Raw genomic sequence first — 61,226 nt, forward strand, 5'->3', positions numbered from 1 at the left:
AATAGAAACCGAATAAGGAAATAGAAACTGAATAAGGAAATAGAAACCGAAAAAGGAAATGAATATTGAAAAAGGAAAAAGAAACCGTATAAGGAAATGGAAATTGAATAAGGAAATGAAAATCCAATAAGGAAATAGAAACCGAATAAGGAAATGAAAATTGAATAAGGAAAAAGAAATCAAATAAGGAAACAGAAACCGAATTAGGAAAAAGAAACCGAAAAAGGAAATGAATATTGAAAAAGGAAAAAGAAACCGAATAAGGAAATGAAATTTGAATAAGGAAATGGAAATCGAATAAGGAAATGAAAATCCAATAAGGAAATAGAAACCGAATAAGGAAATAGAAACCGAAAAAGGAAATGAATATTGAAAAAGGAAAAAGAAACCGAATAAGGAAATGGAAATCGAATAAGGAAATGGAAATCGAATAAGGAAATGAAAATCCAATAAGGAAATAGAAACCGAATAAGGAAATAGAAACCGAAAAAGGATATGAATATTGAAAAAGGAAAAAGAAACCGAATAAGGAAATGAAAATCGAATAAGGAACTAGAAACCGAATAAGGAAATGAAAATTGAATAAGGAAAAAGAAATCAAATAAGGAAACAGAAACCGAATAAGGAAATAGAAACGAAAAAGGAAATGAATATTGAAAAAGGAAAAAGAAACCGAATAAGGAAATGAAAATCGAGTAAGGAACTAGAAACCGAATAAGGAAATCGAAACCGAATAAGGAAATAGAAACCCAATAAGGAAATAGAATCCGATTCAGGGAATAGAAACCGAAAAAGGAAATGAATATGAAAAAGGAAATAAAAACCGAATAAGGAAAAAGAAATTGAATAAAGAAACGAAAAAAAAATTTGAGAAAAAAAATTTGAGGAAAAAAAATTTTGAGGAAAAAAAATTTGAGAAAAAAAAAATTTTGAGGAAAAAAAATTTGAGGAAAAAAAAATTTGAGGAAAAAAAAAATTTGAGAAAAAAAAAAAATTTGAGGAAAAAAATTTTGAGGAAAAAAAAATTTTGAGGAAAAAAAATTTTGAGGAAAAAAAAATTTGAAGCAAAAAAAAATTTAGTTTGGACTTGTAATATTTTTCAAAATTTGAATATCGAAAAAGGAAAAAGGCAAAAGGAACCAACTTGTGTCTGGTTGTTTTTGTTGTGTGTTTTCTCAGAACAGTTTCTTGTCCATTACTATTTCTAAATCAAATTATTATTTAATGCAAATCTTAATATTGTTTTCGAAAGAAATTATATTTAAAAGATCCATAAAATTTGCATATTTATAACTACAATACGTTGATTGTTAAAGATTTTACATTAACTATGCAATGTTTGATAAATAAACTCATCATAAATACCAGGACTAAATTTTGTATATACGCCAGACGCGCGTTTCGTCTTATGTGATTATGGACTTTCCGAATTGATTTTCCTCTAAGTTCAGTGTCTTTGAGATTTACTTTTTTCGTGTACAAAGAAATTTATCTACAGAAATGGTATATTACATTTTCAGTAGTGGACAAGACAGAGACTACTTGACTGTTATACCCCAAACAAGTATACCATATTATGCGCAATCTAAGACAAGTAATATAAATGCTGAAGTATGACTTCCCGTGAGTAACTCCTTTTTCGGTTGATACTGTACCACTTTTTCTACGAAGTTTCGTACAAATTTACATCATAGAAATGTACTGCTATTTTTGCAAAGGTGAAAATATAGGACTGTGCGGCAAATATTCAACATTTATATTCCCTGAACATCTAAGTGTCTCAACTTGTATATTCACTTATTTATGTTAATATGACTTTTAATACAATTAAGCAATTTCAATTGATATCATATATTTCGTCTTTTTTCGTTGTGATGTTAAACTATTGTTTCAGGTACGGGTTAAGGATGGTAACTATCAAAACATTTAAACCCGTTGTATTAGATGACGCCTAATGTTCGGTGGTTGTCGTCTGTTGATGTGATTCCAAAGGGTTTCTGGTTTCTCTCTTTTTTTATATAGATTTGACTGTTGGTTTTTTTCCGTTTGAATGTTTATAGTTTGCTGTTCGGTGTTAGACAAGGCTCAGTGTTAAATACCTTACTTTGGCCTACAATGGTTTATTTTTTACAAATTGTAACTTGAATTGTATAATTTAGGGTACTTTGCTAATTGGAAGGTACAAAAACTTGTTGATAACTATTCAGTTTTAACTTTAAAAGTAATACACGATGGTCTTGACGTATAGATTCTGCGTACTGGCGTTGTTTATCAGCTTGATAACGTGTTATAGTATTTTTTCATTTGTCTTTATGAATATTGCTTTTACTGTTAAGTCTGTTTTGGTCACACCAATTATACGTGACTTTGTACTTGAATATCCCGTCATTGTGTTGTTGTTCTATGAAAATTTCTATATTCTTGCGTTTCAATTTTGCTTATGTGTTTTTTGTGTTATTAGTACATATGACTTGGCTCTGTACTTATACATCCTGTCATGGTGTTATTGTTCTATGATAATTTTTACATTCTTGTCTTCCATTTATGCTAATATGCTTTATTTACTGTTTGTATTTTTTTTTGTTTCTTTGGTACATATGACGTGGCTCTGTACCGATGCATCCCGTCACAGTGTTATTGTGCTACTGTAAAATTTTATATTCTTGTCTATCATTTATGCTGATGTGCGTTGTCTGTATGCCTTGTTGTGATTCTTTGTTACATATTTGTTTGTTTTATAGTGATTAAGATTATAAGTTTTTGCTGTACCCGTATTTTGACATTTTTACCTATAATGTATGTTTGTTTTGTTCAATGTTTGTTGTGAATTTGATGCAACTGTCATACAAGGTTTAATCCACCATTTTTTGCAAAAGAACATTTCTGTACCAAGTCAGGAATATGAAAGTTGTTATTCATTTGTTTTATGTCTTTAAACAATTGATTTTGCCATGTGATGCATGGATTAATTAGGGACTATCCTATTTGGATTTTCCTAGGAGATTTTTTTTTGGGTGAATTACTTTTCTTTATAGCGCCCATAATGCCTTTTAATGCCGACGGCCATAACAATAGGATTATAAATATCCCTTTCATGTTAATGCAAATATGCAAAATCTTATTTTGATAAACAATTTGTCCGCATACGGGTGAACTCTAATTCAATTTGGATGTAATGCGGGGTTCACACATTGCCGATTATTGCTCCCGTTTGAGATCCGACATTGATACGAAACGAAAAGTGAAAAAGTTGGATTTCTATCCTCACTTATCTGGAATATTCTGTCATTGTCTGAACGCAGTCGTTTAAGTTCGTAACAGATTCCTACGGGTCGGGAAGGGTCCGAATAGTTCGGCGAAGCACCCCAACAGTTAGGTGCGTCCCGTAACATTCGGGGAAAACGCCGATTTAGTCTAGTCGGATTACAATCGTGCCTATGTCGTGACAGATTCTGCTGTATCGGATCAAAATCCTATCAATGTTTTGTGTATTCCGGACGGTGTCCTGTGGAACGGGAATGATCTGGAGAAATGTTTCATTACTGTTTTCATGCCGATTGAGTCCAGATTTCATCCATATCTTGTGAGGATTGCGAACCGTTTTTCCGAAACCGTGCCGGAGATGTCCCGTTATTAATACGAAATTCGTCAATAATACCCACTTCGAGGTCCCGACAATTACAGAATACAATACGACTGAGACCAGACAAAGTCGTTTGCAATGCGATAGTACCTGCTTATCCCGATTATGCCGACAGTTTTCGAACGGATAACTTCTGTCAGCATCGGTTCACTGTCTGGTCACTGTCTGATCCCTGTCGGATTACATTCGGTAGAATAGGGACGCAGTCGTAACAGACTCGGTCGAATTTTACCTGGCGAAAGATACAAACTGTATTGGAAGCGGATGTAGAACGGGATTATCGGGATTATTATTATTTACAAATTCTAATTAAAATTTGAATTTCCATCCACGATTCACAGGATCTTGATCAGACTTTTGACAAATTTTAATCGGGAATGGTCCTGTCAAGGACGGTAGTAAAAATCGTGAATGTGTGACCCCAGCTTAACATTTTTTTCATTGGCAAAAGTTGCCAATAAATCCACAGTTGACAAGTCGTAACTAAGGAGGGACCCGCCATTTTGAATTGATTGAATCAACAAATGTTCGATTGCTACTATATAATCGAAAATAAAACAGCACCTACCTCGAATTCGCCCTTTTAAGGGCATACGATACAGTTTTGATCCTGTATTTACAAGTTCATGAAAATTTGCATATAGGCTATTTTTTACCTGATTAAATCAAATATGTATTAAAAAATATACCTTCATGTGCTACTTTTTGAGTAAAATGAGGTCGAAAATTTGTATATTTGCTCAAAATTCAGATTTGTGTCCGTAATTGCTTTTTCGAAAGAAAGACATAACTTTTTTGTTATAAAAGATAAACACAAATTGTTTTTTGTTTAATAATCGGTAATTTCTGTATTTAATAAATATCCTAAAAAAATATGCATTTTTTATTCAGAAATAAATCATATTTATCAAATGTTCATGAATTGAAAGAACGTCATTTTTTACTGCATGTTTATCAAAATTTAAAAAAATCCTCTATTTACAGTTTTATAAAATTTGGGTCACCTAATCTCCCTGCAAAATGAAACAAAATGCCGGTTTGAAAAATAGGGGTCCATGAACTCGTTTTCAAATTAAATCAGTTTGAATGATAAAATAGTTATCAAAAGTACCATGATTATAATTTTATACGCCAGACGCGCGTTTCGACTACATAAGACTCATCAGTGACGCTCAGATCGAAATAGTTAAAAAGCCAAATAAATACAAAGTTGAAGAGCATTGAGGAGTCGAAAAATGCATCTTTTCCCGATATGTCACAGTTTGACGTCGCGAAAATAACAAATTACGTTAGCAACGTCATTACCTTCCCTGTAACTGTATCGTATGCCCTTAATGTAATTTATCCGAATTTGAAGCGTACAGGTAACGTAATAACCTCCAGTTTGTAAGTTTCCATTTTTATGTGCCAAAATAATTCATGAAGTTTCGCAGATTTTTTTCTATTTGTCAAATTTAGACATTTCGAGAGTAATTAAACATGTCATTGTTTTAGAATTATAGTTCAATCAAAAAGTGTTTTGTATTTGTAAAAACAAACCAATACTTATGTTTATTTCATTATGATAAGGAATCATGCTGTGGTGTAATTGGCGAATACAGTTTGAAGTAAAACCTACCACATTACCAAAAGTTTAAGAAAATAAAATATGATTCGATATATAGTTAAAACATTAATGGTGCCAATTTTACTGTACCAGATGTACATTTCGACATTAGTGTCATCGGTAATGATCGAGGTCAAAACATTTGAAAAGACAAACTTATTAAAATCGAAGAGTTTTGTGAAAAATTTAAAAACATGATTACAGCACTTTATAAATGGCTTGCGTTTACCTTCGTCATGAACGCTCAACGCTAGAATTAAAAGCCAATGAGTAACAAAGGTTTAAACGTCTTTTTATTCTTGACTATCTTTGGGTCTACATTTGTGCATGAAGTTGTTTCATACTTTTGGAGATATATGGTGTTCTTTTAAATTCATATATAACTGCAAAAATCATATTAATTTTTATGTAATATGTAATCCAACCATAATATGATGTTTGGAAACAATGAATGTGAAAGAAAAACTCTTTGTTGACCTCCAATAGTTTTTTTTTATAAAGAATCAATGAAAATATTATCAGGGAATTTATTTCTTAAGCTAGTGACTGGAATTCATTGAAAATTCCAGAGAATCGTGAACTGTCCATCTAATATTTTGATTCTTATCATGGCCGTTTTCATATCTTGTAAAATAGATTAACAACGTTGTATCGACAGCTTTGAATTTAAGGATTTAATTTGATTGAATCTTAATGAAGCTATCGTTGAACATTCTTTCTTTTAACATTAAACCACGGTGTAACTCGTAATTATATTTTCTATTTAAACACTAATAATTGTTTAGTCCGATTAACAAAACATGATATTGTCATATCTTCTCTGATGGAGGAGAGGGGGTATCAATAGGAGCACAGTACTTTTTTAGTTAGTCATGAGTTTATTTTCATTCTTAAAAACTGTAACGTGACGGTACCCAAATTGCACCTATTTTGACAGTTTATTCACCTACGTTTTTTTATGATCAAGAAAAAAATTTCCATACTGTGTTTATTTTGTAGCCCTATCCTTCTATGTTGTATAGGTACACCAATTTGATTTTTAATCCACTTTGAGTCATAAAAAAATGGGTTTGAATCAACCTCCAAACTACCCATGATTCTGTAATGAGGAGTACCCAAATTGCACCCATGCTTAAATACACATCGTCAAAAGTCTTATAACCGAGCTTTTGTTTAATTTTTTCAAATATTTTGAACAATTGGATATTAGTCCATGCTTACTCTTCATATTTTACGAAAAGGATTCTTATAATATATTGTATTTGCCAATTTTTAAAAGATGACGTTTTGATGACGTCGCATGGTGACGTTTTCGTACATTTTGCTTTTTCAGTAACCAGTCCATCTGTTGATAAATACTGTGAACGTTTTGTGTATATCTAAATATGTTTACCTATGTTAAAGGACGTGTATATAGTATCAAATCATAAAAATACAAATTGTTTAGTCTCTAGAAAATCTTGTAAGATTTCCATTGCTATCTTTTCTAAATAGGTGCAATTTGGGTACTCGGTGCAATTTGGGTACCCTTACGTTATACATCTTTGATCATGATGACTGCCGTTTCGCTTTTTATTGTTTGGAACTATGTTGATACCACTGTTGGTACACTGTTCTTCAATGAGTGTCTCATCACTTCAGAAGTCAGTGCTTTGGTACTAATAGGATTTTATTCTATTTCTAAAATTCTTCAGTAATACATTTAGAAATGTCTAAGAAACGATTCAAACTCCATCAGTTTTAAATCTTAGTATATTATAACGGAGTACATAAAAAGTAAAGATACACAGCCAAGAATCTAAAAAAAACGTCGTTGCTTCGAAGATTAAAAGGAGAGAAAGTGTACGAAAAGCACAAAATAAAACAAGAAAAGAAAGATAGAAAACTTTGTGTTCCAGCAGTACAAACGCCAATCAAAATAGGATAATCGTGTATGTGCTCTTAAAGAGATTGCCACATTTTTGCTTCAGCTTGTACTATATTAAACTAGGCTTGGTTGAAAATCGAGAAAAAGACCTTCAATCACTAAGCTATACGACCATCATGACTATAATAAGCGCCTGATAATGTTGGTATATTTTGTAAACTATCAACCAATTATACTTATAACATATGCATCCGAAAATTTACAATCAGTTGTTTGTTTTGAATAATTAATATACCCTTTTACAGTTTTTTGTGTGTTTGTTACTAGCGCTGACCAGCAAATTTAGACGATATGCTCATACTTCTCACAATCGAACCTTCTTTTTGGAATAAAAAAGATTCCAAATTTTGAGGAAAAAAATATGCAACATCGAAATGATTTTGTTATAAGTCAAAAGAAAAAAAACCCATCCATATCACTTTATTGCAGTAGAAATTACAATGTTTTATCACAATACCATGAAAATACGTCTAGAATGACTTCACCAAGGCATTTGCTTATAGTGGAAAGTAAGACATATTATGTAAGTGTAGATGAACCGGTAATGCAGATCTGTATAAAGTGTTGTATTCAAATCTGTATAAAGTGTTGTATTCAAATCTGTATAAAGTGTTGTATTCAAATCTGTATAAAGTGTTGTATTCAAATCTGAAACAAAGTTAATCAATATTATTTACTTAAACTTGTAAATGTTTTATTTTTCCTTTTACCATCCACCTTTATGGAAAGTTTCTTGTATACTTTCTCGGCATCAAAATTTCAATATTTATATATAACTAAGCTAAAAAAATCTTTGATTGGTGGACGGCATCTTTATAGTGTTCAACATACAGTATATCAAGGAACATTAAAGCACTTGTTTTCTAGAATGGTAATCATTCTGAAATAGTTGTTATAATGCATTTTCAATATAAAGGTTTCCATTGATAATTCATCGTTGAAATAGGCACACATATCCTTATATGATTTTTAAAAACATAATAACAAATGTAGCTTTTGATTTAAAAAAAAATAAATCCAACTTTCACCAGTTGAAGAACAAAATAACGTTTCCCGTAAAAAAAAATACTATCACTTTCCAACGACTGCAAAGTTTTCGATAAAGGCATTTCACCTTCCCACTGTATCCCATTTGTTTTCAAATGACAATTACTGTAGTACGATTTTAATATCTAAATATTTCTACTACTATTCATAAAACATAGGTTGAGATCCCCTACGCGCAATTTTTTGGGTATATAAATAAAGTATTTGCGTAAGGAGCAAATTTGCCTAAATATACAGCAGATCTATCTGTTCGTCAACCAATCGTGTATAATTATATATTATCAAACAAGGACAGGTTTATTTAACTAACTATACGGCAAATATGTAAATCATATCATAATGATTATGTGGGGATGAAAAAGTACCATACCACGTCCACTTTGTGTTTTTGTTAGATGAATTTCTATTTGTGTTCATCTGACGAGATAAGCCTTTTTGAAATTATTTCCGTAGTTTGTTCTTATGCCGTAGTGGTACGCTACTGTCCCAGATAAGGTAAAGGGTTTACGCCTTTAAACCATTGGATACCCGCTAAATTCTGTATGTGACCTACCGAAGTCAGAAGACTGTTTTTCAGTAATTATGTTTGTTGTAATTTATCATTGGTTTTTCGTTCATTATTTTTAACATAAATAATATCGTTCGAATTGCTTCACATTTGACTTTTTGGGTACTTTTACAGCTGATGATACGGTATGGATTGTGCTCATTGTTGAACAATGTGTAAATATTAAGTTCTGTGTCTTTTCATCTGTTGTGGAAAATTGTTTTTACGACATTCATACAACATCATCTCATTTTTTTTTATCAAACAATTGAACTCATAACAGAAAACATGGTTATCTCAGTTTCCCGATTTTAAATTTTAAATTTTTGAGTTGCAACATGCTCGAGAGAGTTGATATGGCATATCTAAGTACATGTATGTGTGAATTGCCACTTACCTGTGTATTTGAAAAAAATTGTCGTTATGAATTAAATGATATGCCATTTAATCTGAAGGAAAATGTACGTTGCAATCAAATACATCCAATTAATCTGTAACACTCCTAAAAGAAAAAATAAATAGTGATTTCATACTTAAAATATTTGATATAAAAGGGGCAAAATATACCAAAAGTGACATCAAATCTCACATGTAGATTACAAACTAACAACACCATGGCAAATAAACTAAACTGTTATCTCAGATTCATCGAAAGGGAAAGCCGATCCTGCTCCACATGTTGCAAACGTTGTGTTGCTCTTGTGTAAAAGCTTCATTTTGAGCAACACATATGGACTTTACCCATCACGATGTAATTTGTTTAAACTCTTTTCTTATTGCCCCAATGCTTGAAAGCAGATACAATTTTTACAGGATGGGTTTGTGTTCAAATTGTGATTATTTCTACATTACAGACGTTTATGTGACCGTAATTATCGTCAATATTTATAAGATAATAAGTCTTTTAAATCAAGTAAAATCATAATTTACAAAGCTTTATTATATGAAAGGATCTAACCAAATTTGTACTTTACATTTATTCTTTTGTAGTATTAAGATTTGTAAGATTTTATCAAAATACAAAGTTTAATATCAAACTTTGATTGCAGAAATCAAAGTCCGGTTCTGTAGCTTTGATTGTTTATACTACATTGTTAGTATTTATTTTATGATAACATATTACAACTCTCTCTCTCTCTCTATATATATATATATATATATACCTGCAGAATTATCTTGAGAAGAACGGTAATCAGTAAATTGACTTTCTATTTGAATCTTGCCCATAACTTTAAAGCCACCATCGTGATTGGACTCTCTTTTTCGTCTTTTTGCTGTCCATTTAGATTCATCTCTACATGTTTGATCCTTGAGAAAAAATAAAGTTTAACAATTATTAAACGCTTTGTTATCCGTATGTGAAAAAAAATTGATACGCATCAGAAAAAAGTATTGCATATATTCGTTAATTTCTAACTTACCGACTTTAGAATGCAATCAGTGCTGCCATCGCCGGGTTTACATATTTTCACTTCACACAGAAATGTGATTTCTGTGCTGCTGTGAAACTGAAATCCAAACATCTCTGCATATACCACACGAGAGTCGTTTGTCATTGTTTTAAAATTATGCATCAGTCGATATGATATAGCTGGATCCGAAATACAACTGCAATCATAATATAGATCTTATGATTCACTGATAAAGGAAAATGAATGTACTGCAATATGGACGTGATAATTACTTTTTACAGTGGTTTCAACACCTTAAGTACATTTCAAGAAACACCGAATGATTTACAACGTTATAACATACTATTTTTAAAAATAGTAAACTTCATTTTATTTAACTTTACTAGGATTGTTCTAATTATTTCAAAGTGTTTTATTTCCGTTATAAATACCCGTCTCTTGTCCACAGCAAAACATTTGAGACAGACGATGCTGGTTCTGCTGCATATGCTCCCTCAAAAGCTGTACATTTTGTCGGGACAATCTTATATTCTACAAAATAAATTCGTTTTTTTATGCACATGGTTACTATTAACAGAATACTTATGTATATACTTTACTACTGTCTTTAACTATTGAAAGAACTTTATGGGTCCATCAATGCCCATGCTACGTCAATCTTCAAAGATCCAAATGTTGCTAAACACCTATCTGACCTCAATGATGAATATGTTGTTGTCCCCGCAGACAAAGCCCCAAATAACATCGTTTTTATCTGTAAAAGTCATTACATTAATTGTTTGATAAACGAATTAGGTATAGACAATTCACTTGGAAACCCAACATATACCCTCACGACACTTACCAAAGAGGAAATCCTGGATAATCATAGGTCTGTTCTTTGTTCCTTTGGTATTTCAACCAAAGATGAAGAACTGGATCTTCCATCACTGTATTGGATACCTAAACTACATAAGTGTCCTTACAAACAACGGTATATTGCTGGGTCTTCCAAGTGCTCCACGAAACCCCTTTCTATATTATTAACATCCATTTTATCAGCAATCAAAGACGGGCTTCAAAGTTATTGTGAAACTGCCTATTCTAGAGGTGGCGTGAATCAGATGTGGATACTTAAAAATTCCAAAGATCTTTTAGAGTACATACAATCTAACTCTCTTTCATCTTGTAACAGTATTAAAACATTTGACTTTTCTACTCTTTACACAAGTATTCCACATTCCAAACTAAAAGACAAATTAAAAGAGTTGGTATTACTTTGCTTCATAAAAAAGAATGGCCAACGTAGATACCAGTATCTTGTCTTAGGGAGGGATAAATCATACTTTGTAAAGAATCATTCTGATTCAAACAAAAAATTCTCTGAAACCGATATTATCAAGATGCTTGATTTCTTGATTGACAACATATTTGTTACGTTCGGAGGACGTGTTTTTCAACAGACTGTCGGCATCCCAATGGGAACAAACTGTGCCCCTCTACTTGCTGACTTGTTTCTTTATTATTATGAGGCTGACTTCATGCAGGAACTTCTTAGGAAGAAAGATAAGAAGTTAGCAATATCCTTTAACTCTACTTTCCGCTATATAGATGACGTTCTTTCACTAAACAATTCAAAATTTGGTGACTATGTGGATCGCATCTATCCCATCGAATTGGAGATAAAGGATACTACAGATACAGTTAAGTCGGCTTCATATCTTGACTTACATCTAGAAATTGACAATGAGGGTCGGTTGAAGACAAAACTTTACGACAAAAGAGATGATTTCAGCTTTCCAATTGTGAACTTTCCATTTCTAAGTAGCAACATTCCAGCAGCACCTGCATACGGGGTATATATCTCCCAATTGATACGATATTCCCGTGCTTGCATTTCCTATCATGATTTTCTTGATAGAGGGTTACTGCTCACAAGGAAGCTATTAAACCAAGAGTTCCAAATGGTGAAGTTGAAATCATCCCTTCGTAAATTTTACGGACGCCATCACGAGTTGGTTGACCGTTATGGAATAACCGTTTCACAAATGATATCGGATATGTTCCTTACGTCGTAACTACAATCCCCTTCCCTTTCATGAATTTGACCTACCGAATTAGACTATTTACCGGATTTGTAATCACATAAGCAACACGACGGGTGCCGCATGTGGAGCAGGATCTGCTTACCCTTCCGGAGCACCTGAGATCACCCCTAGTTTTTGGTGGGGTTCGTGTTGTTTATTCTTTAGTTTTCTATGTTGTGTCATGTGTCCTATTGTTTTTCTGTTTGTCTTTTTCATTTTTAGCCATGGCGTTGTCAGTTTGTTTTAGATTTACGAGTTTGACTGTCCCTTAGGTATCTTTCGTTCCTCTTTTATGGTTTACCATTGACAAATTGTGACCTGGACTTTAATGGAGAGTTGCCTAATTGGCACACACACCATATCTTATTTCTGTTTACGGGTAAAGATATATTAGAACTGTTTTACCTTAAAGTTTATTTATAAAAAGTAAAATAGAAAACAAAACCGTATTTCATTTAAATTTAAAACGATAGGTCATTTGCCACTGCTGGTAGACGTTTCGTCACCGAGGGTATCACCAGCCCAGTAGTCAGCACTTCGGTGTTGACATGAATATCAATTTTGTGGTCATTTTTATAAATTTTCTGTATACAAAACTTTGAATTTTTCGAAAAACTAAGGATTTTCTTACCCCAGGAGTAGATTACCTTAGCCGTATTTGGCACAACTTTTTGGAATTTTTGGTCCTCAATGCTCTTCAACTTTGTATTTGTTTGGCTTTTTAACTATTTTGATTTGAGCGTCACTGATGAGTCTTATGTAGACGAAACGCGCGTCTGGCGTATAAATTATAATCCTGGTATTTTTGATAACTATTTACACCACTGGGTCGATGCCACTGCTGGTGGACGTTTCGTCCCCGATGGTATCACCAGCCCAGTAGTCAGCACTTCGGTGTTGACATGAATATCAATTTTGTGGTCATTTTTATAAATTTTCTGTATACAAAACTTTGAATTTTTCGAAAAACTAAGGATTTTCTTACCCAAGGAGTAGATTACCTTAGCCGTATTTGGCACAACTTTTTGGAATTTTTGGTCCTCAATGCTCTTCAACTTTGTATTTGTTTGGCTTTTTTAACTATTTTGATTTGAGCGTCACTGATGAGTCTTATGTAGACGAAACGCGCGTCTGGCGTATAAAATTATAATCCTGGTATTTTTGATAACCAATTATCAATTGGTAAAAATCAAAAGATCAAACACATCAAACGAATAGACAACAACTTTTATATTCCATACTATGTAGAGGCATTTCCTTATGTAGAAAACGGTATATTTAACCTGGTTCAAACGTATCCCAACCTCTCACTTGTATGATAGGTGCATATAATTTCTTGTAACTTATTTGGTCTGGTATGCTTCAGGTTACAGTTAAAATAGCACTCTCATTACAGCAGGTCATATAAATAACATTTATATGATAACATTAATGTAAAGTTAAATCTGAATGTTCTTGTAATCTGTATAGAACATATCGGTTGCTATGGTTTTTTAGAACTGAATTACAACAATTTCTTTAATTTTTTTTATTATGGTGATTATTGGGGAAAAAACCTTTAATATAGTTAAGATAGTTATCTGAAGGTACTCATACTGAAAAGGCAATCTCACTTTTTTCAGTGATTGCTCCATTTTAGTTGATTTTATATTTGAAAATAGATTCGTATTTACTGTCTTACTATCTTTTCCATTGTAAACTAGGTACAGGTAAAATTTGTCACCAATATAAACTGAGGACATATCTGGCAAATCTGTAACATCGTCTCGAGTGCTGTATACATCAGACTTTATGCGCATTCTAACTGTTTCTATTTCAGTAGGTATTTTAACAGTCGCCGAATTTCTGAAACAAGAACACCTATCATATAAAACTTAAAGAATCTTAAATGAATGTAACAATTTTAAATATTTCACACGTGTCATTTTAGCTACCAAAACTTTTAACTTCTTACCAGACAAAAAGTATTTAAAAAATGCACCTTGTATACTAGTATCATGAATTGATGAATTCATTAATTGAAATTGATTCATGCATAGAGTCTTGGATCGGAAATATACACATTTATTCTAAAAACCAATTGGTGACATATTATGTTCTTCACATATATAATTTATGATGGTATGACGATTAACCCCTAATGGGAGGTATAATGCCTTATTTTCATGATTCAGAAACATAATCTTTCAATCAGTTTGAAGCTTGCAGTCAGTAACTGCTAGTAGTCGTTTGTTATGTTATGATTTTAAAAATGAGTTTTACTATGGGTTTTGTTGGTTGTTTATTCTGCGTTGCATGGAGGTATACACATTTGTGTTAAAGGGGCAGCTAAGGTCCGGCACCAGGAGTGGGTTGTTTTTTCTATGATGAAGACCCATCGGTGGTTTTGTGCTGTTTTCTGCTTTTTGGTCGGGTTGTTCTTTCCCCATTTCCATTCTCAACGTTATTCCTTATTTATTCTTACGAATTTTTAGCTGAGCAAGGTAAACAGCAAGATTTATGTAAATTATAATATGCAATAGCGCCTAGAATAAATATATGTATGGTAAATTTAGGTATTTATGTGTACAGATCAAACACTTGACATATGCAAGAGTCAACAACAAAGAATTAGACGGTAATTTTAGATTAACATTGATTATAGCATTGATTCAATATTATAACGAAGTCGAAATTTCAAAGTTATCGTATAAAACCGGACAATTGATATGGCATAATGACAGAAAAATGTTCACATAAAGAGAGAATAAAGATATCAAAAGGGAAAACCAAATTCACAAAACACATTATACAAAATGAAAGACTGAGCAACACGAATCTAAACGAAATAGACCCAAAAATTAAACCACATAATAATTTAAAACTATCTCTTCCTTCAAACATATCCAATTTTCTAATATTTACAAAAAAATGAAGAAATGTTAACTATTACCACTAACCTTGATAGAATTGATATAAATGGGTAAATGTACGGTTTCATAATGAGTGAGACTTACCTAAGGTATGCTGACGGCAGTAGTGATTTAATTCAGAATAATAATAAACGTACCCCTACAAGGAACATATAAACGAACACAACTCCCTCTTAAACTTTAAAGGTTGTCGCAATTTCTCCGCTACTGAGAATAACCAGATCCTACTTCACTATTGACACTCGCCTTGTAACTAATGTTAAGTCGACATACGTATCTTTTGGTAACGTTAACATCGAAGTAAATAGAAGGAGATTGTGATTACGTCAATAGAAACATTTTTGTTGTTTTATGTATCTTAGGTTCTATACATGTCAACGCATTACGATTGGGGTTATATATAAATACTAGCAAGAGAGAATGACAATGAAGATGCCTGCGAGTTGTGTGGGTATTTTTGGCGTCAAATTCACTTGGAAATATGAGAATCAAGAACCTGATAAAATATGATATATTTGGCGATTGGACATCATTGCTATAGATGAATGTAATCCTTTGATATTACGTTTCTTTCTTTTCGATCTTTAGAAGGTTTTATTCATAAAAAAAATAAAAAAAAATATAAGTTGGCAATTAGGATACGATACTAGGAAATAAGAATTATGTATGCTTTTCAACTTTATACTTATTTGGCTTTATAAATATATTGTTTTTGTCAACTTGAGTGTCTGATAGCCAGTAGCCAATACTAAAAAAATATTAAGTGTTAAGCATCAAATTGTCACAATGAGTTAATTTGTTTTTAATCGTTCAGAAACCTAACTTACATGACACCCATTCCATGAACTATATAGACATTCATCCCTCTATCTGTCAAACTCTGACAATTGACTGTAAAAACATGACTATTCTGTCCTCCATTTATCAGTGGAGTGTTTTGTGCAGATCTATTTCCATCAAAAACTTCATCTTTTATAGTGAATGTCACTGTTCGATTACTCTGAAAAAATAAACTTTTAATAAACATGTTTTTTTTTTACATTTGATAGTCCAGTGAAATCTCCCTCTCTCTCTCTCTCGCTCGCTCTCGTCTCAATCTCTGTCTCATTATCCAATATGTTTTGTATGAATCTCTAAGTAAAATATTCTGCAATTAATGTATATTCTTATTACATTTTAACTGAAGTAAGACATTAATAATATTTTGATGTGCGAGTCAATGCAGATTGGGTCACAAGTTTTAATAGTGATGTCTTCGTAATAAAAGACCTTTTTACATGTGTTTCTCTATCTTAAATGATCTCCTAGCAACAACTTTAACGGACTAGACATTGAAAAATGGTTGTCCGCGTGTCCAATTCTTCCGTGTGGACATTATATGTCTTGTTTCTTATCCACACACATAATGTACACATCATATGTAGCCAATTCATTTTAAAATTCAAAGCAGACTATTTGTCATGCCGTTACTCATTGAATGTTCTGGTTAATGTTGTTGATAACATTTGTGATATTAAAATGTTCTTAATTATTTAATTTTAGTGGTATGCATTTTTTTTATATACACTAGAGCAAGTAGGTTCTAAATATTGAAGACTTGATCATTGAACTATTCACGCAGACATCAAATATTGTTTTAATGTCTTATATGTGGATCACTATGACAACAGTAGCAAGAATAGATATAATCATTTTAAGAAGTATATCTAAATTTCTCATACCGAGATAGTACCCTTTACGAATAAAAAAGATAAATTCGTGACACAGTTTGCTAAATGCTAAATGCTACTCTTTGTATCGGTCTAGTGCAGTACATGTACAGGGTCACTGTTTATGTCGCAATAATATGTCGTGTGTGTTTGTATTAGAGGTCGGTCATTTAGAGACGTATCAACGTTGACGTATCCGCATCTGCAGATATACCAAAAAAACAGTATAATGATCCCGAGCTTTAATATATGTACTTTCAATAATGCAAATGGGCGACTGATTAATTTCTAATGCAGAAATTTACAAAACAATAAGGAAATATCGATTTTTTGTGGATTATGTAACCCTTCATTTAAAGATATTCCGGATAGTTGGAACAGTTTACAGGCATGATAGGAGTGAATACGGTAAAATCGTTTGTTTGTGTATGAACTTGTGCTCACGTAGAACCAAATTGATATTTGACAAATAGAGTGATACTCAGTACTTTCTATTACCTTTTATGATAAAATCTCAAATGAACAATATTCAAAGTTCCTTACGTGTATATAAGTAGTACATTTGATTTTTTGTGTGTTTATTCATATAAGATCTTGAAATGTTTTTAAACTAAATTATTAAAGGATTGTGTACGATATTCGTGTACCTGCCCTACATTGGCTCCTTTTTAAGGGCGTGTAAAAGTAGTTAATAGAACCCCTTATTTATTTTTTTACAAAACACCACTATTACAAATATTAAAAGTGTATGTTTGATTGTTTCGAAGTTTCCAATTAGTTTTTTTTAAATGAAGTATGGTCTTATTAATAAGCTCGGGATCACATAATAGTTTTTAATATATCTGCAGATGCGGATACGTCAACGTACACGATACGGTTGATACGTTTGTAAATGACCGACCTCTACTTAAACATATTAAACCGATAATATGAGTCAAAATGAAGGTTATAGAAAGGTGGAATACACAGAGAGGATATTCAAACTCGTAAGTCGATAACAATCTGACATGGCCATGACATAAACGAGAACCGACCAAAAGTCATACAGAAATTCGAAAATAAGTATAATTTGGTCTTTGTTACATACGAGGAAAACATTAATGATTTTTGGAAACTCTTTTGTAACTATTTTTAGTCACGCGAATTAGTATAAGAATCATGATGATCTTTACAGATTCCAATATACTTCATCAGTTGGAATAAATATCATAGAGATAAAGATGTAAATATTTCATTTTTTTTACATAACATATAATTCTAAATTAAGGAAAAACTTATCACAATAATCTTAGAACTAACCGTAAAGATTTGGGATGATAAACATATTGCTTCTATTGTGATCGATGATCCAGAGGATGTTTGGGTTTTATTTTTACACTGATCACCAACTATTGTTATATTTGCTCCTGAAGATACGCCTTTTACCACAACATTTCCATTTTCTAAACAACCTGTAGTAAGATTTAAACGAATGTCAAATAAACTGAAAGTAATGATAATACAAATATATCGTAGTGTATTCTTAGATAATTTAACAGAACTCCCTCCCCTTCCAAACAAAGAAGATTGATTATCACTTGAATTAGGCCGTGTTCACATTGACCTAAACTCGGTGTTATGTTAGTGTAACTCACACATAAACTAAACATAATTACGTTCCCATTGACAAAACTCAATGTTTACATGTAGTTTAAATCATGTTTTGCCTACATGCAGTCGATAGTCGATATAGGCCTTGTGTAGGTTCAGTGTACACAAAACTAGGCATTCCGAACTGTATTTTTTCTATTTATACGTAAAAAAAGAAACGATTTTTATATAAAATTGATACTTATAACACTTATTAATAAAGTTCTTTACAGAAACATTTGTCTAAACTTGATATATTTATTTGTTATAAAACACTTTACGTAGCCTTATTAGCCCCTTATCAGAGGTTTCCACATTTGCTACGTATCAGGTACGGTTGGTACGTAACTCAACCGTTGGTGCTGTTTGGGAGGTTTCACTTAATGCATGAGATTAATATATGTATCATGATAAAAATAGAGCAACAAAATTGCATATCAGTGATAAAAACCTAAATCTTTTATTTTATTACGATTTCACTGCTTCTAGAAAACCTTGCACGTGATTTTATACGATAAAATTAATTTTGTGCAAAAGATAATGAATCAAACAGTCCTTACTGGAACTGAGTTGCCTCGACCTTTATATTCTAAATATAGATTTGCGTTTCTGTATGGCTATGTTTTTGTTTTCTGTATATTAGTAAAAGGATTAGAATAAAGAATGTTTTCTAATACTTAAATATAATTTGGAATAATTAGAAATGACTTATTAATAATATCTAATATCTTACTTGCACCTTACTGGTGTCGTTAATGACTACATAGACAGATCCAGGGGAAGGGGGACTCCCCTCCCCCTTTTTCGTGGCAAAAATTTGGTTAATTATATTGGGAATCACTGAAGCATGGATGGAGCGCCGCCTCCCCCCTCATTTTATGAAAAGTTCTGGATGCGTCACTGAACTAGTACACGTGCTAATGGCAAAAATGAGTACGTTATTTTCTCATTAAAATAATTTTTCACTAATTAAGCCATCTTTTCGATCATTTGAGCAACATTTTTTTTTCATAAAACGCAAAACACATTGTAAAACTATCGATCTATCTTTTTCCTTATATTTTGTTACTGAACTTTTTAATAAAATTGTTGATTATATTAATTACTTAAAGAATAAATATAAATTTTATGACACTATCGAAAACCATTTTTTGAGTCGAAATATTTATCATCACGATGTTCCATGTACTTCATCGTGTTAGCTTATTATTATTATTTTACTAGACATTGTTATTACATTAATATTTGTAAATATTGTCGCAAGTCAAATAGTGTATTGCACGTGTCTGCGAGTAGTATAAAATAATCAACGAGGGGTAATGTTAAACCAATATCCATCCATTTATCCTTTTGTCGTACAGCATTGCCAGAAAAAACTTCATACAACACAGCGAATTTGTTCACTGATAACGGCAATAATTTGACGCGTTATTTACACTTAGTCTAATTCAATATGAATATGTTTTACGGGAAATACTATCCGAATTAAGGATAATTTTCATCGGTTGGTAAATGGTTCTATGTAATTTGTTCAGGTTTGTATGTACTTGTATCATGAATACGATATTACTTTAAATAGTTAAACTCCAGTTTTCTGAGTTTTCTCTCTCGGCTTACTGCGAAAAATATATATGAACAGTTGTGTTTTAAAAAAGGGCATTTTTCTAAAATTTATAGATCATATTGATTTCATGAGGGTTTTTTTTTATAAAGAAAAACTTTACGCCCGACGGTAAAGATAATTGTCCAAAAGGAAGGATGCCAAGTAACTTCGATATCAGTCATATCTCTATGCATAATTGTTTAAATTGAAGATGTAAACGACCTTGTATTTTTTATAACTGCATTTCGGACGTCTGATTTTTTTTCTATCTTTATTCAATTCTTACACATATATATACAACAGATATATTACATATTACACAAAATGATCACAAGGCAATGTTATTTAAAAGTATAATTATGTAGATATAGGAAGATGTGGTGTGAGTGTCAATGAGACACACATAATCAGTACAATAATAAGAAATCATACGTTTTGACACCTAATCATAGTAATAAAATTAACAGGACCAAATGTAACAGAGTGTAAATTTTTAATAAAAAGCATGTCTCCCTGGACGTTATTATATTTTATTTCTATATCCCGTGACAAATGTACACAGACTGAACGCGAACTGACTGAGCAAATTATTGGTTTTATATCAATTTTGTCATTTTTTCTTTTGTTATAAAGGTCAATTTATTTTGTTCAAATACATTTTATTTGATCATGTTTTCTAAAAACTTACCAAAATAAATACAAAACTTTCACATTTTATAATGATACATAAAGTTATTACAAACAAAATTTATAAAGTTTTAAATTTGTTTTGTAATTTAGCTTATTTGTATCTAAGTAGTTTCACGGGGAAATAACTCTTAACTATAAACCTTTCGTACCGACGGTTACTTGCAACGGTTGCCTGAAAGCATAATCGAGTGCACACACTATTGTTTCCTACGAATACAAGAAGAAACCACATGAAATTAGTCCCAAATTACAGCCAAAAATTCTCAAAACAGTTCTGCACATGATTCCTAAAACATTTGTTGATATAAAGTGTATACATCAATAATTTTCAAAAGTTTAATGACGGCTCCCACTTCGTTCTACGGTTGGTACGGTAGCAAATCTGGAAACCTCTATCAAGACTCATCCATCATCTTTGCCGAACACATAATTTATTAGAAAAGGTCTTCCCATATCGACTGGACGTACACACTTGACAGAAATATTTGCCACTGGTATTTTTTCAAACAACGATTCACTCATTAATGCATTACTGAAAAAGGGTGAGGTTACTTGTTTGTTTGTGTAGAATCTCAGATCCGTTAAAATACAATTAGAAATAAAAAAAAATATCACCCTCTTCTTTTGCCAAAGAAAAACTTGTAGAAAAAATATCATTTGAAACAAACAGAAAAGATAGAAATGTACTGATCCTTTAAATCGCAATTCTTTTTCTCTGTCTATAAGCAAGCAGTCTTAGCTGATGCAGCCTTTTTTTAATACGTAGTCGAGACATCTTTAAACTACTGCAAATCATCCATAATTACTTTCTTAAAGGAGCAACCACTTTACTTTAAAAACAAAGGGGGGGTATGAGTCCGATTTTTTTCTCGCGCAAAAGTTAATATTTATTTCGATGATAGCAATTCAATATTTAACACTATAATGTATGGGGAAACTTTGGATTCAGAATATTTTTTTCATTCTAATCATCTGTATGACCCAATTTTTTTTTCAATCAAATTGTGGAAAAATCCATCCTCCTTTTTTTTTAAAGTCAAATGGTCGTTCCCTTACTGCTAGAAAAGTTGTTTGAAAGTTTGAATTCGGTTTCTACGTAATGAACATTTAAATGACATATAGTTTACAAGTGTGAACAAATCTTATGTACAGGTAACTAAACAAGGTGTATAGATGTGGACAAATCTTATGTGAAACTAGTGTACAGTTCATTAAACCAAATGTAAACATGTTTACTGTACACGGCGTTTGGTATGAACACGGCCTTAGCCCTCCCTATCAAACAAAGAAGATTGATTATCACTTGAATTAGTTAAAAAAACTCATTTTCAGCATGGTATGCATAATAAGTTATAATGAATATAAATAAAACAAATTAACAACTGCCTTTTCAATGCAAATTGATGTATATGACGGTAGAAAACCGCCACGACAGCTTTGTAGTAGACACACACAGTGACACACAACCAATTTCAAAATAATTACATTAGATGTATGTTTCATTATTATACGTTATTCTGATTGGCTAATTGCACATCACAATTTATTTATTTCGTAAACAATTGCATGAGACAATAACATTTCATTCATGATGACACGAGGTCCCACAATAAAGTGCACAGGTGAATTTAAAAATTAAACTTCATGAAAATCGTGTTTTTATAATCCTAGCTAAAAAATGTAATTATAAGTATTGAATGCTTCTTTTTGTAACTTTATAGGGTTGTAAAAACGTTGACCGTGCGTACATTTTAAGAATGAAGCGCTTCCGCGCTTCATACAAAATGTACTTCGGTCAACACTTTTACACCCCAATAAATTTACAAAAAGAATCATTCAATTCTTAATTGAATGTTCAAAACAATATCGGCTTTGCATAATCTTATCAACTAAGTACATGTATTTCTGAAACTGCCAAACTATTTAGCTTACGCTTACTTTCTAAACTTATTTTACTAACTGTTTCAGGGTTTCATAGAAGTGTGATGAGTTCAACTAAGACAATTCTTTGATCTCCAATTGGGTCAAACCCAAAACTTACATAGAAGTGTGTTTGCTTTTTCGACCAAAATAGGATATTTATGACTACGGGTAGTAAATTGTCGACTCTGAGTGAGGATAACATTTCCTGGTAGAGTGGCATGCTATCAATTTAAAAATCCAAGTAAATATGTGGGTCTCGTACAAGGAAGGATAAATTATAATATCTTGAGGGGGAGGGGGATATTTCAGGAATATAAGCCAGCGTCGGTGTTTATTCACAGAATTTGATTGATATGATATCATTATAACATTCTTTATATATCTTATAATGTTATAACTTACCGAAAGTATAACGTGGTCCTTGATGGATGTACGGTTGTTTTGTGGACGGTAATTGTGTACCTATGAAAAAACAAGGTAAAATGTTAGAACAAACTTTTATTTTACTTTGCATGTTTCATAGGACCACTACTCTGATACAAACACATAAAGATACAAGAAATAAAACGATATTCCATTTAATCAATATCGAGGGTTTAAGACAATGGTGTTGTACAGTGAATTTGATAAATGCATATTTATGGTCATCTTTTATATTCATCACCTACTCTCAATGATGTCTCTGTTAATAATCTGTTGCATTTTTTATAAAGAAGCCGTTGGTAATTTCTCTTACATTCGCATAACAACTTATTCATTACCAGTTTCGAAACTCTATTTTTGTTACAACCTACAATGTATGCTGGGAAACCACTTTTTTAAATCCCTATTCAAACCAATACAATCTAATTACTTTGATCCGTGTATATGTGGGTTCCTTCATAGTTTTTTTGGAGAATATCAAAAAGTAAAAAAGAAACACTAAAGTGAATTCAAAGTCATTGATACTCCGGTGTGTTTACTACTTAATGGGAACAGAATAGACCGCCTGACTTATGTTTTGAGCTAAGATGATTAATGAATCAAACACTTTCAAATGTCCTTGTTTTTATTCATAATAAAATATCAAATTATTATATTCAAATATCAAATAAATCACAAAATAAAATAATAAAATGAAATATTAAATAAATACGGTGAAATTAAAACGATTGTTTACAACACCACACTAACACAAAATGAAAAACGACAACACGTTTGTTTTTCGTTTTGGTTTCATAGAAATAATAAAAAAAAATTAAAAAAAGCAAACAATTTTTCAATGGGTAAAATAACTTCAAAATACCGATGGATTCAGTTGAGGATTAAGCCAGGCAAATTGGTCAAATTTATCAATCCTAATGTTGCTACCTCCATGAGAAGATATGGCTTTTTTTATTTACCATAACTCTGGACAAAATAATCAGGCCGGAACCAAAATTTCAACTTGATCAATTTTTGTCATGATAAAACTATATACCTAATATTAAATTAATATCTTCAAGAACGAAGAACAAAGTGTGGAAAACTGATTTGAAAGACTGACGGACGGACAGACAGACAGACGGACGTAGTGCAAACCTAAAGTCCCCTTCGACTTTTTATGGTAGTGGACTAATAAATTAAAAGAGTTGGTCCAGATTTGTTTCATAGCAAAGAATGACAAATACATGTATCTTGTCTTAGGTATGTATTAATCGTACTTTGTATAAAATAACACAGATTCAATTAAAAAAAATCTGTAATACTGACATTATCGCGACGCTTGATATCATGATTTACAACATATTAACGATCAGAGTACGTGTTTTTTTCTACAAACAATCGGTATTCTTATAGGAATCAACTGTGTTGTTCCTTTATTCATACGAGACTGACTTCATACAGGGAGAAATAAAAGAAGTTAACAGTTTCCTTTAATTTTACATTCCGTTATATAGATGATGTTCTCATATTAAATCATTCAAAATTTGGTGACTATGTTGAACGCATCTATCTTATTGAACTTCAGCAGATACAGTTAGGTCTGTCGCATTGATTGACTCGCATAAAGAAATTAAAAATGAAATATTTAGTACCTATTTGATGATTGACCTTTATAACTTACTATACGGAATCGAGTTTGTTTCTTTATTGTAGGCAATTTGGTGAATAATACATTTTAATTTGTTTTTATCTTTTCTGGTCGTGATGTATTCTGGTCTCATTAGTGAGTGTACGTCTCGTTTTTTGATTTAGAGTAAATTCAGTTTGTCCATCTTTTGTTGAAACAATTTTTGACATTTCATACACAGTGTGGACAATTATACTATTTCGATTGATATTAGAGTCTAAATGGTATTTGAAAATGCAAATAGAAAATGTGAACATGTTCAACAAAGAACTGATATAACCGGAAAGAACCAGAAATCTGTCCAGCATGGACACTTATATTTATGTTTTTCGAAATGTCATCTTAAAACATTAACAACGTTGACCAATCTTCCATAATTATCTCAACAGCATTTTTTTTTTTGGTGAACAGAGCCATTAAAGCATTTAACAGGTTAGCTTTAAAAACTCGAAGGTGCTATAGGGACGCTGAATTATGATTGTCACGTAGAGGTATGATAGTCGGCGCCGAAGTGTGATGGTCCTTCAGCTAATGTTTGATGGTCTATTAGATCTTGGCTCTTAATGGTTATTAACAAATCTACAGATGTACAATTATCTGAGAATTCGAATTTGAATAGTGGTTTAAGGTAGATAGTACGAGGGGCCGAATGGGACTCTTGTGGTTTTGTACTCGAAATTCAATTTTGTACACAGACTTATTTTCGTTACCTTATTTGAAAATTGGAAGACAAAAGTCAATTTTGTATGCAAATTAGTTTAGTTTGGATTCTGTGAACTAATTTGCATACAAAATCGACTTTTGTTTCATAAAATTGACTTTTGTGAGACAAAATTGACAAAATTGAGTTTTGTCTCACACAATTGAATCTTGTCTCACACAATTGAGATTTGTGTTTTAATTTCCATACCAGGTAACGAAAGTCAATTTTGTATGCACATAAGTTTATATTTGCTTACCTTTATGACAAAATTGACTTTTGTCATGACTTTTGTCATGACAAAAATTAATGTTGTCTACAAAAATAAATTTTGTCATGACAAAAATATATTTTGTCTTCAAAAATGAAATTTGTACAAAACCACAAGAGCCCACTTCGGCGCCCCGGAGATAGGGTGTCTTCTTCCATCTTGCATTTTAAAAAAGCAGATAGCAATCGGTTTAGATCTTTAATGAAATGTGCAAATTTCTAGAGTAGTATGTAATTCATGTGTAATATAGAAAACTATGTGTTTTATCATATTTACGGCTGTATTTTAAAAAGAACAGATTGTTTTTGTTTGATTCATTTAAAAAAAATATCCATAAAGATAGGTAACTCAGATACAAGGGAAGATAACTCGATAAGGTATCTGTTTTTTTTGTAATAGAATGTGTTGTGAATTTACCTATCTTATTATGTAGCAAGAAAACTAGCTCCGTAAAGCAATTATTTCTTTTTTCTAATCCGAAAGCATATATATTAGAGCTTATATTCTCATATTTTATCTTAAAATTCTATGGTGTATTTTCTTTTTATCATCTAATTTTTTTTTCTGTGTATACTATATACAAAATCTGACAATTTTGCCCAAGTCGTATAGTCTGAAAAAAAGCAAGGTGACGCATAATTTTATTATATTTTTGAAAAAAAGTATGATAAAAACTTCATTTTGACAATTCATATAAAAAAGTATGAATTTAGATTAAGACTCCCCGTCTACCTTGAAAGGTTTTCATCTTTAGTGATCATTATATTATTAATTGTACAAACTACTGCTATAGCTATTTGCTAAGTACACTGCAACGTTTCAGGTAGGACAGAAAATGATACGACTATTTATCATGACGGTTTTAAATCAAAGAGTTTATACTCTCGATGCTTTACATCTACTAAAAATAATTAAAAACAAAAATATGAAAAGTTACTTCCAACAAACTAATTGAGACATGAACATAAAAGTATTGAATTTGGGAAATCAATTGCACTTCAGGCGTTACCACCATCGCACTTCGAACAGTGTTGCTATCAAGATAGCGTTACAATCCTAGAATTTTGGTGTACAATCGCAGTTCAGAGTCTACATTTTATTTGAATGCATATATATACAGAACCCAACTACGTATTGATGCCGATGATATCATCAGCTGATTAGATTAGTTTTGTGAGTATCATATTCTTGAAAACGACATTAAATCTAGTCCTAGATCGTTTCTATCTTTTCTTACCTTCTGATGAAGCAGTCGAACTTGACAAATAGTTGTTTACAGAGGATGCTGTAATCAAAGGAAGAGTTTCCGTTACAGAAAATTGTGTCGTCATGGACGGTGATATCGGTAAATAAGGTGTTGCCATACTACTTAGACCTAGAAAAAGAATAAAGACATTACAAAAATTATTGAGTATGTGTTTTCGAGTTATTAGTATTTATTAAATTATTTCATTACAAGATAATGTTTCTGTATCATTTTGGTCTCTTATGGACAGTTGTCTAATTGACAATCATACCACATCTTTTTTTTTTTATATTTACGGTCTATAACGTATACTAAAAACAACAAAAAAGGAAACTGCCAATGCATGGACTCTTTATAATGTACCAGGACTACGTGCATATGATAGAATAAATATAAGATTAAGGAGATGCAAGACAACTATCAAACAAAGTTCTACTATATATAATCGGCTATAAAAGGTCCTGCTATGCAGAATACGAAGCAATGCTACCGACAAAATCAAAGGCCTTATTTATAACAAAGCAATTTGCGAAAATGTCATATGACAGATATAAGAAAATGACATTTACTGACTTACAGGCTCCTGGCATGGGAAAGGTTCATGCATAATTTTGCATGAATTTGAACTATAAAAAAAACATCAAAAATGACCCCAAACGACGTTATAAATATCACTTAAGGGGGCTCCTGGGTATAAATCTTTTTATTTTCTAATATAGGATTTCGCTTAATTTTTTTATAAATGGACTTTATCATATACTTAAAATAAAAATGAAATAAAAAAATGGGGTCACCGTTTATTTAAGCTCTAAATCTGCCTCCGGAAGAAGCATACATTTTTGTTAATGTCCTTTTTTTCTGTTGAACTATTAGAAGAAATAGAGGTAATATCGAAACAAAAATATAACCTAATTACAGAAATCGCTTAAATTTTACAATTATTTAGTTTATGTACAGCTTATTTAAAAACAATAATAAAAAATATAGGTAACCGATGAGTAAAAATGATATTTCAAATTGAATGCCAAAAAATGGCATTTTTGCTCCAAAGGGAGATAATTTGGAGCTTTTTCAATGATATAAACATTTTAAAAGTCATCTGGGGCCAAACTGAATCGTTTTTTTGGTTTGATTTTTGTACCCTATCATAAAGTAATAACTAATAGTGTAATGAATTAAAATTGTAAGGAAAAAATAAAGGTTATTTTTTTTTGCTGAAATTTTTGTACCCACGAGCCACCTTAATAAATAATAGTACACCTTTTGTCAAATCGCACAATAGCAGTTACTATCTATGATACTATATCACATTTACATACTTCATACAGGAACTTCTTAGGAAGAAAGCTAAGAAGTTAGCAATATCCTTTAACTTAACGTTCCGCTATACAGATGATGTTCTCTCGCTGAATAATATAAAGATTGGTGACCATATTCAACGAATCTCTCCCATCATACTAGAGATAAAGGATACTTCAGATACAGTTAAGTCTGCCTCATATTTGACTTACATCTAGAAATTGACAATTAGGGTCGGTTGAAGACAAAACTTTATGACAAACGAGATGATTTCAGCGTCCCAATTGTGAACTTTCTATTTGTATGTAGCAACATTCAAGCGACGTCTGCATACAGAGTATATATTCTACAATTGATACGATATTCTCGGGCTTGTATTTCCTATCATGATTTCCATGATAGTGGATTGCTGGTCACAATGAAGTTATCAAACCAAGAGTTCAAATGGTGAAGTAAAAATAATTCCTTCGTTAATTTTACGGACGCCATCCAGAAAAACCTTGCAGCTTAGTAACTATTGACGAAATCATGCTACATGCTACATTTTGCTGTAAAGATTTTACCTATATCTGCCGTCGCCATATTGGGATAATCGTTATTCTAGTTACGATTATCTCTTTTGTACCAGTGGTTACAGGTAGGACAGAAAATGATATGACTAATTATTAAGTAAAGACGCTTTCAAAATAAACGGATTATACTTTTGTTGCTTTACTTAGAAAACTGAAAAGTTACTTCAAACAAACTGAACGACTTCTACATTGCGATATGTTTTAATACCTGTTGTTTATTTTTAGTTGTGAAGAATTCTTAAAAACGACATTAAATCTAGTCCTAGATCTTTTCTTTCTATTTTTACCTTGTGGTGAATCAGTTGAACTTGAGAAATGATCGTATGAAGAAGATGGTGTAATCACAGGAAGTGTTTCCGTTACAGAAAATTGTGTCGTCATAGAAGGTGATATCGGTAAAGGAGCTGTTGCCATAATACTACTTCCTAGAAAGAAAAAAACATTAACAACTGCTGTGGGTCGAGTAATTTGTCATGACAGCAACGAAAAGTGCAATAAATATATTATTTAAAAAAAAACACAACAAAAACATTCGTATAATCCAAATAAAACGTTCTTAATGCTTAACATAAAAAAACCAATAAGTATATAAATACATTTTTCTCTTTGGTGGTGTATTTGTTGATAACTGGGTCTCATTTCATGGTTCCCCCTCCCCCAGCTTGGTAGGAAATGAATTTATTGAGTGAAACCAAACTTACAGGAACTTGATTATGACTTACCAAGCCCACAATTTAACATTACAATTGATACCTAAGAAAATTTGCTTTCTTCATAACGACCCATCCATAGTAGAAATTGAATTGACCTTTTCTATAAAAGAAGAAAAAGACAAATATTGCGATCATCACTAAAGAAACTCATCATAGATACCATGAATAAAATTTTGTATTTGCGTCAGAATTTCCCATGTAAAACGTTCATCATCGACGCTCGAATCAAAATGAGTTCAAAAAGCAAAACACAGTACAAAATTGAAGAGCATTGAGGAACCAAATTTGTGAACAGTTTTTCAAAATACAGCTAAAGTAATCTATTCCTGATGTAGCTACTTTATTCAATGAAATAAAAAAAATCTGTAGATTACACTTGAATTTGCCCTCAAGACGTGTATTGAGTGAACCTTAAGCTTGCCTCGATTTTGTTTAATAATTCGTTTGAATGTTCACATTGTACAATAAGAAAGATATTTACATGGAGATTGCAAAACTATCCAGCACATCAAATTTTATATCTGTGTATGAAACGAAAGAAATGGTTAATGTCAAAATGAAAGAAACTGATTGTGTCAATGTTAATTTCTACAAAATCAACCGGGTGTAAAATTAATGTACAAGATTTATGTTGTCCATACAGGCAATTAATGTTTGCGGTTCTGAAAACCAATATAAATTGACCCTTTATATTTTGACTATTGAAAAAAGAATTCTGGTACAAAAATGTCAACCACCAAAAAAAGAAATCAATCAGCAATTACCATCTACATAATATATTTTCGTTAAATAATCTAAAACATTCTACATATACTGGCTGAAATTGACCCAATGGAGCTTACTTTATTTTTTTTTTTTACATAATAATCATTATTAAATAATCGTATTAAGTTTCCTAGATTTTGATATTTCTGTTTTACATGGGAAATTCTACAATAAAAATTTTGGTCAAAAATAAAATAAAAATCCTCTTTGAATGATGGGGTTCCTTTGGCATTATCTTAACTTAAAGGTTAACTGTTAAGTCATGGAATTTCGTTGCCACAACAAATTAAAAAAAAACCCACCCTTACCTTAATTTATTCACAGATACTACAAATATTTGGTTTAGAAGTTTGACTGTAACTTTAGAAAACGTATTTCAAACGGGATAGCACATCCTCAATTTTACAGAGATTGTGGATTGATTTATTGGTGTTTGCATTACGCTTAATGGGCACAAGAAAGGCTATCCTAAGTCAGGAATCTGATGTACAGTAGTTGTCGTTTGTTTATGTAATATATACGTGTTTCTCGTTTCTCGTTTTGTTTATATAGACCGTTGGTTTTCCCGTTTGAATGGTTTTACACTAGTAATTTTGGGGCCCTTTATAGCTTGTTGTTCGGTGTGAGCCAAGGCTCCGTGTTGAAGGCCGTACTTTAACCTATAATGGTTTAATTTTTAAATTGTTATTTGGATGGAGAGTTGTCTCATTGGCACTCACACCACATCTTCCTATATCTATATATCAGCAATTGTGGAAGTGCACTGATTGATACTATAGTCTTAAATGCATGATTTTTTTTTATCAGTTGATATATGCTTTGAACTTGCTGTATGCAACTCCGAGAAATCGCAGTTCTGTGCTTAGTGTCCGGCGTTTTGCATTTGCGCCGATCTGCATTTCATTTGCACCGATTTTTTTACAGGTAAATAACAGGTAAATTACAAGTGAAATGATATAGAAGATGTGGTATGAGTGCCAATGAGACAACTCTCCATCCCAGTAATGTTATTTTTATTTATCATTTAAGACCTATTCTGTTAGCCAGTTGTATATATGTTATGAATTGTCAATCATAATATGTATATAACTGTTGTCTCCTGCTTAAAATCAAGAAGTAAAATCCTAAGATAAAAGCACTTTGTTTATACTAAAATAACGAATTAAAATATATATGTACAGCTTTCAAATCCATAAAAAACGGAATACATTCAAATAATAAATCTGTTCTTTCCGAGTATGTATAGGCAACACATCTTTCTTATGATTTCGTCTCTTCTATATTTGGCGTAGTTGAAGATAACGAAGGCCACCTTTTCTTTGTCTGAGATACGTACTGGTGGGGGCATTTCTAGAGATCGCATTTTCTCACAAGGAAGCTATTAAACCAAGAGTTCCAAATGGTGAAGTTGAATTCATCCCTTCGTTAATTTTATGGACGCCATCTAGAATTGGTTGACCGTTATGTCGAATGTGTACTTGTACGTTGTCTAAGAATGTATGACATTTGTCATCAGAAGGAGCGGAGCGTCAGGCAAATCCAATTAGGAAAAAATATAAAATCGGCGCAAATGAAAGAATGAAAAATTTCAAAATCGGCGCAAATGTCATACGCCCTTAGTGTCTTTTTTGTTGTTGTTGATGTGTATATACCTTGCCATATCCGTTCTGTATTTTTGTTAGAAAAAACTTTCTGCTTTGTAGCGATCTGATGTGTCAAACCCTTTTCAACTATTTTTTATAGTTTTTTCTTATCTTGTTTTGTTACAACACTATCCAATGTAAAGGGGAGAGCCTTTAAATTGGTTTAACCCTGGCCCATTATGTATGTGCCTGTAATAAGTCAGTAGCATTTAATTCAGTATTCTCATGCATTTCGTTTGTAACGATAATTTACTTTGGACGTTGACAAATATTTTGACGGGTAAGATTCCACGTTCCACCAGTCCCTAACAAAGAAAGTCACCTTTTTGTTTCAATGCTAAGGACGATGCAACAATTTCGCGGACTTTTCATATATGGCATTTTTAAGCCAAAATATTTATTAATTGGAATTAATTTTAATATGTGGCATTAGAATGGATATAATAACTGTGTTTTGCTTTACGCTTGGCCTTCCTTAAACATGATTTTAGTGTTGCAAATATCCGTTTAGCTAGCTCCGCTCCGCTTCCCTTGTGGTATACTCAATTTGCGTTAGAAAATCTACGTTTTACGAAGGCCAAGCTTAAAATACAATAATGTTATCTCCTAAGTTGTTGTTTGGTGCTTGCTATATATCGATTTTTTTTTCGATCATTATTTTTTCATAAATCTGGACGTTCGTTTTTTGTACGAGGATTTGACATTTCTGTCATTTCGTTTTTTTTTTATAGCTGACTAAGCGGTAAGAATCTTGTTCGTTGTCGAAGGTCGTGCAGTGATATATAGTTGTTTTAAACTTCTATGTCATTTTGGTCACTGCTCTGATACAAAATAACACGTTATTCAAAAGACTTTTATAAAATTCTAACATATGAATTACAGAATTTAAAGAGTAGAAAAAATAAGAGCGGCCATGTCCTTTTATTATTATTTTTTTTTTTTTTTTTTTTTTTTTATATATTTATAATCAATTTAAATTTTGGTGGGAAATGATTCTCTCTAGATACCTCATAAATTAATCATTGACACCTTTATCAAGAGATATTTAAAACAAAACAAGAATTTTATAAGATTTTAAAGGCTGGCCGATTCAGCCATATGATAAAAGTATAAGCAGACAAATATAGAATACCGCGTAAAATTTTATTGGCACTTAATGGATAAAACTAGAGGATTCCGAAAAATCTGACAACATGTCAAAAATAAAAGTAGCAGTCATTCTTTTGTTCAAATGATCAATATTCATTCTTTATGTCCAGACATGATAAAATAAAATTCAAAGCTTACCACAAACAGATCCTAGTAGAAAACAAAACACTGTAAAGTAAACCATTACCAACATAGTTAATGTAAACTAAGACGTATAAACAGGAAATATTACTAGGTTAATATCTATTATCATTTAACAATGTCAAACACTGAATATGTTTACGTAAGGCTGATAACAAAAGATAGGTCTATAATGTCGATAAGAACCCACCCATCACATGATTCAACCACGACAAGACTATCAATACTATTTTAACGTTTGGAGAAATGCATGATCGATGTCTTAATCGGGTTGTTGAATGTCAAAATAGCTTGAGGTTTATGAGAAAACGAAAAACAAAAAATCATAACAAAATCCAAATCCAAAAACCAAAATTAAAAAGAAAAAAAAAACCGACATAACATGGCACCAAGAAATTAAATACGAACAGAAAAGCAACACTCCACAAAATTGAATTTAGAAATTCGAACAATTCAAAAAACCGAATGAACTCAATGTCTAATTCATAATTTAAGTCCAATTGTAAAGATTAAACACACACATTCAAACACAAATTTAAATAATTAAAGTAATAAAAAAAGTTTGATTTAGTTCAAACTACTTATCGAAATATTTGACTTTTTGTGCAAATGTGAAATAAATTTAAAAGTTCTGTGACACTTTAATTGAAATAACATAATTTCGAAAAAATAGAAGATGTGGTATGATTGCCAATGAGACAACTATCAACAAAAGACCAAAATGACACAAACATTAACAATTATAGGTCACCGTACGGCCTTCAACAATGAGCAAAGCCCATACCGCATATAGTCAGCTATAAAAGGCCCCGATAAGACAATGTAAAACAATTCAAACGAGAAAACTAACGGCCTAATTTCTGTAAAAAAATGAACGAAAAACAAATATGTAACACATAAACAAACGACAACCACTGAATTACAGGCTCCGGACTTGGGACAGGCACTTACATAAATAATGTGGCGGGGTTAAACATGTTAGCCGGATCCCAACCCTCCCCCTAACCTGGGACAGTGGTATAACAGAACAACATAAGAACGAGCTATAAAAATCAGTTGAAAAAGGCTTAACTCATCAGATAGATGATACGAGTTGACGTGGCCGGGTACTTATACATCCCGACACAAAAAGACACAATAAACATTTCTGAGAGTACTCGCAGTTATCTGACAGCTAGTTCAAAGTCGTTAACAACTAATAAAAAAAAATCATGCCTCTAAGACTAAGCAAATAAGTATTCATTTCAGCCTTCCTGATGAAAATAAATACAGAAAACACTTGGGGCAAACAGTTAAAAAATCAAAGTGTTATTTCTATGTTTATTTCTAATATATTAAACTGTTATTTTTTTCAGGTAGCTTAAGCTTACAAGATAAATCAAGATAAAAATTGAATAAAATAGTGAAAATTCTATAAAAAGTGCAGATAGTCCTCCTCACTTATATCACTTTTTATGTTGAGTTTTTTACAGAACACACACGTTGTCGTGATAGGCATTTTCAAAGTATTAGAAAACAAGAATTTAGCGTCCATTAAATCTACAAAGCGCACAGAAATCACGACTCATCACCGTCAAGATGCTGGGTTGCATTTCTTTTACCTGATTCCGAAACATGTTTCTGCATCATTTTTATGTTTCACCGTTTCATTTAAGTGAAACAGAAACATGTTACCGGAACATGCGAAATATAAGTCAGCAATGTTTCAAGACCGAAACATGAACAGAGAACCGTCATCATGATATACATGTTGAATAATACAACAGACATGCATGTTGCTTCCATTTACTTTTTAACTGTTGCTGCACCCACCTCATATAACACTGGCAAGCACAATATCGAAACCAAAGATGCAGAGGTTTGCCGTTAATCATGCATGCTGAAGTTGTAAGCGCTGTTGGAAAGAAGAAGAACATGGTTGTAAGAAAAAACTAAAACTCAAGAAAGTGTGATGACCACAATGACTGAACTAAGCAAAGGACAAATGAGAAACATTAACGAAATGCACACTGAAAAAATGACAACTACACATTGATTGTTTTGAAAAGTTTATGAATTAAAAGAAAAATAAGAACTGTCTAGCAGTTTTGTATAAAGATAATCTGAAGTAATGAACATCGAATGACGGCAAGTTTTTGTGGATGGTCAAGAGCACTTGTCTCAGAAAAAAATCACATCACTCCACCTGAAAGTAGTACAGATATTTTTTTTCTGTGACAAGTTCGTACGTTGATGATAAATAAAAAATATAAAAATCAGTATACTCTGGTTTGTTGTTATATATTATATTAATATTTGTATAGTACAGTTAAATGTTGAAAAAGGCTTAACTAATCAGATGGACAAAAATACAAGTGGACTTGAGCGGGTTCTTGTACATCCCAACAACAAAAAGACACTAGGAACAGATCTGAGAGTACTCGCAGTTATCTGACAGCAAGTTCAAAGCTATTATTAACTAATACAAAAATCATGCATTTAACATTATGCATTTCCTGCTCTCGTGGTGCTTTGATTTTGTGTATGTTGAGTATGCATTCAATGATCCAATGAGTCCTGGAAGAGTAAACCAGACTAAAAACAACTGCGTTCAAGCTGGAGATTATCATTTGATAAAGTTGGCCACTGAATAAACTTTCACATATAGTAGGATTCTGGACAATATATGAACATATCTCCTAATTACTTTGTAAATAGTTGTATCCGGAACATTAAATCATATGTCTGTAATACCATGTATTGATTCATGGTAATCCTAGTACTATAGGTTTACGAATAACTTTTTCTCTAGGAAAATTGTTTGGCACACCTGCCCTGAATGTTAATTTATGTGCATTTAGCCTGAGCCACCGATGTAGCAAAATATAGCTTTAAAAGTTCCTTTCAGTCTGGTGAGTCGAAAATACTGCCAAAATTCATTGAAAGTGTAATTTGGAACAACTAATTCAACAGACATCTGTTTGCATTTTCTAAACTGTTCATTGACAGTGACATGGTTTTGTGCTAAAAGTTGAATCTAAGTAGAGCATGACTTTTGCAGCTCTAAAAATTTATGAGCTACTACAATTGCAACAACTATATGATCGTGGAAGGCAGTTTTTTATTCTCTCATAGAAACTGATAACAGAAAAAAGCAACATGTTTTAGGAAACAGAAACAGGTTTTGGTTTTCAAAAAACATCTTTAAAATTTTATATAACATCACATCATGTTTCTAATTTCAAAACATTATACTGAAACATGTTACAGATTGAGGTTAAAGAAATGCACCCAGGCCTGGTTAAACACGAAATCATGCCGATCAGCTGTTGATTTAAGAAGAGTGTGACGAAATTTTTGTTTTCGCTCAACATTTTGACAAAAAGAAGGTGTCCAACAGGTCTAGAAAAAGCACGCGAAAATTCCAGTTCATTTCTGAAAGATTATGAACAAATAATTTTGAATAATTATTTAGTTACCCCGTAGAAGTAATCATGTTCAGTAATTGTGTAGAAAAAGTGTGACAAAATTATTTTTTTCATTTTACTTGTTAACAATATAGCTACTTTTGCAATTTGAATAATATTTATGAAAGCTTGTTGACATTCTTTGGTTCATGTACGCCATGATTCAGTTTTATAATTCATAAATGTACATCTTCATTTTAAATACAATTAGTGAGATAGATTGACAAATGGGATTCAAATATTTGTATATGTACCATAAATAAAATTGAGAATGGAAATGGGAAATATGCCAAAGAGACAACAACCCGACCATAGAACAGACAACAGCAGAAGGTCACCAACAGGTCTTCAATGCAACGAAAAATTCCCGCACCCGAAGCCGTCCTTTAGCTGGCCCCTAAACAAATATATACTCGTTCATTGATAATGAACGCCATACTAAACATAGCTATTTACGTGTATAAAACGACGAAAATGCTACACATGCAGGTTGCAATGAGTATCAATGCTATGGTATTTCTTGGAAAATGCCATTCTTATAAAAAAAAACCATAAAGAATGTTGCTAAAATTATTTTCATAATAGAGTTCTGCTGTCAATATTATGAGTAAGAAACTGTAGTATTTTTAACTTTGGGACAATTCCTTAGAGAGCGACTTTCTCTCGATTACAAATGACAACAACAAACAAATAAAAATAGCAATATAAGAATAATAGAATGACGTATGATTACCAATGTTACAACTAAGTGAATGTAAGTGTAGCTTTTCAATCGAGAAAAACCAACACAAAACTGGTGAACTATCATGGCATTATTATATCGTTATTACTATGATATAAAAATCGAAAGTTCGATGTATGCCGAGGAGACGCTAAATTATTTACAGAAGTAAATTCGGAAGAGATCTTTGACTGAAATTTCATTTCCAAAAAAATGGCTCAAATAAGCAGATGTTTTTTTCTCCGTTATATATAAAAAAGAAGATTTGGTATGATTGCTAATGAGAAAAATCTCAACAAGAGAACAAATGACACACAAATTATCAACTATCAGTCACCGTTTTTAAACCGAAAAAAGTGAGAAATGTTTTGGAAATTAAATTCACAATTTTAGGGGACGTTAACTGTGAAATGTATGTTCACTGATTCAACTCGAATACTCACATTCGACATATGAAATATTTAAACGTAAATAAAAATAAATCTAAAATAATCAATAATGATGCATGATATGTTTATCCGTATTTTGTGTGTATGTAAGTCTAAACGTCTTCTTATAAACAATCGCGATGACCTTCCGAAGACTATCGACGATCAAATAACCCGATACATAGATTGCAAATTCATTCATCATTTGTAGTCTGTTTGATTTTATATTACAGGCCGGCCGATGTTGTGAGTCCACTTTCTGTACGGCATATACAAGAACGCAGCTACGTCTGGTCAGAATAAGGTAGTTAAATCCGGTGCCTCGTTTATAGAGTGTACCATGTTCTTTGCATGCTAAGAACCCCTGCAACAACGCTATCAAGGGTCAGTAGGTGATCTGTAAATTCCTGCTCCTATCTTATATACCCTGTTTTATTCCAATGGGATCTAAAGTTTTACTACCTTCAATCCGAACGGCTTCTTTTACAGGTCTCACCAATTGTATTAATTGTTAATGCTTTTTTGTTTTGATCTTGAATGAATTGTTTGTCACTTGATGTCAATCAATCAACAATCACTGTGACTTGCCAACTATTAACGGTACGACGGGGTCTTATACTTGCTAACTTTTAGTCGAAAGTTGTATGATTTGCAAAATATTCTTAATTATATATATTAGTGAACATAGCAATGCTTTTTATTTGCTCTACTTTTCAGTTGACGCATTTTCGTTCGGCTTTTGTTCTAATGATTCTCATTCGGTGTATGGATAGCACCTCCGATAATTTTGAATGCATAGAAATAGCAGACTGTTTGCAATTATTTAACGCGTTACTTTTGAAACCTATAAAGTATTGAATAGAGTCGAAAGACTGTAGTTCTATCTGATTACTCCTGTTTCTTCTATCAATACAAAAAAAAAAAACACGTTTCGCTTTTAAAGCCAAGTTTTGTCTTAAGTGGTGTTTAGCATTAAAAAAATTCAAAAGTACATATTCACCGTGATAACATTTATAACATTTGTTTTTAATGTACTTTAATATATCAATTAATATCATGTATGTTGTAATATATTAAATGCAATAACAAATATCAAGATAGAACCCTGAAAGTATTATGCTTTAACACACGAAAACGTTTGTCACGCTGTAAATATCAACGCATCTATAGAAATAAGGTATATATTGAACATAAGTCGACACAATAGTTGACAAAACAGAACTGTTTAGACACCTATAGGTTAGTTTGTTTATTTTTTTGTGCAGACAACTAAAAACTAAAAGTTTCACTGACGCCATCTTGGTGAACCGTAATGGAAAACCGGTATGACGACTGGTAGTTTTCAATCGTCGGATATGTTCCTAAAAATCAAAACAGCACATATTGCACAAAACGGCCTAAAATATCAACTTTATCATAAAACAAAAAAAAAAACTCACAATTTTGTTCGTTAATGGGTCTATTTCGAAGATCTTACTGCTAGATAAATCAGTTTTTTTTTATAATAGCACATAATATTCTTTAACTAGTTTTCAAAAGTACCAGGATTATAATTTATAAGCCAGACGCGCGTATCGTCTACAAAAGACTCATCAGTGACGTTCATATCTAAATATTTTAAAAAGCCAAACAATTGCAAAGTTGAAGAGAGCATTGAAGATTCAAAATTCCAAAAAGTTGTACCAAATACGGCTAAAGTAATCTATGCCTGGGATAAGAAAATCCTTAGTTTTTCGAAAAATTCAAAGTTTTGTGAACAGAAAATTTATAAAACTTTATCCCTTAATGGTTGTGCAGTGTATTTCTATATTAATCTTCATCAGGAACGCTCAAAACCAAATATTTGAAAGCCATGGATATATAAAAACCGATACAGTTGATGAGATATATTTCAATTATCAGAACCACAAACAGTCCCACTTTTATGAAATGTGACCTAAGAGTTACACGACATGTGCAATATATGAAGCAGAATTAGCCATCATCATAAGAGAACCTGAGTTAACTCCCGTTTTTTTATGGGGTTTATGTTGCTCAGTCTTTGTTTTTTTCTAAGTTGTGTAGACACGGTTTCATCTGTCCTATTTGGAGACTGAATTTAACATGAGCGGTCATCTCAGTATCAGACTCTTCGAACAACGAGACGATTTTAATTTTAATATTACCAATTTTCTCCCCCTTTAGTAGCCATAAACCAACTTCACCTGAATATAGGATATTATACATTAATCAACTCATTCAGTATTCAAGATGTTGCAACTGATACTCAGACTCACAGGTGTCTGAGCAGAAAGTTGATGCACCAGGGATATGCAATGATCGTCTATTCTATTTTCTAAAAAGTTCATTCGAAGATACTAGGACCTTGTTGATAAATAATCCGTATCAACTTCACAAATAATACACGATGGTCTTGAAGTATAGATTCTAGACAAGCTATTGTTTAACAATCTTAAGCCTCGGTCACACCTTACCGGATAAGATGAACAGACGCCTGACAAATAAAAATAAAAGTTGTCCGTTGACAAAATTGTTATCCGTCGGGAGTCCGTTGATGTTCTGACTAACTAAAACGGACGACTAACGAATGCATAACGGACAAGCAACGGACGAGAAACAGAGACGTACAGGACAGCACGGATGTCGAACGTACATTCAACGGACGATTACCGCATAAAACGGATACCTAACGGAAACGTACCGAATTAAAAGGATAAACAAGATATACGAAAAAATCAATAATACATGTAATCGCATTAATATTGAAAATGTTCTGTGTAACTGGTTTTGGTTTGTTCTTCAAAATGCCGCTAAAGGGCAGTGTCTGCCCTGAATAACAGCTGCTTGATTGTGAAGATGTACCCTTGTTCTAAGATCGATTATGAATAATTAGAGTTCATGAACCTTAAGAAATCTAATTGGCATTTCTGACGAGAAATTTTCAATTGACATTTATTCGTTTCAAATCCGTTCATCGTCCGTTTTATTCGTTATACGTCCGGTAGAAGTCTGTGTCACATTCGTTCAACATCCGTTTTAACCGTTAGACGTCCGTTAGAAGTCCGTTGGTGAATTTATCTGCCAGACCTCCAACGGATGTATAACGGACACGTAATGGATACAAAACGGAAACGAAACGGACGAGTACCGTACAAAACGGACGCATAACGGACGTCCAACGGACATTTTATCCGTTGGACGTCCGTTCAAAGTTTTGAACATGCTCAGAATTTTCCACCGGACAGAACGGACGTCGACGGATAAAACGTACGCTTAACGGACATGCAACGGATATGAACGGACGCCTAACGGATAAGAACGGACGTCGAACGGACATGCATGTATTGAAAAAAGTTATCCGTCAGTCGTCCGTTCGAGCTTTCCAGTAAGGTGTGGCCGAGGCTTAAACAACGTGTTGTTATAGTATTCTTTCATTTGTCTTTTTAAAGTTTGTAAATTTTTGGAGTATGGGTAATAAGGCCCTTCCTTCTTTGGCTAAAAAATTACTTCAAATTTAAAAGTTATCATACATATTCTTAAATAACTAAAATCTTGACTGAGGTATAAGGTACTAAGAAAAAAAATTTGACATCTAACAAGTTACTATGGCAACACATCATGACCTAATTTGCATGTTTTGTAAAATTTCGTGATTTTCCTTGATTGTTCATCAATATTTAGGTACAGTTGGGTGCAGACTAAGCATTACATAAAGTATACGGAAGTTAACGCGGCGTGCACATATTTCGTTAGTTAACTTTAAATTTCGCGTTTACTAGTAAACACCCGTTTACATTATTTTCGTTAACGCGGTCAAAATGGAAATTTCTAATGTCTACTCGAGTAAACGCGCGTTTACTCTGTGTCCGTTTAGTCAGTAGTAAACAGCCGTTTACTTCAGATTTCACAAGTTTAATTTAACGTGCAAGTAAAAGTAAACGGGCGTTTACTACAGATTTCTCAATACACTAGTTCAGGGAAACAATGCGCATGTGCAAGATCGATCGGGATTTTGCGTTATCGACTAATTAGATACGAGATTTGACGAACTGGGGGCATTATCTCAGATCGGCATCGTTATTACTATAGTCAGATTAATGAATACTTTATTTCAAGAAGCATATACATGCATGCTATGGGAAACGAAAATATATACAATATATGACAATTAAAGAGACAGCAGAAAACAGAAGTTACATAGTAGACAATAATATTGCGACACTATATGTGATCTAATTTTCCAAGCTGCATTTGAATAGTTGCATAGTATTTCAAAACCAAATACTAGTTTAAATATACAGTTTGTCACATTTTTCTAATGCTGAAGATTACACTGACATATTAAAACAGAATATTTTGACCGTTATGTTAATTAATCTTAAATACAAAAGGAACGTTTGATGTCACCTGACTGAAAGTGTTACCTTCACGCAAAAATGGACAGATTCATGCTGTGATGTTCACCTAGCAGATCGTCTATATATTCAAGAAGGTACGGGTGCTATATCTTAGGCACTGATCTTATGTCATAAAAATAAAAGTCAATTAACACCTAGGGCATATGGTATCATAAAGTTTTACCTAAACTATTAATCTCACCAGGCGACAGTTAGCCTCCTATGATACAATTACTATACCCTTAATAATCATAATTATGTTCTGACAGTAAGGTATCATTAAAATGTATGTTCAAAATATATAAAGCCCTAATTGCATGCGTGTATTAAATTTACATAAACTTTATTGTGCTTAATCCCGAAATGCATCAAATATTGACAATTTTTGAAAGAAAAGGGGGGGGGGGGGGGTCCTGGGTCGTTCAGCATTTTATTTTGACAAAGTGTAAAGCATATATAATATTGTATACAAAATATCTAATTAACTTCAAACAGATTTAATAAGATCTTAAACGGAATAAAAGATGATTTATATTTTTTTTTTTCTTCAGAAAGTAGATTTTCACACATACCTGTATAATATATAGTTTGTCATTTGATTACATACTTTTAATGAACAGTTCTGTTATTTTATTTTTGTGTCAGAAAATTCACGTTAATAGGTAGAATGATACTAAATGTGGAATCCCCCCCCCCCCTAGAAAAAAAAACCCAATTATTGTCGTCTTGTAGAAATAAAGGAGGTCTTCAAGATTTATGAGTGAAATAACTGCCTACTTGGATCTATTGACAAACATCCTTCTTTCTGACAAGTTTGGCGTAACCGACACTTTGCGATCCTAGATTCCGTCGTCAGCATTAACGCCGACTATTTCAGCATTAAGAATCAGTCTGTGGTTAAAGTTTTGTGTTACATCAAAGTCGTTGTCAAGCATAATGAAATTTCAGGAAATTTTGACAGAAGCTTCGTTATGTCCAAAATACTGTTCCAGGGTAAAAGTTAGCAAATATTTATTTTCATTTTCCCGTATTTTACTACTATTATTAGATGGACTTATTTGCAAGCCGTAATTTTCAAGTTTCTTTCTTTCTTTCACAATTTTCTCCCGTAATTTTCAAACACCGGGTCTCGAAATTTTTCACAGTATTTTTTATTTTACTTTATTAAACAGAAACATAAACAAACAAAAACAGATGACACTTAACGACTTCACAGGTAAACGGGAAAGCGGCGGGCGTCCTAATAAACATCGAATATTGATGTGTACCATACATGATCCATATGAGAATCATATGACTTTGCCCCCAGTTGATCCAAATCTCGCATATTCTCGCATGAATTTTATTTAAACGCTTGACCCACTCAGAATTCTAGGTCGCGAACAAGCTTTCCATGAACTAGTGTATTGTATTTTTACGTGCAGTTGAAAGTAAACATAGTAAACGCGCGTTTACTTTTCGCGTTAACTAATTGTGTATATTATAAAATGATCGTTTGTGCATTTGTACATTTATTTATGTTGTTAAAAAGATTTAATATTTTACGTATATTATGTATTTTGAACCTTAACATGCAAAAACACATTTTATTAGAAATATAAACATTTATTAATTGCAAAAAAAGTCAGTTCCAAAAACTTTCAACAGCGGATTTCCTATTTTTTCTGTTTAAACTTTACATGTACAAAAAAAAATGTACAAATATCGACTCACGAATGTAAACTGAAAGTCTTGTAGGTTTTACAGTTCCAGGACGAATTTCCATTTTGTTCTTGTATGCAATGATTAATTTTCAATAAATTGATTAAAGAGGTGTCATTTCATTTAATGCAATCGTCAATATTTTGATGTACCTTATCATGTGATATATTAGGTCAGTGTATCCAGGATGCGAGGACAATCTGCGTTAATTAACGCGCGTTTACTACAAACGTTTACTTATTTATTACAACGGAAATAAAGACAGAATACTGCATAAATTCTGTATTTTTAATAGTTTTTTGGAAAACAGTACATTTTATGACATTATTGTGACGTCATTTATATTTTTTGACACTATCCATTTTAAACATTATGTGCGAATTTGAAATGGTTATCACATATTCAATTTTCCTGGGCCAGATCTAAGCCTTAATGCCCTACTCCAAACACTTTTACTGTTAAGTATATTTTTGGGAATATCCATTTAAAGTGGGTCGATACTTATACATCATTATGTTATTTTGCTATGGCAAATTATGTGTTCTTGTTCTTTTTCTAATTTGATTTATCTATGACATTTTTGTTTTTATTAAGATTATAGCACAATGTTGACTGCTGTAACCCTGTCATTGACATTTGTTAACCTTTTATAGATACATGTAGATATAGGAAGATGTGAGTTGAGTGCCAATGAGACAACTCTCCATCCAAATAACAAATTTAAAAAAAATAAACCAGTATAGGTCAATGTACGGCCTACAACACGGAGCATTGGCTCACACCGAACTACTAGCTCTAAAGGGCCTCAAAATTACTAGTGTAAAACCATTCAAACGGGAAAACCAACGGTCTAATCTATATAAAAATTACGAGAAACACGTATAAATTACATAAACAAACTACTGTACATCAGATTCCGGACAGATGCAAACATTTGCAGCGGGATTACATGTTTTAATACTACCAAACATTCTCCCTTCTTCTGAAACAATAGCATAACATGTCTGTTTGTTTTGTTCACGCATCGTTGTCAATTCAATAGAGTTTAATATGACTGTCATACACGTGAGAGGTTTAGCTAGCCATAAAACCAGTTTAACAATCAGTTCATATTAAAGAAAATGTCTGGAATGTGACAGTTGTTTACCATTCATTTGTTTGAGCTTCCCATTTTGCCAAATATTAAGAGACTTTCCGTTTTAAATTTTCCTCGAAGTTCGGTATTTTTGTTATTTTTTTTTATGTATGCTGTAGTTTGTTTTTATCGTGTTTTGTTTTTGCCATTGCATTGACATTTTTTTTTATTAACGAGTTCGAATTTTAGCATCTCTTTTCATGATCGTATTAAAGACCGAATGCATATATAGAAAAAGATTGATTGATTGTTGGTTGCTTAACGTCCAGTGGCAAATATTTCATGCATATTCAGGACGATATAAAAAGAAGATGTGCCAATAAGACAACTATCCACAGGAGACAAAAAATGACACACAAATTACCAATTATCGGTACGGCCTTCAACAATGAGCAAAGCCCATAGCGCATAATCAGCGATAAAAGTCTCCGAAATGAAAATGTAAATCTATTCAAACGTAAAAACTACTGACATGTGAACAAAAAATTAACGAAAGACAAATATGTAATACATAAACATACAACCACCAGTGATTTACAGGATTTAGACTTTGAATACTAATAGTCTGCTCAGTAGTTATAAATTAAAACACAGTATCCTTTTTTCCCACTGAAAATACTTCCTGCAGTTATTTTTCATGAAAAAAGACCGAATGACTTTTGAGGACCTTACAACTATTTCATTGTCTTTCTAGTACCGAATCGAATGGTCGTGTTGTACCAAAGTGTAAAAGAAAAATTTGAATGTGACAATGCCACATTTGATTCCGCTGCTGGTATCAGTGCACATGAGAATCACCTGTTTAGTATTCACTTCTTCGGTTCTGACATTATTTAAAACCAGCAATTCTTAATACGCTCATTGAAAAAGTTAACTTTACTTATTATTCGTATAGGTCGTCACCTGTTTCAGTCTTTTTTACATCCTTGCCTAATAGATATTCCAGCTTCCCTAGCGAAGATAATCCAGAAAAACGCATCGAACGCGCGGAATTATTAAGTATTTTAAAATGTAATTTGTTTAAGTACAATTAGTTTTTGTTATAAAATAGTTATCTAAGGTACCAGGACTATAATTCTATACGCCAGACGCGCGTTTCGTCTACATAAGACTCATCAGTGACGCTTAAATCAAAATATTTATAAAACCAAACCAAACCAAGTACAAAGTTGAAGAACATTTCGGATCCAAAATTCCAAATTGATGTGCCAAATACGGCTAAGGTAATCTATGTCTGGGCAAAGAACATCCTTAGTTTTTCGTATAGTAGGCCAAACATTCTAATTTTGAAGAAGCACAACTCGAAGTTGATATGCACAACTACATAATATGTCTTTTTATCTACAACAATTGGGGAGCTTTTGTTAAATGGTTAAAGAAGTTTTGAGATAAAAATAAAACCTGTTGCATTTTTAAACCTAGGCCACATAATTATACATATTTTATGTAAGGAATATCCTTATTATCTGCACGGATTCTGGAAATTCTGTTGTAAAGTTTCAGAGGAGATAAGATGAAAAACAAACTCTCCAGTAGTGTATTTGTGTCAGTCAATATTCTTATTTCGAAGTGACATATAACTCCTATAAAATGTAATCATAGTTGCCTATCCATATGTAGATCTAGATTTTACTTATGTAAATATAGACAATTCAGTTTCTCATAGGAACTCTTTAGACAACCAAAAATGTATAGCGTTTACTATGAAGTTTCGATAAAAAAAAATAGGTACGCTCATATGCATGCCTTTTTTAAAAAGTCAAATCAAAGTGCTATGTAGCATATTTTCAACATTTAAATGCCCAGAATGTCTACGAGTGTGAACTTAAATTTTTAGCTACACCTACTGTAAATTTGAATCTTTCTACGATTTCAATGTCGTCACATCCATGATGAAACAATGAGATGAGATTTTTTATCAGTAGGTTAACAAAACAAAATATCTATGAGTCGTCGTTCTTGAGATAGCTGTACTTACAAAGTACAGCCTCTACCTTTGTATATCTTTGTTATCGTCAAAGTTTCATGAAATTCTTTAGTGTGGTTTCAGAGGATGGGTTGCAATGAAGAGAACAGGACAGACTGCTGACGGACGGATGGGAAACGGTTACCCTACGCAATTTTTTTTTAGCAATTTATATATATATATATTGAGTCATAAACAGTATATATGAGTTACCGCTTACAATATTCGTATGAGTTATGTGCATTACAGTTTTTCATCACTTGAAAACTGTGGTTTATGTATATTTTAAGACATTTTGGAAAACTATTCTTAACTGATTGTTTGTTTGATTCACTCTTTTAATGAAATTTCCATTCAAGACTAATCTGAATTTCTGAACGCAAAAAGTGTATGTTTATATAGAAAAAAAATGATAAATCCCAATTTCAATATTTGTTTTAGATACTAATTTCTCCGATATAAATGTCATATGATGTTTCATAATAACCATAAACATCTGTGTACATGTAGGAGTTTAGCAGTAATATAAAAGTTTGTTGCAAAAACGAATTTGATAGCGATGAATCACTCTGACAGTATGTTTAGTTAAGAAATTATTTTAAATCTCTCTATCCCAAATCACTATAGCAGCTTTAAGCTGGGGTCACACATTCACGATTTTTACTGTCGTTCTTGACTAGTCCATTACGATTAATATTTGTCAAAAGTCTGATCAAGATCCTGTAAATCGTGGATTGAAATTCCCACTTAAATTAAAATTTGTAAAACAAATAAAATAATCACGACAACAATCAAATATTGTCCAGGAATGGTCGATATTTAACTGTTTCCAAGCGAATTTATCCAGATAATCACGTTTTCAATCCGCTTCTATTCTAATTTGTATCTTTCGCCAGGTAAAATTCGACAGAGTCCGTCACGACTGCGTCTCGATAAAACGGCTCGCAATCGACAAGATCTGGATGCTATCTGCACTCAATCGGTAGAAAAACAGCTATGAAAAATTTCTCCATATCAGTCCTGTTCCACAGGACAACGTCCAGAGTACACATAACATTGTTAGGATTTTGATCCGATACAGCAGAATCTGTTACGACATAGGCACGATGGAAAAACGACTAATCAAAATCGGCTGAGTTTTCCCGAATGATACGGGACGCACCTAACTGTCGGGGTGCTTATCCGAACTATTCGGACCCTTAACGACCCGAAGGAATCTGTTACTAACTTCAGACAAGAATACGACATTCCAGATAATTGAGGATAGTAATCCGACTTTTCACTTTTCGTTTCGTATCGCTGTCTGATCTCAAACGGGATCAATAATCGGCAATGTGTGAAGCCCGCATTAACAATACTATTTTGATTTGACGTTGGAAAATCAGGTTTAATCCTCCATTTTGACACAAATGACAGTCGTTTTCGATTTGTTAGACTTAGTTGAGCGTTTGATTTTTCTTTTTAATAAGGGACTTTCTGGTTTGAAATTGTTTTTTTTCACTTATCATTCCGACATTTATTATGTATTGTTTTATAGACTAATACTTAACGGAACTAAAACATGCAAGAATTATTAAAGCGTTTTACGCTTTCATATAGAAACCATTATTCCTGTGACAATTCAATCTGTATATAGTTGTCTTTGATAGAAATAATTCTTTCAGACCCTTGGTATACAGAAACCTTCTAAAGATTTTCTGTAATTGGGCCAGGGTTTCATGAAAAGGATTTACTCGCCATGTCTGTAGCCACCTATCCAATGAATATTCCTTTCATATTAAATTTATTTAATGGGAGTTCATGTTTAAACCAGTGTTTTGAAAAAAAATGTATGTAAAATACCATATAGGAACTGTGATATGACCTAAGAATACTTTCATGTTGTTCCCTTATAAACCACTGTATATATAGTTTGTTTAAAATACAAAACACATTCCTCAAATAGTTACCGAGAATTAAATGGATTACTGATATAATTTTTGTTTATTAAAGCACCTGTATCTTAATACACCTTTGGAATATACCTTTGGAATATACTCCTGAAAAAACAGTCGAGTTTATAATTGAATCATACCTGATGAATTTTGAACTGTTTGCATCTTGACACGTAAATGTTTCGTAATTGTATACTGTTTATCCTGTCTTGCGCTCCTTCTTCTTCTTTTTGATATCCAGTCATCACATTTTTCCTATTGACAAAATAAGAGACATTTTAAATAAATAAAATTGACATAAAAGCAATACCCGGAATATAATAAGAATTAATATAATTATCAAAAAGACCTCTTGGAAACAACTCTGATAAATATTATGTTAAATCAAATTATTTTGTCATAACTGCATTGTCCGTTTATTGTGGACATATATTAATATGATATATCCCGGTTCATCATTGTTTGAAATACGAAGGTAGACTATGACTTGTGTGTATGGTATTTTGTTTGATTGGATATATAAGTCAATAGGATTTATAAATAAAATAGATAATGAAAACTGTGAATGTGTCAACGAGACAACAATCCGACTTAGGAGCAAAACACCGCTCAAGGTCACCAGTAGATCTTCAACTTATTCAAATAAGGGTGTTTTATTATTGATATTATGTTTCGTTTGTCAAGTTACATTTATGACTCAAGATAATGAAATGTTCGTGTTCTCAAACGTTTCGATATTTTTTTTACAGTCTCACTTTTTTAACAAGATACATGTAATACTTTAGAAAATTCATTGTCCAGCGGACAGAAGTAAATGTCACATCAATATATATGGTATTAACGACAGTTTTTGTAAACCTTGTTTTTTAAAAGAGACACTTGCTGTCAGCACTTCAACAACAATCTTAACCGAGTGTCAAACATTTGTTCCATAGAATATGAAAAGTATACTCAACCGGTAATTTGCAGGTGTCTCGATGACATATTTTCACTGTGCATACGAATGTAATTTCGTTATTTATGAAATTGAACATGAATCCGTACATTTCAGCAGACACTATACGTGTTTCGTTAACTTTCATAACATGGAATGGTTGCATCACCCGATAGTATATTGCGTTTTGTGATAAACAACTGAAATGGTTTAGAAAATAAAATAAATCATCATGATACATATAATATTGTGACACCAACCCGTAAAAATATTATCTCAACATTTAGTTACAAATTATTGTAGCATTCAATACAATAAAATATTTCTACACTCGAAAATGATATATTTCAAAATTAAAACATGAGGCTAGCCGAATGCACAAATATTTGATATGTTAGTGCTTGTTTAGGGATGTTTTAAACCTAACACAAGTTCACTTCATATTCTTTAATGTATAACTATATTTTGTAAAACAATGAAATGTCTGTCAAATCTTAATTTGTGAAACATGTTAAACATTCTGGAGATTTTTCAAGATTCGTGTCAACATTCATTTAGCTAGGTTTGGTTGGCCCCAGTGATATTTAATTTTTAGTACAACATTTTTACATGAATATCAATAATGTGGTCATTTTTATAAATTTCCTGTTTACAAAACTTTAGTTGTTTCGAAAAACTAAGGATTTTCTTATCCCAGGGATAGATTACCTTAGCTGTATTTGACACAACATTTTGGAATTTTGGATCCTCAATGCTTTCAATTTTGTACTTTTTGGCTTTATGAATATTTTGATATGAGCGTCACTGATGAGTCTTATGTAGACGAAACGCGCATCTGGCGTACTAAATTATAATCCTTGTACATTTCATAACTATTTACTATACATATGTCTAAGCATCAAAAGATAAAAACCTGAGATTGTGCTTGACGAAGCTTGTATGTTTATCAGCTCTTCAACGTTTGTATTAGGTGTAGGACTTATATACATTTTTGCCTCGAGAAAAACCGATAAATAATAATGTTTAAATGCGCAACAAGTGCAATATTAAACCGGAACCGTGATTCTTATCAAGTCTATTGGAATAATAAAATAACATAAGTTACAAAGCAACGTGAATTGTCAATCTTTAGCAAGCATGTAATCAGCAAAACATTAGTATACATTTGTACCATTGATTAATATTCGTATTCGAAATATAAGTAGACGTTTGCGTGAAACAATAACTGCCGGTAGAACAGCGAGACATCTTTTCCTAATAATATCCGATAAAATTAACCAAATATTTTGTCTGAACTTGGTACAAGTATAAAGATGATTTGTTTTAAAAAATCCTGCTTGACAAATCGAAATTCCTTGTTATATTCTACTGTTAATTACTTTGTGTTATAAAGATCCAATTTCTTGACAGACGATGCAGGTTCTGATGCGTATGCTCCGTCGAATGCTTTACAGTCTGTTGGGATTACACTGTATTCTAAAACAAAATTATCAAAATACATTTAAATATTTCACCCTAACATCAAATTATTATAACAGTTATTGTAATAATCTTGAATGCACGATATGCGAGGACATTATTCGTGGCAAAAAATCCTTGTAAAGCCATCATGTAACATCTTCGAAAACGATATTACTTCATAACTTGTGCCTAGTTTGATTCATCAACCCGTTTTATTACATAGCTTGATATTGAAGAAAACATTGTTATTTAAACGAATAAAAATGAGTTTATTCTAATTTGATATTATTAACTATATAAGTTGGAAATTTTTTATATCATACGAATACCATCATTTGTTTTATATTCACAAATTCATAACAAATCCTTCCTCCTTTGCATATTTGCTGCCACAATCAATCAACCAACTAGCATGTAACAAGTTGATCATTAAGTATGCATAAAGTAGCATATAATAACATCAACAACTCACAACTGCTTGTTTTTCAGACCAGAAAAAAAATATAGAGAACTTGTGTGTCTTCAGTAACATATTTTTCATTCTCAAGTTCTTTCTTAGTTTGGTCTAAGTCTGTTTTACAAAAATGTTCTTTTAGTTGACTCATTTTTTCCTCCTGACAGAACAGGTTTCGGTTTGCAATTTCATCTGCAACATATACAACTTCTTTTGCAACATATACGGTTTCTTTTGCAACGTTTATGGTTTCTTCTGTTACATAATGCAACAGTTCAGGCAACATTTGGACGTCGACTTTGTCCATCTATGTACCTTTATAACTTATAACATTTTCTATACATTCGTGCATGTCTTGCATACTTGCTACCATGGGTTTTCTGTCATCTACCATTGAATCTCTGGTTGACAGGAACTCACTTGTGGCCGCTTCTTTGTAATTGATAAGCCCATAATTGGTGTCATTTTCTATGACTATGGCTACTTTCATTTCATCAATAAGTTCACAGCCTATTACTAAATAACATGTTCTCTTCAATGGGCGCTACATTAACTGGTTATTTGAAGGTTCCACTCCTCATATTAATTTCCACCTCTGTAATTCCTCCTGTTGTCAAGTTCTTTCCGACCTAAGCAACTTCAAAATTTCTTGCTGCTCTGCTTAGTTTTGGCCGTTTACCTTCAGGAATCTGATCATACAACTTTTTACTTAGAACAGTTACCTCTGCTCCAGTGTCAATAACTGCATCCGTCACAATCTTGAAAAAAATTACCACTGGAACTTCAATGTTAGCTGCTGTCACCCGATCAATGATAATATTATCTTCTTTATCCTGCTGATCGTTTCTGCACTACCCATTACCTCCTTTGATGTGTTCTCTTGTGGTTCATTAGACTCCTTTAACAACATCTCTAGGCTTAAATCTAGGTCCTGTATATCTAGGTTATCTTCTTCAAATGATCTCTTTATACAAACTGTACCCGCCTATTTTTTCAGTTCAACCAAATGCTCTTTCATTTGGCTAGGTTTCTCGTCATATTTCGGATAATTCTCTTTAACTATTTCTAAAACAATGTTTAGAGGCCGATAGGTCGGTAGTCTCAACTCTTAGCAGTTTAAATACTCTTCAGTTTAATTTTAGCTCCTTCCATCATTCCTCATAAAACCACTTCTGTTTCCTATGTGATATGGGCTTTTTTTTTTCTTTTGGACAATCTCTTGTGTAATGGCCATCCTCATTACAGTTAAAACATCTGAGATTCTTTATCTTAATCTTAGTCGTATGGTCTCTATACATTTGCTTATTTTGGCATGAACTACTGTCATAATCTTGTTGTGTATAATATTTTGCCATTTCTGTTTGAATGACTTTCGCTGGTGACTGGTTGATAGAGTCTTTCATTCCTCTTTCCAATTGCGTAAGTCCTTCCTCAGTTACATTACTTTTCCCACCAACTTTCCTTATTTCAATATCATCTTCACCTTTATCTTAATAAACGGTTTCTTGCATATTAAGCTAACGAATGTTTCTATCTCTATTCCCTCTTTTATAAGTTTCATATAAAGTCACTTGGTGAAAAGCTTCAGTCATACTGGTAATCATCTTTGTCAGTAATTCTATGGCAATGCTCTGGTCAGTTTATCCTCTTAACATGTACTCTTCATTCAAGGTACTGTGAGTGGCTGCGTCAATAGTTGGAAATGACCGTTTGACTAGCATTTCTACTCTGGATGCATATTCATGAATATATATAGGAAGATGTGGTGTGGGTGCCAATGAGACATCTCTTCATCCAAATAACAATTTTAAAAAAGTAAACCATTCCAGATCAATGAACGGCCTTCAACACGGAGCCTAGGCTCACACCGAACAACAATCTATAAAGGGCCCAAAACTTACTAGAGTAAAACCATTCAAACAGGAAAACCAACGGTCTTATCTACATTTTTGTACTAGTATATAAAAAAAACGAGAAACGCGTATAAATTGAATAAACAAACTACAACTACTGTACATCAAATTCCTGACTTAGGACAGGTGATGAATGTTCTCTTTGCCTTGTTTTCTTAATGCGTTCAACTCTTGTCTATACGTCTCTAGATATTCATGGTCACCAAATCTTTTCGACATAGCTGCACATAGCCCAAAGATAGATCTTTTGGTCTCAGCTGAGAGGTAGGAAGCATAAACCATTGTCTCATCTTTAAGTGCTGTTCTAATTCTATGGCTTAAGTATCAGTATCCCATCTATTGATCTCTCCAATAAGCTCGAATTGTATAAGATGGGCATTCCAAGGATCTCTGCCGTTATAAAATGACACTCTGTTTCTTCTCACAATTATCTATCACGGAGTTTTCATAATTATGGTGCTGTTGCTGTGGTCTGCCATACTGTTGCCTAAGTAACCAGTTGGTACTGGGGAACTGTGTTGATACTGCTGGTAGTCCAGACATAGTCTGAATAGTTTGAATGATGCTGGATCTCAGGTATTGTCGTATTTGCATAGGCATATGATAGTAGTTGTTGGGTCTTTGTTAATTTTGTATCAATGTATGTATGTGTAGAACGTTGCTAGGTGTCTGGCAATTTTGTGTTATTATAGGATTAGTTTGGACATTGCTAGGTCTCTGGCAATGTTATACTATTACAGGAGTTTGTGGAGCGTTGATGGGTCTCTGGCAATCTTATATTATTGCAGGAGTTTGTTAAACGTTCCTGGGTATTTGAATAACTTTTTTGACTGCTGATAACAGGGTCAGATTTCATCTGTGGGAATTATTGAGCAATGTTCTTCATTTGAAGGTTTTCATTTCTTAATGTCTCTAATTCTTGTTTTATATTTATCATTTTTTCACTCTCACATTATTTTTCTCTGGTTATAGTAGCTATAGCACTATCACTCTTTACTTTGAGTTGGGAAAAGAAATGAGTGCGTGCTTACTTCTCTTTGAATAGTATTAGCAGTATTACTAAATGGCCTGGGGCTTGTATTTATCTCCCCCTGCTTCAAACTAATAGCCTGGTTTAAGCCTAAATAATTATGAGAAGTGATATCCCCAAATGAGCAGGTATCAATATTTGTAGATGCAACAGACCAAGTGGGATTGATTGGACTAGCTAATGTGGTAATTCCCCTACTAAGTGAATTTTACCCCCGTGGTATACTAGATCTGTCCCTTAAGTTATACATTTTACTTTTAATTGCTAAATGGAATAAAGAGCTTCAATTTACTAATCAACTTGTACTAAACTTTATCCTTGTTAATCTTGTACTTTTTCAGTATTATTCACCTTCGATTACTTTTTATAATTGTTGAAATTGAAGGACAATCTCATATGTCTTATTTTAAAAACACGTTTTAAATTATGAATCTAACCCTACTTTGTGAAACAGACTATATAATTAACAAATTTTAAACAGACTATACATTTTTCAACTTTGACCTTATCTAAATGTTTATATATCTACAACTTAAATTGATATTTATCTTTATTGTAAAAAAGAATAGACTTTAATTTTCAACTTTGAAATAGTCTTTAGTTTTTACAACTGGAGGACCCTTTTTAAAAATTATAGTTCTTATACTTAACTTAGATTCAGATTTATCCTTGTTAAAAATAGACTCCTAAATTTTAACTCAACTTGGATTAAAATTTATCCTGGTTGAATATGATATTTACATTTACTATATTGAAACTTTCAATTTAGATTAAAATTTATCTTTGTTGAATTGTACCCCTTAATTTTTTTACTTCAACTTGGATTTATATCTATCCTTGTTGATATATATTCAATTTCAAATTATTTCCTTTTCAGCTTGGATTAGAATTTATCTTTGTTGACATAGATTCTGACTAACTGTTATATTTTTCCTTTTCAACTTGGATTAGATTATCCTTGTTGATATTGATTTTAACTAACTATATTATAACTGTTCAACTTGGATTAGAACTTATCCTTGTTGAATTTAAAATTACTTGAATATATACATTGTACTATACACAAATTTATATTCACCAACTGAACTATCTATTTCTTTCAGCTTCCGTTGAAGTGTCTTTTTTTATATTCATTTTTTTTTTATGTGTAGCCAAATATCATAATAGTTATCAAAGGTACCAGGATTATAATTTAGTACGAGAGACGCGCGTTTCGTCTATATAAGACTCATCAGTGCCGCTCATATCAAAATATTTGTAAAATCCCACAAGTATAAAATTAAAGAGCATTGAGGATTCAAAATTCCAAAAAGTTGTGCCAAATACGACTAAGGTAATGTATGCCTGGAATAAGAAAATCCTTAGTTTTTCGAAAAATCTAAAGTTTTGTAAACAGGAAATTTATAAAAATGACCAAATTATTGATATCCATGTCAACACCGTTGATCACAGGGCTGGTGATACCCTTTGGGACGAAACGTTCACCAACACTGGCAACGACCCAGTGGTGTAAATAGTTATAAAACGTACCAGGATTATAATTTAGTACGCCAGACGCACGTTTCGTCTACATAAGACTCATCAAAGACGCTCATACCAAAATATATTTATAAAGCCAAACAAGTACAAAGTTGAAGAGCAAAATTTCAAAACGTTGTGCCAAATACGGCTTAATAACAGTTTAAATATGAGTTTTTCAGGACTCAAAGTAAATTTGTCAAAAGAATAAAATTAACATATGTAATGTATAGAACCAAGCTGTGCAAACACTAACATTTCTGTGTTGTGTAAACAGGGTTTCAACCTTCATTTGGATGTTCATATTTCAAAAAAATAAAAATGATCATGTGTACAAAGTTTCCAGCTGATGTGATTACGGCTAAGGTAATCTATGCCTGGATGAGGGCTGGGATAAAAGCTGGGACGGGCTGGTGATACCCTCGAGGACGAAACGTCCACCAGCAGTGGCATCGACTCATCAAATATGGACAAGAACAATGTATCTTTAATTCTAAAATAACAAGGTCCAATTTGTCAGCCGTCATCAGGTATAAACGACAAATCTAAGAATTCCACTTTATATATAACTTATATAAGACAATGGTGTTGATTAAAAATTACAACACTCCAGACCCTTTTGTTTTTCACATAACTAATATTGCAAATAATTAACAAGTTCCGGGTCTAATCCGATACCGATACCAATATTAAAATATATATTCACCTGTTACCTATTACCTTATCTGTACGTTCTGCATCTGACAGGCGCACCAACAAAAGTTGTATTTAGGATGCTACATGTATTAGACGGGTCATAATCACAGGGTTGACACTACTAAATTTAATCATTGTCATTTGTTCCCTATTGTAGTATTTTAATCAGTAAGACTTTCTTAGATGACCATACGAATGCTAAAAATCTGCACTTGAAATATGGCGTGTAGGAAGTTTCATTTTGTTACCGGGCATGACGTTAAACAGCGAATCAAAGAGTTCAACTTTATTTATAACTTCTATAGGACAATGCTGTTGATTAAAAAAACTCCATTCAAAGACCTTTTGATTTCAAATAATTAATATTACCAATAATTGATAAGTTCCAGGTCGACGGGTTCAAGCAGAAAGATTTTTCAAGCAGAAAGATTTTGAAAGCAGAGAAAAATGTGCATCTTATAATCGGCATGACTTTATCTGATGACAATACTAATACTACAATAAGACTTGCACATAGTTATATACTTTAATTCAGGCAAGGACCCGCGATTTCACGGGTGTGTTAACGTTCTCGTGTACGTAACAATTGCATGCCTTATATAATATTCACATAGATTCTTTAAATATTCTTGAGAAATAAAACTAATTTCGCTGCCCTTAGTGTAAAGATTGTTGCCAATCTTTAATAAAACAATATCTTTGGTTTCTAGATATTAACCCTCTTAGTTCGTAGCTAACTTTCAAAACATTGTCCAGAAATGGGTCAATTTCAGTAAAAAATTCTAAAAACAGTAAATTGTTATTCAGTCTTGTATAACAGCATGTTAACACAAATAATTACCAAACATAAGGTATAGATGTTTATTTCTTTTCAAAAAGTAACGTTATTTATATGTCATGACGTAACGTCATTATGATGATCACGTCACATTCTAAGGAAGTTTCGCGCTATTCAATAGACCACTTTCGAGTTCATTCGTCACCGGAAAATACTCGTCAATCATACGCGCCTTTATGACGTCATTTACCAGATAGAGGGGATCGCCTGTATTCCTGCACAATTAATGGAAATTCCCTAATGACAGCAGTGCTGATTGTCAATTATGAGAACACAATTTGCCGAATAATTCGAACAATATAGAATTATAGTTTTCCAACCACACGCTCAATATTGGAATGGAAGTGACGATGCCCTTAAAAGCACAAATGACGTTCAATAAAACCGGAGTTTTTGACGGAAATGCATCGAACTCGAAAGTTGTCTATAAGTCAAACACTTTGCAGTGTTTTGATAAAACGTTCATGTTTTGCAAAAAAGAACTACATGTATACTTTACATCAATTACGACGTCATTTGACGTAATGATGACGTTTTATAAAAAAAGATAGGTAAAAAGAAAATAATAACCACACGATGAATAAAATAAATAAAATGTATTCAATAAGTGAAGGAAAGGTGTTTTTTCAGAAATATTACGAAAGGGAAAAAATAATCTTTTTTACACAAAGGTATGTCCTTTCCACAGTAAGAGGGTTAAACTATGACTAAACAACTATTTAAAATATCAGAGATCATTGTTATCAATAATAATAAATACAGGTAAATTAAATACAATATGTTAAAACGGTTGAATGTGATTTCGTGTATGTGTTGTTACCTCTTGGAATCTTTCAAGATCGGTTCAAATTCGTTTTCTATCAGCAAAATCTGTTTTTTATAGGTCTTAACACGCCTTATCCTTGCGTGTAAGAATATCGTTCGATGTCGGTCAAAGTTTATCATAACTGTCAGTACGTACATATAAATATGAACTATAAAGAAAGCAAGCACGATTTTGTACGTCTCGACACCGATTAACCAATATACAGCATGGAAATACAAGTAACTAGAGGAATGTAAGATGCATAACAAGCTGGAAAAATATCAAAAATGTTATTCGACCAAATTTGCCGGGAACGACGTAGCTTTGACAAAAAGGTACTGCCGCGATATTCAATGTTTACAACAATCATCCTTTATATTTTGGTTATTCGGTAAACTGAAAGTTGAAAAAAGGACAGACCATTTTCTGATATTTAAGCATATTGTTAAAAACAGGCGTATACTAATACTTTCATGCCACGCTCTCTATGTTATATCTTTTTACTGAGCGTTGTTCAAAATACAACATGCAGTTTATATTGGGACCTCAGGCATGTGCATCCCATGTTCTACTTGCATAAGAACATGACTTTGTTTACAACAAGAAAGAAAGGCATCATATATAAATAAATACTTACGGTCTTTCCCAAGATAAACAAGATACATATAGAATTTGTCTCCAATATAAACTGTAGAGACATCTGGTAGTTGAGTAATATCCTCGTACGAATCATATTTTTCAGATTTCAGTCTCATTTCAACTTTCTTTATCTCAGTGGGAATATTGGGTTCGGGTGTCGCCCTAAAAAGATTGCGTAAGAGTGATATTTGTTTAATCTCAAACTGTATATGGTCGTTGTTTGATCATTTATAAATCTGCTCAGACCTTTTGCTTACATCAAATGTCATTTAGCACTTTCAACGACAGTTGAGATAGAGAGCCGTGGTGTAGTGGTTAGTGCATCGGACTACTAACACAAAGGTTCCTGTTTCGATTCCCATTTGGGATGAAAATTTCAGGAACTCAATTTTCGGCTCTCCCTTGACACCATTTGCGAGTATGGTCTTGAGGAAACGATGCTAGTCCGTCGGAAGGGGACGATAAATGGTTGACCCGTGTTAAGAGAGAGCCATATCTCTTGCACGTTAAAGACACTCTTGTAGATTTCGAAAAAGAGCAGGCTAATGCCGCTACAAGGCAGCACTCACACCCGCAAAGTGGAAAGGGATTAATATAAGTTGCAAAACTTGTTTCCCAATCCACTTTAAATAAATATGTTTAAACTAAACTAACGACAGTTATCTGAATAACGATAACAATAACCTTAGCTTCGCCTCAGTAATCAATGATTTCTCTGAGGTAACAATCCGCTCTATCAACCTCACAGCTGTGTGTTATTTATATTATGTTATTACTTTCAATGCAACTGGGCCCTGAATCAGTATAACTGCTTCCATATGTGTTCGAAAAGATACTATGAAATTTATAACCGTTCAAATCATGAATCGTATACATGTAAAGAAAATGTTGTGTACATATAGCGAACAATTGAAAACTGATCTATTAATATGTATTAGCATTTTGTCCCTGACATTTTCGATTTTATTTTCATTTAATCTTCTTTTCCACCGCAAGTACAATCTATTTCCGGAACATGTGTCATCACAATTAGAGGTAAGTTGTACCGCGTGATCATTCCTGATTAACATCGATTGGTATTGAAACTTTTGTCGATTTGGAAGAAATAAGATTCATAAAGACTTGTAGGGTAACTTTCTGGTCAATGTGGTATCATCGCAACCGTTTTTACTATAGTCTGACAGAAATAAAGCCATATTGATACTGACCCAAGTACTAGTAAGTCTTTCAATATATTGAAACACTGAAGAAAAAATTGGAATCAGGGTCAAGACATGTCAAGGCATTTAATGTTAGAAGACAACCGTCGAAGACGAGACCTAATATTTGTTAAACAATGCCCGTCTGTCCATAACCACTTCGTCGATTTTACTAATTCTCTTTGATCAGTTCTGATAGAACTTTAACACACAGTTTGATCTAACGAAATGAGGCTTCATTTTGATTTTTTATAACTTTGGTTATATAGTTACCGAGTTACAGAACATTGGCACTTTTAAAGGCATTTTCATCACAAATCGCAAACTAACGCCCGAAGTCTTGGGATTGTTTCCTTTTATCTTTTCTTTGTAACATAAATTGGATTTTTTCCTTTGATGTTTTGATGAAATAATATGCTTAAAAGGTGTGTTGAGGGAAAACCATGGTATATTATATGCAAATTTATATTGTACAATTATTTTCTTATTAAATATGCAACTCAACTAGAATTCAAAGGAAATAAGGCGGAGCTTAGCTATGGTACAACATATTCATGTTCATGTTATTCCATTGTTGAAGCTCCACCCCATTTTTTGAAAGATATCCGCCTCATAAATATTTAGGAAAAAAAAATGAAAGGTCATGAACATTTATTTGTTTCATTTGTAACACAAAGCAATTAGTCATTTGTACCACAACACATCA

General features: G+C 32.3%; 1 protein-coding gene across 3 annotated transcripts; it reads right to left on the bottom strand.

Moving 5' to 3' along the window:
• Positions 1 to 7,578: 7,578 nt before the first annotated feature.
• Positions 7,579 to 59,968, bottom strand: LOC134723209 (uncharacterized). 3 transcript variants are annotated; one of them, XM_063586834.1, is made up of 15 exons: positions 59,320 to 59,968; positions 51,347 to 51,443; positions 49,990 to 50,167; positions 49,174 to 49,288; positions 29,182 to 29,319; positions 27,015 to 27,152; positions 23,117 to 23,176; positions 18,169 to 18,320; positions 15,988 to 16,160; positions 13,930 to 14,093; positions 10,614 to 10,713; positions 10,192 to 10,378; positions 9,934 to 10,078; positions 9,168 to 9,272; positions 7,579 to 7,824 (listed from the first exon to the last, which is right to left on the bottom strand). In XM_063586834.1, the coding sequence occupies exons 1-14, from the start codon at positions 59,435 to 59,437 to the stop codon at positions 9,199 to 9,201; spliced, it is 1,839 nt and encodes a 612-aa protein (XP_063442904.1). In that variant the 5' UTR covers positions 59,438 to 59,968; the 3' UTR covers positions 7,579 to 7,824; positions 9,168 to 9,198. The 3 variants fall into 3 exon arrangements, 2 of the variants coding, with proteins under 2 accessions (XP_063442904.1, XP_063442905.1); XR_010108014.1 differs by lacking the exons at positions 7,579 to 7,824; positions 9,168 to 9,272 and having other exon boundaries at positions 9,985 to 10,078; positions 13,922 to 14,093; XM_063586835.1 differs by lacking the exons at positions 49,174 to 49,288; positions 49,990 to 50,167; positions 51,347 to 51,443; positions 59,320 to 59,968 and adding an exon at positions 33,303 to 33,430.
• Between the last annotated feature and the right edge of the window lie 1,258 nt (positions 59,969 to 61,226).

Source organism: Mytilus trossulus, chromosome 6 (genome assembly GCF_036588685.1).
Source record: "Mytilus trossulus isolate FHL-02 chromosome 6, PNRI_Mtr1.1.1.hap1, whole genome shotgun sequence".
NCBI classification, from domain to species: Eukaryota; Metazoa; Mollusca; class Bivalvia; order Mytilida; family Mytilidae; genus Mytilus; species Mytilus trossulus.

What these genes read in the sequence shown, in the direction of transcription:
- LOC134723209 (XM_063586834.1), bottom strand. Translation starts at nt 59,437, where the DNA reads ATGAGACTGAAATCTGAAAAATATGATTCGTACGAGGATATTACTCAA. An exon ending in TTGGATCTTTATAACACAAA is followed by an intron (nt 50,168 to 51,346) that starts GTAATTAACAGT and finishes AAACCATTTCAG; the next exon opens with TTGTTTATCACAAAACGCAA. An exon ending in TTCTCAAGATAATTCTGCAG is followed by an intron (nt 9,273 to 9,933) that starts GTATATATATAT and finishes TTTTTCTTTTAG; the next exon opens with GAGTGTTACAGATTAATTGG.